The following is a 56298-nucleotide window of genomic DNA, read 5'->3' as shown; positions in this document are numbered from 1 at the left end:
CCAAGAATGTTTCACTACTGGTGGGACAGCTTGTTTCAGGTGACATCAGAGCCAGGAGACAGGTTGGCGTTGCTTCTGTTTTGAACTTGGGCCTGGAGAGCGAGGGGTTCCACCCTGGTCGCAGTCTCCTTGGCAGGGCGCCTCGGAAGGATGCGAGTCAGGATTTGGACCCGAGCCCAGTTCCTGGCGCCCCCAGGGTTTGGCTTCTCCGTGTGGCAGGAGAGTGGGAGGCTGGTTCAGATGTTAGACTGTCATGTGCACGAAGCAGGCTGCAGGTTTCGTGGGGCCTTTTGGGGCAATTATAACAGTATTTCAAAAATCAATTTTCTTGAAGAATCTGTGATTTTTTTGCACAATGATATTATTGTAACCCTCCTCCTAAACATAAGATAAAATACTATAGTATGTGGTATTAAAACACCATTTTCAAATGCTTGCCTGAATACAGACTTTCTCTTTGGATGTCAGTGGGACGTGAACTGACTGTTTCCTCCAAGGGGCATGAGAACATTTCAGAAACAGGCCTTCTTCCTTTGCAGCAGTTTCGTGTGCTGGAGGCAGGTACTGCTTTGCCTTGCCGAGTGACAGATGTGCCCTGCACCCAGGTTATCTTTTTAGTCACACGTCAAACCTATTGGAGATGCTCTGATGTATTTGAAAAAAATTGTATTTCTTGTAACCTACTTAAAAACAAGTTTTGTAATAAAGCTCTTACAATCCGCCTTGTGCCCAAAACACTAGCTTTGCTGTGATCATTCCTCAAGGGGCCTTTTCAGGGTCTCTGCTGCTACGCTGTATGTGGTGCTGTCTTTCTCATTGAACAGCCCGAGTCTGTTTCCCACCCAGTTCTGACATGTTGGCACGTTTGTGATTCAGATTTCTGTCGCTGTGATGGGATGGGGGCATGTCTCGCTTAATCCTCCATAGTGGCCTTGAGGACGCATGACAGTTCTGTGGAGAGGGATGTGTGAAGGGGTATGTGTGAGTGGGTCAGAAAGCGGAGGCTGGCCGGTGCCCACCGGGCACCTCCTGGCCCCGCCTGGCCCCTCCTGGCCCTTCCTGGCCCCTCCTGGCCCTGCCTGGCCCCGCCTGGCACCTCCTGGCCCCGCCTGGCACCTCCTGGCCCTGCCTGGCCTCTCCTGGCCCCGCCTGGTCTCTCCTGGCCCCGCTTGGCACCTCCTGGCCCTGCCTGGCCTCTCCTGGCCCCGCTTGGCACCTCCTGGCCCCGCCTGGCCTCTCCTGGCCCGCTCACTGGCTGGTGGTGGCCCAGTGGCATGCTCTCCTCCCACCCTCCACCCTCCACCCCCGACCTGAGCGCGCAGCAGAGGAACCTGGACTTGGACTCCTCACCTCGGTCCCTGATACCTTGTTCTGCTTAGTTTCAGCCTGGTGGCTAAAAAGACTCGGCCTGCCTCAAGTCTGAACGGACTTCGAGAGCCCTGTTTGTGCTGTGACAGGTGCCCAATTCCTTGTTCAGTTCTGAAATCCAGAACGGACATGAAGCCCAGGTGGCCTCGAGCCTCCAGCCTGAGCTGAGCTGACAGGAGCTCATCTTTTCATTCCTAAGTTTTGTGCAGAACATGAATGTGTGCGACTCCACACCCCTGGGAGTGACGCCATATGGACCTTTCTGAAGTCGTGCCCGCTGAGTGGCATGGGCTTGGAAGAGGGTGGCGGGCCTGCCCTCCAGGAGGCTTGTGACGGCCAGGTCAAGGCCGAGCGCAGTTCTGTGAGGTTAGCCAGCTTTGCTGGGACAGAGCCTCGCGTCTTGCCCAGGGTCCTGAGTCGGCACTGAGCACACAGCCCCGAGGCGCAGGGAGAAGCTCCGCGTGGGTTCAGCACATGCACTGAAAGCACGGGACAGACACCATGGGGCGGCCAGGCCAGCGTGAGCCTGCGGTCTCCCTCGCCTGTCAGGAGCTGGCTGTACGGGAGCTGTTGTCTTAGCTGAGTTACTCATGAGACCGTCCTTGGAACATGTGCTTTATTATGTTACAAAAACAAAAATTCCCACCAAAACAGCTAAAAAAATAACACATTTCCCCAAGATGACATTACTCAAGAAAAGTCAATAAAATCATTGGAATACATCCATTAACACTGCTGGAAAAAGCATATTACATTAAAAACATGACTGGAGTGTTTTTTCAAACCTTAAAGCATTAAAGTGCTTTAAACGACTGTTAACCAAGAAGTGTGACCTGTTCTACGGGACAAGTTACAGTGTATCCCAGATCTGTGCATGTCACTTGTTGGGGACCTGGGCCACCAATCGGTAAGCCAGACCTGCACGAAATGATGGCTGCCGGCCACCCAGCCCTGGCGGGCAGAGTCGGGCCCCAGCCGAGGCCGGTAGTGGCACGGACTGCCTCAAGGGTTGGCTGGCTGCCCGCGTGGTGTGCAGCCGAGGCCGGGTGCTGTGGGCAGTGACCCGTGTCTGGCTCAGCAGGTGGGTCCTAAGGCCCGCCAAGAGCTGCTCTCCCGCCGCTGCACCCTGGGGACTTCACAGCGTAAAGCACGTGCATTTGTCCCTGTTCGAGTTTTGTAGGACGACAGCTTCAAACCTGGAGGATTGTTGCTTCTGTCCACTTGCATTTTCTCATCCTGACCAAGTTTCTGCTCGTTTATTATCACAATTTGTTTCCTACAATGGCCCTCCTCCCTCAGTGAAGGGATGCTGCTTTGTGTGTGTCTGCGGGGGCCCCTGGGCGGACCTCACCCTCCCGCTAATCCTTTCCAAGCACCAGTTGGGGGGCCACTGTGGCATTCCCTACCAGATGCGGCCATGGGGACGTGCCTAAGAAACAAAGCCACTTGAGACCCGGGAACTCAGCTGGGCTTATGGACCCCAGGCAGTTGGCTTGCCGTCTCCCCAGTAGCCCTGAGTCTGTAGCTGTGACTGCAACTTTCCAGCGTGGTGTGTGTTCTGGGGAGAAGGTAGACCCCCCCCCCCCAGGAGTGGAGCACCTCTGGTTAATTGGAAAAGCCTGGCGCCTGCTGGAATAAGCTGGTTCTGTTACTGCGCAGCTCTCAACTCTGGCTGCAGGTCGGAGCCTCCAGGGCGCTCTGACAACCCTGAAATGTGGTCCCGGGAGCGCACAGGGAGGGGTACGGTGTGTACACGTCCTAAACATAGGTACCTGCCCCCGTCAGCACAGAAGACTGAGGCTGGCGGTGTTTACGCTCACGGCTTCCCGTGATGAAGTCCTGGTCTGGAGACAACCCTGCTGGCGCGTTTGGGGCAGAGGCGGTTCTGCCTCTGTTCGCTCCAGTCATGAGAGCTCGGAGCTGCTAGAGGGCTCCCACCCCTGCGGCTGCCCCAGAGCCATTTTAATACCAGCAGCAGCACCGCCACCACCACCCTGTTCCCCACGCCACCTTTCTAGAGCCTGGACATCTGGACATCTAACAAAGAGACGGGCGTTTGGATGCCCAGACTTCCTTGAATGTGGAGAGGGCTACTTGTGTGAGATCTGCGCTACTCAAAACACACGGCCTGAAGCCCTTCCTAGCTTCCCAAACAGAAGTGTGGTTTATAGCACCACCAACAAACCCAAAGGGTAATCAGGCCTCCCTGGCCTGGGGGCCTCCCGTCCTTCTGTGGCGACATTAGCGAGAGGAGCGCCCAGACTTGGAATACCCGGCACGTAAGCAGGCAGACAGACCGGGAACCGGCCAGGTGGCCCGCGCCCCGGGCCGTGTCTCAGGTTGCACACTAGCCAAGTCACCCTCTGTCCCACCTGCTTAGAGCCAGGGGTCTGTTTCTCACCCACCGCCCAGAGAACTGTGTGCCAAGCCCACTGACTCCTGGGGGCGCCTCAGGAAGGACCAGCCCCTCCACGGCCCTCGGTGCTGTCTCGCGAGGACAGTGCAACCTCTCCCAGGAGAGCCCACCTTTGCGCCTGAGGAGTCCACCTTCTGCCCACTGCTCCCTCTGCCGGGAGGGGCTCTCCCCGTGACCCCTACCCCAACTGGCAAGGGGACAGAGGGGCTTTGTTCCCACTCCGCAGCCCAACGCGGTGCCCTCCCACAGCAGCCTCTCATGCTGGGCTCCGTCCTCCTCCAGCTGCCCAGCAACAAGTGATGGCCCCACCTGCTGTGCCCCTCAGCTCTTTGCCCAGCTTGTTGCCACAGACATGGGAAGCCCGCTATGTTGAACCCTGAAGGGAATGTTAAGAATGAGTTAAAAAAAAAAAAAAAAAGGAAAAGCTGACCCACCATGTAGAAAAGGATGTCTATCGTTTTATCAAATAGGGACAACTTCCAGGAGTCTGAGGAGCAGGCCTGCCATGTCTGTGCTGACAGGGTCACCGAGCGGTGACTGCGGCAGGTGGCCACTGGCCAGGAGCTTCCTCACCTCCCGGGAGGACCGTGTCCTCGGCAGTGCCCTCCCAGGCCTCCAAGTCCAGTGAAGGTCTGGTGTTGGTTTGAGGCAGGTATTGTAAGGCAGCTGCACTGCGGTTTGAACTAGCGGCCACGTGTGCGTGTGAGGGACAGACTGCCCCTCAAGACCCAGCCTTGGACAGAGACAGTCGGGAGCATTTACCTGAAATTAATGTGTTTTAGACACAATCACTGAGCCGCTCATTGCTGCCCAGATCCACGAGACTTCCAAGAATACTTTTTGGCAGTCCATCAGCAGAGAGCACGGTCTTTTTATTTCCAGGATCTCGTCTGGGAGCAGCAGGATCCTGCAGGAAGACGAGGCGGGGAGGAGCGAGGCCCGCTGGTTCCAACTGGACGGCCTCAGCACACCCTCAGCCCAGCTCCCGGAGTCCCCACCGGCCAGTCCCCCTGTCCTCGGGCGGTCGGGAGGCCGGCGAAGGCTGGACCTGGCCTTTTCTTGGGCACAGCCCGAGATCCTGCCTCCCAGCGCAGTTTTTGACAAAAAGGAAGAGAAAAAGCCAGGCTCCTGGGGCTCCAGGCCGCAGACGCCCAGGCTCGCTCTCCGCTGAGGCCCCGGCCGGGTGCGCCCTCCGGCCCCTCAGTTGGCCTCGGCCTCCGTGAACTCCTCCTTGATGGACTGTCTCCGCGACTTGCAGTCGGGAAGGTCGAAGCCGAAGTCCGCCCACTCGTCGGGCCCCGCGCCCCCCGCCCCGCCCGGGGCGCCGCGGTTGGGGATGGTGATGGTGTGACGCACGCGGAAGTGCACGGCCTCCATGACGCGCTGCCGCTGCAGCTCCCCCGAGCTGCCGATGGAGATGGTGGCGGCGTTGCTGCTGGAGCGAATCAGCTGCTGCGCCGCGCCGTAGTCGTGGTTCTGCTTCAGCTCCTGCAGGCCCCTCCAGATGGTCATCCGGTACTGGTCCGGGATCTTCAGCGCCCCGAGGTCCTGCAAGAGCAGCGCGCACATTAGAGGCGGAGCCGCGGGCCCTGCCCCCGTCCCCGCCCCTCCCACTGGGGACCTCCTCCTGGGGACCCACCCTGCTGATGCGGAGCGCCCCCAGGACCATGAGGGAGACGAGAGACCCCGTGACCCGAAGGCCACGTTCTGTCCTGGAACTTAACAGGGCGGCCAATGCCTAGAGGGAGGGCAGTGCTGGACCCACCCTGTGCAGACGGCCTGGACACACCCCGTTCTGGGGCCTCAACAGAGGTGGCGGCGGGAGAGCTGAGAAGTGACCTGTGAGAGCCAGTGCACTCTTGTGTGTAGGTGAGGTCACTGCTGGGTTGTCTGGGACCCCATCCACAGTCAGAGTGACAGATGGAGCCCCTCTACACCAGGCCCCGGAGGACCGCCTGCCTTCCAGCCTCCAGTCAGGGCTTCTCCTCTACCTGCCCCTTGGGACCAGAGCTGATCGCTGCAATCCTATCCCCCCAACACACACCAGGCACACGCATCATGCTGGTGAGGCCAGGGTTAGCACTGAGCGAGCCAGCTGCCATCCCAGCTGCCGGTCACCGGGACATTTGTAGATGCTGACATGGCCACCCTCGGAGCCAGTGGCCCCAGTTCCCTCTGAGAAAGCCGCATGTCTGGCCTGTGGCTCTGGGCCAGGGACCAGCCTGGATGGCTGGGGAGCAGGGCCTGCGGAGCGCTGCGGGGCCACTGAGCTGGAGCCCCTTCTGGGATCCATCCAGGCCCCAGCTGTGTCTCCGGGGCTTTCAGCCAGCCTTCCCTTGTCTGGCTGCGTGTGCGCAGCCCAGGGCAGCCCTCCAGCAGGTTCAGCCCTTCACAGGGTAGGAGAAGAGCTGTTGGCGGCATTCTGGTTTGACCCAAGGTCTGTGTGACACCAGGATGCTCCCAGCCCCACACGCTGCAAACCCAGGGCCCTCCGTGTTGCGTGTCCCACCTTTGGGCCTGTGTTTCTCCCTGTGTCAAGGGTACTGATCTAGACCAGCTCCAAGGCCCTTTGGCCTTTGCCTTTGGCAATTCTTTGTGCCTTGGAAACAGCCTGTCCCCCCAAATCAACGGCAGCCTGGCCACAAGGTGCCAGAGATCCAGGCATGAAAGAAGACACTCAGGTCCACATGGCTGGTCCAGCTGCTGGAGGCCCGGGGGTGCGTCCTGCCCAGCCCACCACCTGCACAGCTGGACTGGCCCAGACTCGACTGGATTTCAGCACGGAAGCCAGAGGTGAGGTTACAGAGTGGACTTGTGAAGAAGAGCTTCCCAAATTTCACAGATTCCCCCCCAAACTTCAAGAACAGCAAGCGGAGTGACCACCCCAGAAAGATGTGACAGGGCCCTGCACACTGGGTCTGCGGGTGTGGGGAGAGGGCTGGGGGATCGTTACCTCTATCGTTAGGTTCTGCAGATGATAAATGTTCTGTAACCCTTGGGAGGTGAAATACTCGACACAGTTTGGACACCCCAATCCTGTTAAAAAACTGCAAAGAGAATTCGCGAAATAAAACAGCGTTAACTTCTAAGGACCAGCTGTGGGGCCTGGCTAGGCAGGCACTGCCTCCTAAAGGGTGACTCCTGGCTACCCCTGCCCATGTGGCCACAGCGTCATGGACGTGTTTTCCCAGGGCACACACTCCAAGGAACCCCTGACTTTGGGGCTCCCCGCCCCCAGCACCTGTTGGATAACCCATCGAGATTTTCTCTGCCTCTGTCAGTTCTCCAGGTGGCAGAGCAGCCGAGACACAGGGACAGGTGGGACAGCGTGTAGACACTGCCTCAGGGAGTGTCTCAACTGGGAGCCACACTGGGGCCGAGGTTAGTGGGTTAGTGGCAGGGCCTGGCAGCAGCCCACTTACCTGACCAGGCTGGGGTCGGCGTGGTAGGGAGGAGGGGGGGTGCAGTGGGACCCCGAGACCACGGATTGGGAGCTGTGGCCCCCGCTCATCTCGCCATTGGCCGGCAGGGTATGGCCGTGGTTGTTGAGTATCCCGGGGCCTGGCAAGAGGCAGGTCGCACAGTCAGGCAAAGTGCAGCCCTCCCGAGGTCAGGTCCTGCCAGTGGGCCAGAGCTGCTGGAGGGAGGCAGCTGTCGAGAGTCCCATGTGTGGGTCCAGAGCTGGGCAGAATGTCTGGAGCCAGGCCCACCCTTTGGGCCTCCCCAACCCACCCTGGGCCCCCAGTGCCCAAGAGACTCACCCATGGGCCCCAGGTTGGGCCCGGCTGCCGAGCTGTGCGGGGGAGGCTGGCCCACCAGCTGGTTGACCGAGGGCAGCTTGTTGACACCGCCGTGTACTTTGTTCATGGGCGAGAGGACAGGCCCGTAGGACAGAGGCTGCAGGTGGCTCCTGCTCAGAAAGTGACAACTCGTGTTGGTAAGAGCACAGGTGGCTTCTTTCCCATCAGGTCACCTCCACGTAGTGCCCCTGCCACAGGGGGATGGAGACCCTGAGCTGAGATGACAGAGAGTGCCTCCCTCCTCGCTCAGCCCCCTGCCAGCGACATGGCCACTGGCCTGCTGTCAGCAGGACCCAGCTGGGCGTGGAGGGAGGTGGGGGCAGCTCACGCCCTCAGTACCGGTGGGTTGGCATCACTCTGACCACCCACTCCTTGCCCTCCACAGTAGACATTTAGGGGGAACCCTTGGTGGGATAGAGGAGCGTAGTGATGGCCGTGACCACTGAGTTTAAGGAAGGCTTCCCGTGAGGGGTCGCCCGCATGGCCTCGCTGCCTGGGCTGGAGGCCATGTTTTCAGGAGGGATGTCTGGTGCTGCTGGCACCGGTGCCACCCTGGCCCAGGTGGGAGGGGCTGCACTCACGGCCTCTGCAGGAGCTGCTGCTGCTGCTGCCGGTAGGACTCCAGCACCTGCTGTGGCACCAGCTCCATCAGCTCCAGACTCTCCTTGACTTTCATCAGGATCTCATAGTTCTCCCGGCCCCGCACCTGAGCACAGAGAGGCCGACCCTGTGCCCAGGTGCTTGTGGGGCTCCTCCCGGCCCCACACCCCCGGTGCCAGCCTTGGGGGTCCTGGGCTTGCAGCTCTGTGCGTTCTCCAGTACCCCACAGGCTGGGGGGCCGTGCTGCTTCCTTCCTCCTTCCCGGGAGCAGGTCCAGACAAACCACACTCATCCCTACCTGCCCCTGAGCCTTCACCCCGCCCCCCTGCCCCCCAGCACTCAGCACACTCCGGGTGCTAGGACAGGAATCCTTAACTCAAAAAATGGAACGCTCACATATGGAAGGCCAGGCCTAGCCAAGCCCATGGTGATTTTATCCACCAGCTGGAGTGGTCACACCACGTGACAGTCCTGCAAACTTGGGTGACAGTGATGCGGCCTGCCAGACTCCAAAACTGTGGGTTTCCTAATGCTCGTTCTCCACGCCCCACGGGGTCTCCATCACCCCGCATGCTGGACCCAAACCTGGAGCGCCACCATGTGGTCTCCATCATCCCCCATGCTGGGCCCAAACCTGGAGTGCCGCCATGGGGTCTCCATCATCGCATACTGTACCCACACTTGGAGTCCCCCCCCGGGGCTCCATCTCCCACATGCTGTGCCCATACGTGCAGCCATGTCATGCAGAGCTGCCCGCCTGGCAGACCCTGATCTTCCCTGTGGTCTGGCCCTGTCTGGTCTGGCTCTCTGGGACCTGGCTCTCCCTTGGTGGACCTGCCACCTGCAGAGCCCTGGGTCTCAGCTCTCAGGGTGACAGGCCACTTCTGCCCACCCCGAGTGCCCCCTGGGTCTCCTCTCTGGCTGCCCCAACCTAGACTCTGCAGACATGGGACACTCACGTGCATGTAGTACATGTCCTCGTCCCCATGCCGTCTCTTCTTCACGTTGGTGCCCACGGTGGGGATGGCTGTGGGGCTCTGCTTGAAGGCTGGAAGGCCAGGGAGGAAAGGCTTCGTGAGTGGCAGGGAGGAGGCGGGCCAACGCAGGTAAAGCCAAAAGGACACCCCCACATCGTGCCAGCCAACCTCGCCCAGGCGCCAGTAACCCACTTGGATGTACAAGCCCATGGCTGCCGCCCATGCTGGATAGAGCTGGACCCAGGGGTGGCCACGTGGGTGGGGCTGGCTCTGTGCCCTGGACACAGGCTCGCGGTGCGCCCTGCTGGCATTTCCCCCAAGTCCCCACGGCAGGGCTGGCTCCGTCCTGCAGGGCCGCCGGGCCCTGACCCTCAGGCTGCCCTGCTCACCGCGCTTGCTGGCGGCCCCGTGCTTGGCCGCACTCTCGTTCAGGACCTGCTGCTCCCGGTAATGGTCTTCATCGGCTTTGCGGTCTCGGCCGGGACAGGCACAGATGCGGCCCTCGAAGGAGCGGCGGCCCAGCACCTGTCCACTGTTGGGGGCACAGCCAGCACCGTGAGCTTCGGGTCCCCCCAGCCCTGCCTGGCCTCCCCGCCCACCTTGCCCTGTGATGGGCCAAGGGGTCAGGACTGAGTGCCCAGCTGCTCTGGGACCCCAGGTCCCTCCCAGCAGCCCCTGCAGCTAAGGGAGGTCCCACCCTCCCAGCAGCACCCCTGCAGGGTCCCTCCCCACACCCCTCCTTGCCCTTGGCCTGTCTCCACACCTGACCCCGGCAGCACAGGCCCAAGTCCCTGCTCCCCGTCCAACGAGCCACAGACTTACTCCCGGGTCTCCAGGGTGATGATGATGAGGATGGGCCGACGGTTCATGCCCCCGACACAGCTGCTATTGCACATGAAGTTGTACAGGATGGTGGTGAACTCCGTCCCCACCTACACGGGAGGTGGGCGAGGGCTGTGGTGTCGGCACGCAGGCCCCGCCTCACTAAGGTGGGGGCTCCTGGCCTTCGAAGCACCCACCCCTCAGATCTAGTCCTGGCTCAGCGTAGGCTTGGGGGGCTGGGCCCTGCCCTGTGGTCCTCTGTCATCCACTCACCCACCATCCCTCCCTCCATCCATCCATCCTTCATCCTCCATCCATCCATCATCCATCCTCCTTGCATCCTCCCTCCTTCCTTCCCTCCCTCCTCTATCCATCCATCATCCATCCCTCCACCCACCCATGCACCTGTCCATTCATGCAGAGCACTGACTGTCAAGTGCTATGCTGGCTTTGGGTACCAAGTGAACTCAGACGTGGCCTCTGCTTCTGGGCAGGACACAGTGCTATTGTCTGGTTGCCCTGACCACCTCCCCTGACACAGGCTGGAGGTCAAGTCCTGGAGGCTGGGTATGAGTGGGCATGTGCCAGGCCTCTGTGGGCATGGGTGTGTGTTTGCACATTGTGGGCTCTCCTGGGCAGAAGGGCGCACTGCACTGCTTTGGCAGAGGGAGGGATCAGAACTATCCAAGTGGACCCCCAAGCCTAGCACACACCCATTTCCCAGGGTGCTGAGACACGAACCAGGACCCTTGACCACATGGGACCACAAAAGGGACGGTTGTCATGGTTGCCCTGGGTCAGGATATAAAGCCAATTACTCGTTTAGGAAAACCTAGCTTGTCACAAAACCGTTGGCATGTGGCAGCCACCAGGGGGCAGCAGAGCCCTGCTTTCCTGGCCAGGCCTGGAACCGGGAGGATGGGTGGGCAGGGTGGTCACACCCAGCCTCGGACCCTGGCCCACTGACATAAGGGCTATTCTTAGGCCCAGGGGAGCCTGGGGGGTGAGGTATAGGGTTGGAGGCCTGGGGGACCAGGTACAGCTTTGGGGGTTTAGAGGGTGGTTTCAGAACCAGGTAGAGGAAAGGTGAGGGCTCACTGTCACCTACCCACCCTGGGGAGCATGGCTACAGGGCCCCGAGCTGGGACACACTGTCTACCTCCTATGCTGCTCTCCATCCCACCATCACCCCTCGGTCCCTCCACCCTCACTTCTCTCCGCTGTCAGCTTCTCACCCCAGCCAGGCCCCCACATCATCCCCAGAGTGGCACTGTCAGAATTTCTGCTGCCTTCAGGTCCAGGTCAGACTCCTCAGGGCCTCTCGCCCCTGCCCATGTCCTGCAGCCCACCCTGCACTGCCAGCCTTCAGCCCTTACCTCCAGGCCCTAGCTGTACCATGCCTCGGAGCGTGGGTCTCCCCTTCTTCTCTCCCCGTCCCCTTGCCCTCCCTCTTCCTCGCTCAGGCTCTAGCCCTCCAGGCCTCGGCCCCTCCAACCTCGAGCCCCATGTGGGGAATGGACAGGCAGGAAAAGGGGACCAATGAGGGCTGAGCTCAGAGGTGGTCGGGCCCACCCCTCACTACAGATGGGGAGCCAGTGCCTCGAGTGGGCCCAAGGGAAGGTCGAGGCAGGGGTGGGACCTCGAGGGTGACGAAGGGGCTCCATGGCATGGACTTAACTTGGGGATAAGGGACCAACAAGTGTGCTGGCCGAGGTCACACGACGGTGTCTGCCTGGGAGGCCCACCTGGCCCAGCCTACCTGCGGGGGCTCGTAGGGCACCATGACGCTCTGCCTGCCGGTGACGGGGTCGTCCACATACTGCGAAAGGCTGTTGCCCTCCACGCGGATGAGGTGACTGGCGGGGGCAGACTGTCCTGCGGGAGGGACGCTGCTTCAGCCCGGGCCGCCTCCCGGGGCCAGGTGTGTAATGCACGCGGGATCACAAGGCCCGGCCCCTGGGCCTGGCACATGGGACTCCTGCTGGCAGCCTTGGTGCCCTCAGAGCGCTTGGCCCAGCAGCCGTGCTGTGCCCTGCTGGGGGCACCTGCACCCGAGGACCCAGGTGCTGCTGGGAGGAAATGGGGGGAGGAGCTGGGCCCACACTGTCAGCCCCTCCCACCAGCACCTGCTGTTTCCCAGACCACGCAGCACAGGGGCTGGGGGGGCCTCACCTTCGTTGAAATCCCGCCCAAGCTCATGGTTGGGGCAGCGCTTCACGACCTCAGTCACGTGCTCCGCTTTCTTGTAGACTGGCATGGCACGGATGGCAGTGCCCGGGGGCGGCGGGGTAGACACCTTGATCTGGATGGGGCACGTCTTGGCGATTTGGCAGTACAGCTTCTTCAATAGGGGGGAGTACTGGAGGGGAGGGGGCTGGGATGAGGCCGCCGTCCCAGCTCCACCCCCTCGCTGGGCTGTGCCCCCTTGGGGGACACCTGGCTGTCCACTGCAGTTAGGACTCCCTTCCCCCATCTCTGATGGAGGGCCCTTGCAGCAGCCGGCGGGCTGGTTTGGGCGCAATGAGAGCAGCTGCTCTGGTGCCCGCTGCAGCCAGGCCTGGGTGCTTTCTGTGTGGGTCTCACCAGCTACACAGGTTGGTACCATGATGTTCATTTTTGGGACAAGGGGAGTAAAAGCCGAGAAAGCGGGAGGGTGCTCCTGGAGAGGGGCGCTGGGAGCCAGAGCCACCCAAGTCCAGCCTGGCTTTTCCCACAGTGAGCCGAAAGCCCCTAGACTGCAGGAGTGTGAAGGAGGGGTTGCAACGCGGTCTCAGATTTTAAGAGCCCAGAGTTAGGCTTTTCTGACACGTGTGCAGAGGAAATGTATTATTTGCTGATGGGCCAAGTACCTGTATGCCCTTGAGCTTCAGGAAGGAGGTCCTGGAACACAGAGTGGGAGGGGCTAATCGCCATGGCTTGGTTTTGGCCACTGGTGGTGTGTGGGGGGGGTGGACTCTGACCATGAAGGCCCAGGACCCCCAGCTCAGGGGCCTGCCCCACGGAGGGTCGGTGATGCCCTTCCTGCCCCGGCAGACAGTCCCTAGGGATCTAGGTCACCTTGAGGACCCAGGCTGGCTGCCGTGAATTCAGAAGGGACGCGGTTGGTGCTGACAGGGTACCCAGCTCACTTCCAAGTTGGCTGCCCCCAGCGATTGGCGGGTCCTGCGGACTAATCTAAGGCTCCTCATGCCCCTTTCCCCAGGAAAAGGGGGGGAGCATGCCAGGTCTGAGATGCAGCTTGTGCCCCCACAAGTCCCCAGGGACTCAGTTAGCCCAGCCACAAGGCCCCAGAGAGCCAGATCACACGTCACCCTGGTACTGCTGGGGAAACAAGCCAGAGACAAGGAGCTGCTGGCAGAACCAGGAAGGAGCTGGTTCCAGCCCACCTTTGCCAAGGAAGCTGGGGGCCTGGCACCCTGACCTTGACACGTAAGGCCCCCACTGGCTACCAGTGCTGTCTCTCTGGCCATCAAGGGACGCGGTGGGCCCTCAGGGCCTCATACCCTCTCAAGTCCAAGTACAGGAAAAGCAAGGGAGGGGCAGACATGGGGAGATGGAGCTGACCCTGAGCCCAGGAGCCAGGGGCCCTATGCAGTGTGAGCCACCCCTCCCTGCCTGAAACCCAGCCTGAAATCATGACCTTTCCCTGGACTGGGGCTCTAGGGGGCATGGTGACAAGTGTGCTGAGTGTCCCATCCTCCGGGGACAGGGACCCTGCTCAGCTTTCCCTCAGCACTGCTGCAGGATAAGTCCCCTCGTTCTCCGTTCACGGATGGGAATTGGGTGCACATGGGCTTGCCCCTCCCAGGTGCCCTATCCCCTGGGTCCCTGGAGCCCAGGGCAGCGCACCACCCTGTGTCTGGGAAGGTGTCCAGGGAGTGCAGTGACCTGGGCTGGGGAGGGGCATGCAGCGCACCCTCAGAGAGGCTGTGGGTGGGGAGGGGCAGGGAATGCATGGGCCCCACTCTCCTGGCTGACCACTCCCAGGACCCGTTAGTTCTCTGACCTCGTGCTACCCATGACCTGGGATGGGTCATTAGCCACAGCAAGCCTGGGCCCAGGTGGGCTAGGGCGGGTGGGCGAGAAGTGACCCGTCTGTGGCTGGCCACCTTCCCGGGCAGCCCCAACACTGCTTGGTAGGGAGGGCCAAGGGAGGGAGGCCGCTTTGGCTCATCAGCCAGTTCCTGCAGGGATGGAGCTGGGTTCCAGATGCAGCTGAGCCACAGGTGCCTGCGGCAGCCTCCCTGCAGCTCCCTGGTAGCCCCGAGTCCGAACAGTGGGGGTGCTGCTTCACAGCTTTTGCAGCCCCACTGGTGACGTCCCCAGGAGCCTAGGTCTCCCTTTGCCGCCAGCAGCAGCAGCGGCTCCCGCAGACCGCGGGGGATGGGACTCAGGGCAGCTGTCAGCTGAGCCCAGGCCGGGAAGGTGCACGAGCCCAGGCAGCGTGGGGGGCCCAGCGGGGCTTGTAGTGCTCCCCGCCCGAGGTCCCGGAAAACGTAGGAGGAGCAGCTCCAGTGGCGACAGGCCGGGGGCCGCCGTGGTCGCCCCGCCCCGGGGAGGAGCCGTCGGGAGCTGTCCCTGGTACCAGGCGGCCGGCCGGCGGCCCGCCCATCCCCGAGCTGGGCTGGCTGGAAGCGCAGAGCCGCGCGGGGTGGGCAAGTCCTCACCCGGGCAAGCAGCGAACCGGGAGCGGGTTCAGGCCCCAGGGTGGAGGCAGGAGGGCACCCTCCCTCCCTCTGCGTCCTCAGTGAGGCCTGGTCCCACTCCCCACAGTGGGTCTCAGCCTGGTGCTGCCCCAGCTGTCTGCTCTGGTGGCCCTCGGGCACACACACCTGCCAGCCCCCACCCACGCAAGGCCAAGTAGGTGGTGACACAGGTGACTGGGGGAGGAAGGGAGCCTGGGATGGCCAAACCTGGGTGACCTGTAAGAGAAAGGGCCCTGAGGGACAGGCCAGAGCCCACCCCCGCCTCCGCTGCGTCCCCTCCTCCCAGAGCTCCTAGCCTCTGGGTTCCCTGCTGAGGAACCCGGGCAGGGAGGAGGACTCCTGGGTCCTCGGCTGTTCTGTTGAAAAGGTCACGTGGAGATACTTCCTCTCTCCCCACCCCCCTCCCACCTCTCCTTCCCTAGAACCGCTAGATGGATGTGTTTCAACAGATTCTGAGCTGATAAAATCTTATTTATCTGCGGCTGTTGACACAGAGCCGTCTAGACTTGCCTGCTCCGGGATGCGTGTATTCTTTCGTGCTTACAGGAAATGGTTTGCCCAAATGCTGGGGTATGCCCATCCCTGCCCTCCCCCACCAGCTTCTCTCCTTGGACACCCCCCCCCCCCCCAGTCCATGATGGCCCTGCCTGGCTGGGAGCCCCGGGCCGGCAGGGCTGGAGGGAGGGACGCTGGGCGAGCCGGTGGTGGGCTCGGTTGCTGTGGCTGTTAATTTCCTCGCGCCCCCTCCCCAGCAGCTGGGTGCCCGGCATGGGCAGGTTTGGGCAGGAGGAGAGTGGAGAGGTGATAATAACTTGTCTGTCATTTTCCAGGGACGTGTAGCATCTTGCAAACCGCAAATACCGTTAACCAGCTTGGGCGACTCTGTTACAACAGATTCTGGAAGACAGGGCTGCAGTGGGGGCTTTTATTTTCTAAATGATATTTTTTAGAGCCCACTTTTATCAGCTTTCCATGCCTGCGTGCCTGTGTGTGTATGCGTGTTCAGAGCTATGTTTCTCTCCTCTCTTGGGTTAAGATCCCTCAGAGGGCCCCTGAGCCAGAGCCCCGCGTCCTAGGAGCTCTGTGGCTGCTCCACAGAACCCTTGGCAAGAGGGCAGAGGCTCTGTGGATTCAGAGACACAGGGAGCCCAGGTCACCAGCCCCCAATGTCAGTCCCCTCAGGTAAGGGACCCTCCTTCCTCCTTCCTGGTCAGCAGGGGCCTCCCGAGGTGACATAAACCACCGTACAATCTGCTCCAGACCCTCAGGGGGCCTCCTGCCCTTCACTGCACAGTCTTACTGCCACTCTCGTGTCTTCACTCAGGGGAGAGCTGCTGGGAGCACCGGGTGGGTTCTGGCAGATGTAAAGGGGGCCTCCAGCCCGGGGAGGAGGTGGGGGAGCCTGTGACAATCACCCTGCCTGCTTCAGAGCCCCACAGTCAAAGGGCAGTGAGGGTCTACGCACAAGGAAAGCTGGGCAACTCCCCAACATGCCCACAGGCCTGGTCGCTGGAGGCTGCAGGGAGCACCTGGATGCCATGGGGCCAGTGCCTGGCCTGGCAGACATGCTGGATTAAAGAGACTGCCGAGATTCTCCAGGAACTCCTGGCTGGGGGCAGGCACGGATGCATCTGCTGACCTGCCATGCCAGCTGATGGCCGGGGTTCCCCTCACCTGGAGCCCAGGGAAGATGAACAGGAGGTGGAAACACGCTTTGAGGGTACCAGGGGCCCCTGACCACTGTCCGCGGTTGCCCCAAAGGTTATGGACAAGAAGCTGCCCATTCTGGGGAGGTGGGTCAGGGGCTGGAGAGGCCACCGCTCGGGAGCCGGGAAGCCTTCCTCGAGACGTCCTCCTGCCAGACCCCACGCTGGTGAGCGGGAGCCCCCAGGACCCTCGTGGCCTGGAAGCACCATGGGCCCGGGGCCTGCTCATCATACGTGTGGTTACAGGCTGGCAGAGGATGCCGCCGGTGGCTCCGTCCTGGGCTAAGATCTGGGTGGGGGATGTGGGCAGCAGGTATGCGCTGAGCTGACCCAGGAGACAGGCAGTGGGCACCAGGTCTATGGTGCAGAGTGAAGGCCCAGTGTGCCAGCAGGTCACGAGCTGAGGCGCACACGAAAGGCTGGGCAGCGGGAGACGGCCAGGCCCAGAGGGGAGGAGAGGGGCCGGTGGGGCCTGGAAGATGGGAGGCTACGCTGGGTCTGGGCCTCCATCCGGCCCTTACTCTGTAACCCAGGGACATCTTCTGGCCACCCATTTCCCCCCCCCCCCCGGGACCCTGAAGAGGCCGGAGGGGTGAGCAGATAGATGTGTTCTGGGTCCTTGGGGGCAGGGCTGGGCTTTCAGGAAGCTCGCCCGCCAGCAGCCACCCCTCCCACTCCCACTCCCAGGGTGGCCGTCGTGCCAGCTCAGCCTCAGCCTGGTCCAAGTACAGGCTCCTCTGCCCATGAGCTTGGTTTCTGACTTTCCAGCTGGAGACCCCACAGAGGTCTCCCAAGGAGGCGGGTGTCCCTGCCTGCAGTGGTCACCCCTGGCTGGCTGATTGAGAAGCACTCTGGCGAGGACCCACCCAGCACGGGACGGTGACCAGCCCAGCTCTGCCCATTGCTGGGTGGACCCTCTTGCCTGCTGGGAGAAGGAGCCCCCACTACCCTCACCCCCACCTCACTTGTATCTTCTGAGCTGGCCTGGCCTTGTCAGCTATGGTGATTGCAAGGTTCAGCTCACGCGGGCAGGGTGCTGGGGTCAGCGGCACCTTCCGCTCGCAGGACCATCCCGGGAGCCCCTAACCGCGCACACCATTCTGGACATGGCCGTGGGTCTGGTGCGGGCAGGCCCCACTGGGCCAGCTCCTTCCCCGCGCGTACTGCAGCTTCCAGGATGGCCTGGAGCTGCAGCAGCTGCCCGTGGCTGTGGGAGGCAGAGGAGGGAGGCCAGCCTATGGCCCCAGCTGTGGCAGATGCTCAGGGTGTCCTCTCTGGAGGGCTGTCCCATCGGCTCCAGTGGGAGCCCTGTGTGTGGGGCCCTCCTGTCTCTGACCTTCCTGTCACCGAGGCTGCAGGGAAGTTCCCAGTTCAGGGCCACAGTTGAAGACACCCTGTGACCGGGAAGCAGGGAGTGCTACCTCTTTGCTCTAAATCTGCTCCACTCCCGGCCAGCAGGACAGGAGCCCATGGTCTCTAGTGGGCTTGGGGACGTGGGGGTGGCCATTGTTCAGCTTTTAATTCTAGTTGGATGGAATTGAGGTTCTCCCTGAACCTTGGAAATGTTCAGTGAAGCACTGAGGCAGAGTTTGGGCTTCTAACCATCTGACCCCTGTGGACCAAGTGGCTGCTAAGCCTGGTCTCGAGGGGCCATGCGCGCCCCGCCCTTCGCTGACAGGCGACCTTGAGCAGGGACCTGCCCTCCATGACCCTTGGTTTCCTCATCCGCAAAGAGGAGCGAACACAAGAGCCTACAACACGCCCGCGGGTGCTTAAGGTGGAGCCTGCAGCATGGGGGCCCTGCCACCTCACTGTCGGGGTGACTGATCACACACCAGGGTCCACGGGCCTATCCCCATGTTGGAAACAATTCCAGAAAATGGATGATTCCTCGTCAAACCTGGATTGTTTTGTGCCCCTTGCCCCCAGCCCCAAACCTGTGGGACTGACTGCCGTCTCCCAAGGGCTCTCCCGTGTGTCCCTGCAAGGACCAGGGGCTGTGAAGGGGGGCTGCCCACCAGGGACTCAGGGCTGGGCCCTCCCCGGCCCCACTCAGGGCTCCAAGACCAAGTTCTGTGACCTCCAGGTCCAGGGGCTCTCCCAGCGGTTGGAGAGGGCAGAGAGAGAAGTTGAGCCCCAGGTCAGGCCACACGTTGGGGCGCTGACCCCAGCCAGGCCAGGCCAGCAGGGTGCTCCCCCCACCCACCCACCCCGCCCAGCAGAACTGCACACAATGCCAGCGACTGCGGTGATCTCTCTGAGTGTTCTTGTTCCCCCTAATGATCCGCGTTTCATCTCCACAATAAACACTGTTAGGACGCTTCCCTCGGCTTAAACACGCATAATTGCTCCTGGTGCCAGTAAAAGGTATTAATTCCACTTATGCATTCCATAAACTTTTAGGATAACGCAATTGATACCACGGTCGTGTTGGGACACCTCTGCTATTATTTTCCTGCCTGCAAACCTCTGAGGGGCTGGAAAGTTTTCTCCCGGATCCATTAGCGTTGACTCAGCCACCTTCCACCCGAGGAACCCATGTGGCCTGTGTGTTTCCCGCCTGCCTTCCTTCCATATGTGTCTCCTGGGTGGGAGGGTGGCACTGGCCCCCAGGATGGACACACACAGCCCCCTGCCTGGTCTGGGGGCAGCTGGAGGTCATTCGGGGGCTGCAGCCAGGCTGTCTGGCTGTCGGCAGGTCCCAAGGGACCAGCTGTGCTTTGGCACTGTGCACAAGCTCACCGTTCCACCCGCCCCAGGCTGCCTGCCCTGCAAGCTGTTGGCAGGGCCACTCAGCCCCCAGAGGTGCCCCCGAGGCTGAGCCAGGACTCTTTCCAGCTTGACCTTGGAGCCCCTTCCCAAACTTCCTAAATGCAGGCACTGCCCTCGTCCCTGGCAAGGCCCAACCTGGGAGCTGGAAGTGGCTGTGCTGGGCTGGACAGCGTCCAGACACCCTTCTCACTGTGCCGCTCCAACTCTCTGCTCCTTGGGACTCCTGTCACCCGTGTCCCCATCACTGCCAACCTGTGGGGGCCGCCAGACCCAGAGGCCAGGCTGAGCGCTGCTAAGGGCCCTGCCCCTGCTCTGACCCCCCAGCATCCGGGGGGGAGGTGTGGGACAGGGCCAGAGTCGCTTGGCTCCACCGGCCACCGACCAAGAAACATCAGTGCCCAAGGGTACACTGCTTTCATGGTGTCTGCCCCCCCAAAGCCCAGATGGGCCCTGAAACGGACAGGCCTCGGCCAGCACCGCTCACAAGCAGCCAGCAGTGGGGGGACGCTCCACCCCTCCCTCTGGGCAGCACCCCCCTGGCCAAACTCCCACCTCACCCTGTCCGTGGCCCTGGTCCCTGGTTTGTAGCCTCCTGGAGGAGGACACAAATCCCTTCTCCGGCTGCTCAGTGACCTGAGATCCACTTCCTCTTGGCCTTCTGGGGGGGATGTCAGAACCCTGGGCAGCGACCAGGAGAGGCCTGCACGTGTGCATGTGGGTCTGTGTGCGTTTGTGCACACGTGTGTGCTGTGTCTGCCTGTGAGCTGAGGGCTCCAGGCCCCCCAGTGCCCAAGGAGCATAATGCGAGGTGTGACATCGAGGAAAGCTGGTCAGAGCAGGTGAACCGCATGGCAGGGGCAGAGGCCAAAGACCCCATAAATAGCTGCGGTCTGTCCCTTGGGGCTGGGGACAGTTTGTCCTGAGCAGGAAGAGGAGTGAAGGCAGCAGTCAATCTGGAATTGTACTTGAGAAAAATAAGAGTAATCTATCAGTTACCAGTGGCTGGCGTGGCGGGGGCCGCACACCACGTGGCAAGGAGGCCTGTCCACAAGTCTGGGCAGCGCCCGTGGTAAGACCCCCAGAGCTGTGAGTCTGTGAGCCCGCCCACCCCTCCCTGGGAAGGGAGAGGAGCCTGTGGGGGGTCTGCTCCCAGAGAGCCAGAGGTGCCAAAAATCTCATTATCAATGTTTGTCCCACCTCTACCCCCTGCGCTGATAAGGGCTGGGAGGGGCGCCGTGGGCCCTCGGGGCAGCACCCGCCCCTCAGCTCAGCTCCCAGAGTGGAGAGCCTTGGGCTACTGTTCCAGCAAGGGGAGGTGTGGGGGCCAGAGCTTGGAGGCAGAGCCACAGGTACAGCTGAGCCTTTCCCTGCCCCCTGATAGCCTGGCCAGGGCTGCCTCCATCCTGGCAAATGACCCCTATGGGGCCACTTAGGGCCAGGGCAACTGTGACCAAGCCATGAGCCCCTACAGCCTCGTGGCCGCTCCCCTGGCGGCTGTGGTGAAGGGGCCCCCGGACGGGGAAGCAGCCAGCAGAGCAGCAGCTCCCATTCCTCCCAGACCGCTCAGACCAGCCGAGGCTCTCCAAGACCCCCCAGACCCTGCAGAGACCCCATCAGCATCCTCAAGCAGCAGAGAGGAAAGGAGCCGGGACCCCTGCAGTGCCTGCCAGGCCCTGATGACAGAGTTCGGTGCCGAAGGGACCAGGACCCTTCCCCTTACAGGGAGAGAAGGGGCTCAGGGAACGAGTCTGAGCGTGGAACAGGAGCAGTGGTGAATCTCTTGTCGCCACACATGCACAAGTGTGGCGGTGCCTCGGGGGCCTCCTGACCTGGCTTCTGGCCCCCCAGCCAGACTTCAAAGCTGAGGTGTGGGGACCAGGACCCCACAGGCAACAGAGACTGAAGAGGACCCTCTGGCAGGTCCAGGAGGGCCGGCTTCCTGGTGCCCCAGCACCACCCTGCCCGTCCGCCCAGGAAATAACAGCAAAGACAAGTCAAGTGGCTGGCGGCTCCCACTGTGCTAAGCGTAGGCACCACCTCCTCTAAGCCGTCAGCAGTCAGCAACGAAGGGAGCGCTGGAGCAGTAATTTCCACGGGAGGAAACGGGCCCTGACGGGGCCATAGTGGTCGCTGCCCCTCTCAGCCAATGGAGACCCTGGAGTCGGCTGAGCCCACAGCCCAGGCAAGGACCAGAAACAGCCACAGGGGACCATGGCGTGGACCCCAGACCTGGGGCTGGCCCGTGCAGAGTCTGACCCAGGCTACCTGTGGCTCCACCCCACCTCCGGCCCCCCAGAAGCAGGGAAAACCACAGCCTCAGCCAGCGGGGCAGTGGGGACTGGGGCACCCCAGTCTTAAAGTGGTAGAGCCTTGGGGTCACCTGCTCTCTTCTCCCATGGGAGTGGGGACACAGCCACCCCACAGGGACCAGAGTCCCTTTCCAGGTGGGGACTAGCACCAGGTGGGGAGCTGCTGTTACCCGGGGGAGTTGGGGCTGCCCTGTGGGACTGCCAGATGTGCACGGGCTGGGGGCCAGGGCAGGGCTCACGCTCCCCCTTCTGGGGGTGGGCAGGAGAGCCCGGGGGCCTTTGGAACCAATGCCCTGCATGCCCCACCCTTGGAGGCGAGCCTGAGCTCTGTCGGGGTCTCAGCATCCTTGCAGCCTTTACCCTGCTAGCGGCTGTGGCTGGCATCCCCTTTCTCTCCCAACTGCAAAACGGACAGTGCCGCCCTGTGGTTAGGGACTGAGAGCTGGGAGCCCAGCCCCCTGCTTCCCATTGCCAGCACTCCCACTTAGCATCCGCACGAGCACTCCGAGCAAGCCACTTTCCCTCCCCGTGACTCAGTTTCCTTGGCCGTACAATGGGACAATAATAGATTCTATGTCGTGGGTTGCTGGGCAGTGTCGAGTTAATACAGACTGACAGCACTTAGCACACGGCCCAGCTCTCGGAGGTCACAGGCGCACAGGATGCGAGCCAAGCTGGCATGATTCCGGGGGCCGGACCTGCGGGCCGCAGCGCTGTGGCTCTCCCGACCTCCTTGCCTCACGCCCATGCATGCAGATGACAACCCAGAGACTGTGTGTGGGACAAGCCCACATCCGCCAACCACCGGACACTCTGCCGACCATACACTGCCTGGAGGAGGCAGCCTCCGTGGACCGGCCTCAGCACCTCCCGCCTCCTGCGCGAGCAGGACAGGATTCAAAGCAGAGCCCCAACCTGAGCACAGAGACATCAGAGAACAGTCAGGATGAGGACGGCCAGCCTCCGCCCCATGGACCTCGCTGGGAGCCACGTCCATCCCCTCTGCGGCCCTGCGGGAGGCTGGCCGGCTCTGGCCACACGGCCGAGGGGTGAACACGCCCAGACTGCCCAGCCCGAGACCGCCTCCTGCCTGACGCTCCTCCTGGTGGGGCGGCACCGGCCAGGCGGGAACCCTGTGCGGACAGCTGGACAGCGGGCGTGCGTGGCCCTCTCTCCTGCCCAGGACGTGCCTCCACCCCTACCCTGCGTCCTACAGATGCCCGCTGAGAGCGGGGGCACAACTCACCGTCCAGGTGGCCGACTTGGCTGTGCTGGACTGCTGGAAGGTGACGTCGAAGTGGTGGGGGCCGGGGTAGTCGGTGTTGGAGGGGATGACGGGCGCCGGCGACATGGTGTCGAAGGTGGAGCTCGGCTGTGCATACGGAGAGTGGGTGGGCACGCTGGCCGTGTGCTCCGGGGTGTAGGGGCTGGCCGAGGCCGCCCGGCTGCCCATCTGGTCCATGGTACTGCTCAGCAAATTGAACTGGGACTGGCGGGAAGTGGGAGGAGGGAGGGGGAGACACACAGTCAGGCTGGAGAGTGGAAGCCAGGCCCGTCCCGTCAGGGAGGTGTCCTGTTACAGGAGCCTTAAAGGGCCAGCGGCTCCGTCATCCCAAATATTTCCTTGGTCCCCCCCTCCCTGACAGGTCACTACTTGTGTGGGGATAAACTGACATATTCACCTCGCCCTCCCCCCTCCATCAGCCTCCCTGGTGCCAGGGTTTCTGGGGCTCCACTGAGCACACCTGGGAGGAGCTGCCTGTGGGGTGGCCCCCAGCCCAGGACACCTCTCACACTCCAGCTGCACTCTCCAGGGGTGCGCTGGCCGACATACTCGCCTCCAGTCCCCATTACAGCGAGAAGTGCGGAGACCCCAGCCCCCAGGAGCCAGGGCAGAGGGCATCCCCACATGCTGTGAACACTCCCAGGGGCTGGTGCAGGGGATGCCTGAGAGGCCCTGGGGACCCAATCTGGCCACTAGATCCGGCCATGTAGATGGTCAGGCTGGGGAGGGGGCTGAAGGTCGGGCGGAGCCCAAAGCCACTTTCCAAGGGCCTCTGTAAGGTGGGCTTTCTCATCTTAATCAGAATGGCCCCACAGCCCAGTTTCTCCTGCTGGCAGAGTTCTACATGGTCTACACCCTCTGCCCATCGCGGGCATTGGAGCCCAGCCCCTCCCCCAGGCCACACGCAGAAGGAATAGGTGCTCTGAGCTGCACTATGTGGGGTGTCCCCTGGGTCACCCTCTGTGGGGTCCGGGGACTGGGGATGGATCAGCTCCCACCAGGAGCTGAAGGGGGGCCCCAGCAAGGGAGGGGGGCACTGCCCGAGATGTAGCTCCTCAAATCCAGAGTAGATCCGATCCCACCAGCAAGGAAGACCCCTCCCTAATCCGGGGGCTCCAAGCAGGAGGCGGGTGCAGAGGGGACAGAGTGGCTGGCGTTGGTCGGATGACCTCTATCTGCAAATGCTGAGATCCTTCCTTGTCTGTGTCAGGGCGGCTCCCAGGTTGACTTAACCCTCTCTACAAGCCTGAGGCAGGCACTTCTAGTATCTCTGTTTTATAGCTGAGGAAACTGAGGCATGGAGTGGGAGTGACTTGATGGGGGGATGTGATGGCCCTGGTGAATGACACGGGACACCAGCCGTCCTTGAGGTGGCAAGACGGCACCTCAGGACCAGTGGAGATGGTGGACTGGGGGCTTCCGCTGGTGGGCAGAGGGCATGGGGTCCCCGTGGAGGGGCAGAGCCAGACCAGGAAGCAAGAGCAGGGGCCCCTTTGCCCCTCTTCAGAGACGGCCTCTTCCGCTGCCTCCTCCAAATGCAAAAATGAGAGCGCCTTCCTCCCCCTCTCCCAGCCTGGGCTCAGCCCTCTCTGCACCTGTCCTTCCTCCACCCGAGCAGGACTGGAGTTCGTAACCTGGAGTCCCCTCCAGCTCACACACCCGAGGACACACATTCCCTGTGTGTCCATGACAAGGGTCTTTGCAGCCCCCAGACCCCCTTCTGGCCCGGGGAGGAAATTTTTCAGTAGGAAACATGTTCTACTGAAGTCTGCCCAGCCTGGAGAAAACTCAGGTGATGAGCGAGGCGGACGTAGGTGACGAGTGGCAGGATCTTACCAACACCACGGCCCGTGCCTCCTGGAGGCCAGGCAGGGCCTTTCCTGGAATGATCCAGCCTCCAGGACAGTCACTGCCCCCGGCATGGATCTTGGCCTGGCAGTGGAGCTGAGCTGCCAGGCCCGACCCTGCCTCCCCCTGGGACGGCCACACTGGGCGAGGCTGCAACCCTCTGGTGGCCCCAGGCAGCTCAGCCGCCTGGACTTATTCCATGCCTGGTGTCTTCTGGTGGCTTTTCTGTTTGGACTTCCAGAGCTGTGGCCCATCATAAACCCAGGGGCCCATCTACCAGTGGGATGGGGGTCCCCCTGTCAGGCAGCCCAACCCACCTGGGTCTGAGGGGCTCCCCACCGCCTTCCTGACTTCCTGTGCCTTTACCTGCAAAGCCCCAAGCCCACCACTGGGCAAACGGATTAACAAACTGGCCACATACAATGAAATATTCTCACTCCACCATTAAACAAACCGAATGACTGATAGATGCTACAACCCGGAGGAAATGCCAAACCTGCCGAGGGAAAGAAGCCAGACAAACACTCATACACTGTGTGGTTCCATTATATGGAAGCCCTGGGAGGAGGACAAATCACAGAAACAGCTGCAGATGGGTGGGCGCCTGGGGCTGGGGGGCCGGGGCTGATGGCTCAGGGGTGCAGGGCTTCCTTTTGAAGGGCTGAAAATGTTCCCCAATTGACTGCAGTGATGGGTACACACATCCATGAACACAGTGAGCTCCCACTGAGCTGTGCGCTTGGAGTGGGGGTGTGGTGTGTTATTTATGTGAAGTACAACTCAAGGAAACAGTTTCACACAAAACCCAGGGAAGGGCCTCACCTCTCTTGGCCCCGGGCTGCTGAAAGGGGAGGGGGAACCACAGCGTCCCTCTGAGAAGACGTAGAACAAGCCCCCCCACTCACGGGGGCCTGCGCTGGGGCCCCCAGTGCTGTCGAAGCCCCAAGTGGGCATGCACTGCTTCTGTGGGCCCGTGGTTTCTGTCTGCCCAAGTGGACTGCAGGGCCCACAAAGACAGAAGTTGTGACTGGCGTGCCCCACGTGTGGGACAGCTGTAATGGCAGCCACTGGCCATAAGGCACATGGGACGTGGCCAGTGCAGCTCGCGCTGTGCTGGGGCCTTACGGGCACCTGGTGACAAAAACTCAGTGCCGTGCAAAGAACGTAAAATAAAATGTCTCGTTTACAATTTCATGTGGATTACATAGTGAATCGAGCATAGTTTATCATACACTAAACAAATTATTAAATTATTTCCACCTGTTTCTTTTCACCCCCTTTTTTTTAAAATAAGTTTTATTGGGGAATATTGGGAACCAGTATGTTTCTCCAGGGCCCATCAGCTCCAAGTCGCTGTCCTTCAATCTAGTTGTGGAGGGCGCAGCTCACTGGCCCATGTGGGATTAGAACCGGCAACCCTGATATTCAGAGCTTACTCCCCTCTTTTCACCCTTTTTAATGTGGCTACTAGACAATGCGAAACTACGTATGTGCTCAGATTCCATTTCTACTGGACGGCACTGGACTGGATCCTCAGTCAGTGTCCGCCAGACTAACGCGGGGTCGCAAGTGTTATTGCTATTATTATTAACGCCTTCTTTGGGGGTGCAGAGTGTTTCTCAATACAAAGTGCTCACTCGAGTGGTCTGCTGAATGAATGGAGTAGCAGACGAATGAATGAATGAATGAATGAATGAATGACAGAGATGGGTGTGATGGGGGCTGGACGGCTCTCCCAGGTACCATTCGGGGGACAGGATGTGAGCTGGCCACTCCTGCTTGCACGAAGCTGAGAGCCTGGTGGTTTCTGGGTGGGGAGGGCAGGGAGGGCAGGGGTCCCCGCCTGCCCACGCCCCAGAGTCCCCATGGTCCCTCTCTCCCAGATGACAGCCACGGCCCTGCCCGTCGAGGCCCTGGGCTGCAGGCAGCCTTCCCCCGTCCCGGCCTCAGCTGTGTCCCCGAGTGGGCACAGCCCAGCCCTACGCTCCAGGTCTGTCCTCCCGCCTCTGGCTGCCTGTTCAGGAGAAACAGGAGGCAGCCCCACGACAATGCTGTTCAGATTTTAACTTGTCCACATTCTTTGCTGATCTGAGGCGGGTGCCAGAGAATTAGTCACTGAACCTACAGGCTGATAGGATCTCTACACCCAGCTGCCCGCGAGCGAGAGGGAGCCGGGCTCCCAGCAGGCAGGCCCTGAGCATGCGGGCAGCTGATGAGATGGGTAGAAACTGCTTCGCACGCCGCAAACTCAGAAACCCCTCTGTCCCTGTCCGCCCTCCAGACCCGCAGCCCTCTTCTCTCTGGCCCTCTTGTGGTCTGGGTGTCTGGGAGGCTATCTGACCTCCGCAGGGGAGCCGGACGACACTGGCACTGGCCAGGTGGATGCTGCTCCTTCCATGGGTCCTGCTTCCCAGGGGTGCCTCCACCCGCACCCCCAGGAGGCGGCAGAGCTTCTGTCCTGTGCAGCAGGGAGCCCACCTAGTATCAGGAAACCTGGCAGCTTGCGAGGCTCCTGACAGCCCCCCTCCCACAGGAAAGTCTCTGCACAGCTGGGGGACTTTGCCTGGCCAGCCCTGCCTGGACCAAGAGCGATGGCAGGGGAGCCTGGACACCGGGCAGAGGCCCAACATGGTGTTGTGGACGCCCAGGCGGGGTGGGGGTTCCTCCAGAACCAGAGGCCCCGGAAGCCGGGCAGTACCCACTTGGCAGCAGGCAGGGACCCGGCAAAACCAGGACTTTTTTGGTTTGTTTTGTTTTCAATAAGAACTCCCAAGAGAGTGGGCTAATTAGGACACGCCTGGCCTGCGGCGGCCCACATGTGTCTACATGTGCGTACAGGGCTCCTGGGCCCGACCCAAGGAGGGCCCGAGCGAGCGAGCGAGCGGGGTGAGGGAGCTGGCGGGGGGCCTTCCCTCCAGGGACCAGGTACAGGATTTGCATCAGGCCGGCCTCTGAGGCCAGGGGCTCTGGAAGGGGCTGGGCCAGGCGTCCAGCAGGGCAGGACGGTACCCCGAGCCTTCAACGCCAGGGCCAGGTGGCCCCTCCAAGCCTTCCGGTCCTTCTGCCCCACAAAGCATCCTGGCATGCTGTGCCAGCTGGGAGCAGAACACTGGGCACCGGGGGTAAGACCTGCCCTCCATGCAGCGTCCTGTGCATGCCCCATGCTCCCTGTCAGCCAAAGGCACTCACAGGCTATCTCCCTGGGGCCACGTGCATGCGTGTGCTCATACACAGGGCGGAACACATGCAGGATGGGGCTGGGGGCTGAGACCTGAGGCTGCGGCCACTGGTCTGCAGATGGCGATGGGTGAGCAGAGGCCCAGCCCCTGGGTGGATGTCCTGAACTGCCTGGGAAGCCCCTCCCTCAGGAAGGGGGGGAGCTGGCCTCTACCAACGATGCAAAAGTCCTAGGAAACCAGGAGGCTGCCCCAGGAGCAGTGGGGTGGTGGGGCGAGGCCCAGGGGGCTGCCCTTGGGGGTGACCCATCCTAGCTCCCACCACAACGGAACCCTACCGCCATGCCGACAGTCTGGGCCTCCTGTGGGGATCAGGAGAGCCCAGAAACACTAACCTGTGTCTTTCCAACAAGAGGAGTTACTCGTGCCCAGGACACTCCCCAGATCCAGGGAGCCCACCTTGCCACACGCACACATCTCACCTCATCACACAAAAGCCCAACATGGTTGGGGCTGCAGATGAGGAAACTGAGGCTGGGCCAGTCACGCCAGGGAGCAGGAAGGGGACCCCGACCCCCAATCACTCACTCAGAGGACGGTCTGAGCACCAGGATAGGGTGAGCGGGACGCCCCAGGACCCCAGAGACATAAATCATTTCACACCTATCGTGTGGCACCTGGCACCCAACTGGATGCTCAGAAACTCAGGGTTGAGTGAAACAGACCCCAAAACTCAAACAGACCCCAAAACTCATGTGGGCCCAGCACACCCACTCCTGTTCTGGCCACCTCCCTCTGACGGCAGGGGCGTCTCCCCTGCACCCTCCTCTGCCCCCACCGGAACCGCCGGTGAACTTGGTCCTTCCTGCTCCACGGGGTTGGCCCTTCCATTGTGACCTGCATTTTACAAGTATCCCCTTTTATGTGTTTATCGATGTAAAAATTGGAAACCACCTCAAATGATTTTGGCAGATATAGATGGGAAATAAATTGTGTTAACATCTGTGTCCCAGCTCCCTCCTGAGCACCCACTTCCCAGCGTCCACGGCCACGCCAGCAGCCACAGAATGTCCAGCGAGTGAAGACGGGCTTTGACCAAGCAGATTATGTAGGTGCCACACACAGTGTTCTCGGGGTGGAAATTATTTTTCCGGGGGCCCAAGCAGGCCGAGCTGCTGGCAAAGGTCGAGGTCCCTCTGCAGTCAAACCTCCCAGGGGACCCATCAGAGATGGGCCCTTGGGGACCTGGGTGCAATGTAGTGTGTGACGTAAGGAAAACACATGTCAGTAACATTTAACACTCCTCTAGGTGTGTCCCCAGAGGTTCCGCTTCAGGGCGGCTCATCTGGTGAGAGGGACTTGATGGGGAGAGAGGAGGGGCAGCTGGGGAACACGGAGCAGGGAAGAAGCATCTGTTTGCCCCCCACAGGGCGCAGAGGTTCAAAGACAAAGGCCTGCACCTGTGGGCGTTGATTACTGCTCCCGGGGAGGCCCTGCCTCCAGCCACCCTTGGGCACACAGGGCCTTGGCTCGTGCTGTTCCCCTCCTGGGATGCCATTCATCTCACCTCTTTCTAGAAGGCTCCATCTGTCCCTGAGTTCCTCTCCCACTTCTCTGTGTAGCGTGCTGAATGTCATGACACACAGCCAGTGGGCTCGTACCTGGTGCTTCTGTGAGGGCCCAGTAGTTAATACACTAAAGAGCTGAGAGCAGCGCCAGCAGACAAGTACACAGTGTGTCTACTGTTCTCACTACCGAGCCCTCACCCACCTGCCCGGGGGAGCTCGGGCGTGAACTGGCCGTCGAGGAAACACATCGGTCTGGTTCCTTCTTTTATAAGCCAGGGGAAGGCCAGCCTACCCACCCCGCTTTCATCCACACTTCATGCTTTCAGTGTTTTTGCTGTTCATTCAAAGTCTGGTCAGGAGAAACCGTCACACACTGCAGCCCAGCCAAGACCCCAAGGGCCCGTCTCTGAGTGGCTCCCCTGGGAGGTCTGGCTTTAGAAAGACCTTGACCTTCTCTGGCAGCTTGGCCTGCTTGGGCCCACGTCCCCTTCTGCAGAGAATGTACCAGCTGCTCATGGTGTGTGGCCTTCCTTCCACACCCAGAAAGGACTTGAAGGGACTCAGTAAGAAACAGAAGTAACAAAACGACTCAGACAAGTGCAGAAGAGCCTGTCCGGTACTGACGCAGGCAGCTGGCAACCACATGAGCAGGGACCCAGGACCCTACGCGTGTTTCTAGAATTCCAACCATCCGGGGAAGGGAGGAGCGTCCTCCTGGGGTAGGAGAGAGAAAGTTTCTTCGCAGCCCGGAATCTGGGCTCTCACAGGAATGTCTGACGTCAGAGACACGAAACTCCTGGGGAGCAAATGTCTCTCTCTCCACTAGTTGTACAAATCTAGTGAAGACGCTTTTCTACTGTTTCCATTTCTGATTTCTATATTACGGACGCACTGAGTTTCCAGGACACACACAGCTCATGTGAGCAGCTGCCCAGAGGTCAGTCCCCGGCGCCCAAAGTATGTGCTGTAGGCACGAGTGTGCTGCCCTCCTGCAGACCTTATCAGAGCCTTGAGGAGAGCCAGTGTGTGAGGCGAATCTCAGAGAGATGCAGCACGAAGCATTTGCTGACCGGGAGCTCCTCTCCCCTCAGGAGACACACTGGTGGGGGAGAAGAGGACCCGTGCACACACTAGGACAGCACCTAAACACATTCAGCTCTTTAAAATGCCTACAGAGGGCATCTAGCAGCATCTCAGCTGGCCAGAGGAGGGCAGCTCTGCAAAGAGTCCTGTTCCCTTCCCATCAGACACAGGTGACATTCTGGCCCTGGGCAGCGTCGTGGTCCTGCCTCCAGGGAGTGCCAGGACCCCCGCCTGTCCCCAACCCTCCCAGCCCTGCCCCAGCCTGCCTTTCTCCAGTGGCGTGGCTGCGTGGCTCAAGGGCCCACTCTGTTTGCCATAGGAGGCCGGGAGATCTGATGGCAGTGGCTGAGCAGCAGGGTCCCACAGGGGTCCTTGTTGGTGCCAGTTTGCCCCGTGGCAGTGAGCTGGGGCTTAAATGCAGGATTCTAGAGAAGCCTGGGTGGCGCTCCGGCCTGTGCCTGTGTCCCTGCTCCTTTAGGAGGGGCCCAGCTGGGACCAGCAGGCTGCGTGTGCATTTCTAAGAGGAGAGGGGTCCTGTGTGCAGCAATGTTGAAGGGCCCACCACACCAGAAGGAACTCAAGGCTCAGCTTTGGTGTTCCTGATGGGGGGGGCATGGTGGGGGGCGCGTCTGTTTCCCTCTGGCTGTTCACGCCTTTACAAACCCTGCAGCGAAGAGCTTCCACAGGTGTCCTCGCTAAACTTGCTCAGCATGTCGCATCCTTGACCCCAGGGAGGCCCTTCTGGAACCTAGCACATCTCCCAGCCACACTTGGAGCCCGTGGCTGCTTTGTACGGACAGCAGCCCGTGGGAGACAGCCACCTGGGTCCCTGCCCAGGCTCCTCTGCCTTTGGGACCTCTGCCGGGCTCAGGAGGACCACCCAAAGAACCCCCAAATGCCCAGAAAGGGCAGCCTAGCTGCTGAGTTGGTGCTATCAGAGCTCTCCGTCCCTTCAGAGACTCCCGGCAATGGGGAACAAAGACATTCAGAGCCGTTCCAAACAAAACAAGATTCTCATAGGCAAAGCAAAGCCTACTGTGACCTCCCCAGATGTGGCAGGTCGTGCCCGGCCAGGCCCCACACAGCTCCATCTGCTGTGTCCCCCATCCGGGAGCTTGCAGCACCCCTGTACATCTAGTGCTGCACTGAGGCCTTGTCGATGCATCCCCCACCCCCCACATCACAGCCCCAGTGAACTGTCTGAATGAACAGTGTTCTCGGCTCCCCTCCAAGCTTGGCCTCTGCACGCATTTAGCTGCCCACTGCAGGCCCAGCGCACGGCCTCTCCTGGCTCATTCTCACCACACCCCGTGGCCTTTGGCTGGTGGCGCCCTGACCTTCCAGCCCCTTCTCACTCCCTCACGCTCCCGTCCCTGCTCAGAGCCTGCCTACCCAGGAAGCCTCCTCCAGCAGCCTGGCCTGGCTGGCCCCTCCTGGCCAGGGGATGGAGCTGAGCCCACACGGCAAGGCCCACAGGTCGGGAGACTGGGGTCCGAGCCTGCCCTTCACCACCGCCCGACGGTGTGGTCCTGCTCTCTGAGGAAAGCGGGGGGGGGGGGGGGGGGGGGGGGGGGGGGGGGGGGGGGAGGGGGGAACAACATCGGCCGTGGCTTCCTCCTGGGAGCAGAGTGTGGATGTGAACTGGAGGGGCGCTGGGTGCTAGGGCCTCTGTGGTGCCGGGGGCCTCTCCCCAGATCTCCACTGGGCTGGCACCCTGCCTCCCGCGCAGATGCTGAGAGGTTGCCTCCTGGGATGAGGCCCCCGCTCTCTGCTCCCCACTGCTGGCATCTGCTCTGCGGGGTCTCCGTAATCCTCCTCCCCACACGAAACAGGAGCTCAGAGCAGGGCAGACATATGTCGGTTTTATCACCTGTCGGCTACTGCATCATGGTTCAGGTGGGCACCTGGGGACTGGTCTCCAGGGATCTGCCTGGAGCATCCCGGGGAGGGTCCGCCAGGCCCCTGGGGTACCCGCCCTGTGCCCTGCTGGGTCTGCTCTGACCCCTAGTGCCCCCAGGAGAACACCAGACTTTTCTAAAATAGAGTATGGAACTTCAAACTCCCTGATCTTCTCTCGCAGGCATGTCTGGGCTTGGGTGCGACCTCACCCAGAGCTAAGTGACTGACATGCAGTCTGGCTTCAGCTCCAAGATAACCCATCCCACTCGGAGCAAGACCTCCATCCTGCTGGTATTTCCCACAGCATCTCCCGGAGTCTGTGATTAAACGGATGGAAATGCCAACAAGATCTGACATGTGCTGGGGGAAAGGCTCCCTCTCCTCCTGAAAATATGCACATACACTCTCACCCGGGGCTGAGGCAAGCCTTGCCCAATCCTATGCCAGGGCCATGTGGAACTTTCCACACCTCGCACCAGAGAAACGTGCCCCCAGAAGCCCCAGCCCCCAAGGCGTGTGTTTGCAGGACTTCGAAGCCCAGCCGCCAAAGCTCTGCCCGCCTCCACCTCCAGATGGCGATACTGAGACGAGTGAGGACCGAGAGCATCTGCTGGGTCCTGGTGAGGTCTGGGAGGCGCCCTGCCAGGCTCTGTGGAGCTGCCCATAAGCAGGCAGGTGGCCCACGGGATGCACGGCCATAATTTAACCACCAGGAAACAGGCCCCATCCAGACCCGACCTCCCAGGGTGCCAAGGACCTGGAATAAAGGTGGGGCGCTCTGCGATGGGCGGGGTGCCGACTGCCCCCCTTCTCCCTGAGCACCGCTAGGGGCTGGTCAGCCTTCCCACCCGCTGTCTGCAGCCCTGGAGCCTGACCCAGGCGTCACTCTGACAGCCTTTATCCACCCCTTCCTCTGTCCGTTGCTCTGTCCATCCTCCAGAGGCTAATCCAGGCCCGGTGGTCTGGTGGCACCCTCCTCAGGGGGAGAGAGTGAGAGTGACCAGCTAGAGGGAGAATCTGGGTGGTGACGAGTGAGTGAAGGACTCAGGGGTGGGGCAGGGGTGTGCCACCAGCAAGGGCCCTGTGTGAAGGCGACAGGAGCAGGCGCCCAAAGAAAGGACAAAGAGCTGCAGGGTGGGGGGCACCCCAGGCCGAGGGAGCGGCCCGCGCTGGAGACACAGCCCGCACCTACTCCGTGAGAGCTCAGCCCCTGCTTTTCGCACGCCCTCCCCAATTCGGGGCTCCAGAGTGGACAGACCCCAGCTCCTCCCCCCAGCTCTGTGATGGGACAAGCTTCCTGGCAGGGAGGGTGTTCAGTCCTTCCAGAAGCACCTCCTGGGTACCCTCTCAGGTGCTGAGAGGCAGCTGAGGACATGCAGGTGTGGCTGTGCCCCCCACCCCGCCCCCCAGCAAGCAAGCCAGTGTGCAGGGGCGGGGTGGGGGGAGCTTCAAAACAGGCTGAAGACAAAGGCAGCCGGTGGGGCAGGGCAGGGGCAGGGGTGCCCAGGCCAGGGGCTCTGGAGAAGGTATCAGTGGAGCTCTGCCTGCCAGAGGTGAAAGATGCCACCGGGGCAGTGGGTGCGGCCCCCAGAAGGTTCCAGGCTGGAGACCAGTGAGCAGAGGGCCTGTGGCCAGAGGAAGGGCTGAGGGGCAGGGCGGAGTGCAGGACTGGTCAGAGGCAGAGCCTCCACACTGCAGCGGGCAGCAGCCCCCAGGGCTGAGCTGGAGGGAGGGACCTCCGGCTCCTGAGTCAAAAGCAGCAACCGGAGCCTTGTGGGGGCAAGGCACATTCGGACAGGACGCTGACAGACTCCTAATAAACGGAATATTGGGTGTTCAGGAAGGGGGGTCAAGAGCAGCTCCCAGGTTTCCGCCGAGAAGGAAGAGTGGCTTTTCCTCTAGCTGAGACAGGACGAGTCACAGGGGGAAGGTGGGAGCTCAGCTTGAGCCGGTAGGTGAGTTCCTACTGGCCCTCCAGGTGGGGCTATTGACAGGCGGGCAGGAGCCGGAACTGCAGGGACAAATGGTGAACCTGGCGGAGGGGGCAGGAGGCTGGGCAGGAGGAATGTCTCAGGTGCAACAAGCCAGAGTGAGTGACCCCTGTGTCCCCCTGAGTGAGGCTCTGGTATCTTCCTCCTGGAGCAGTCCATCCCACCCTGGTGCCCCGTGGCAGAAGGTCAGGGAGAGGATGCCTTGTAGCTGAGCCCCGTGTCCCCTTTGGCCACTCCCAGCTCAGTCACAGAAGTGTCCCCTGGGGGTTCCCAGAGTCCCCCTCCGTCCCACCTGTCAGCAGCGTCCTCCGGCCAGCACCCCCATTCCCGGCACCGTCTCCAGGCTTCCCAGCCTGCACCTCTCGTCTCCTCTGTGGTATCTCTCCCTCTGCCTTCTCCCATTTGGGGAGCCCTGTGTTGGGCCCCTGCTTCTCTGCCCTCTGGTTACTCACCGCCGACCCAGCCCTGACAGTAAACGCCACCCACGTGGGACTCCCCACTGGTCGTCTCCACCCACCCCTTCCTGCTCCACAGACACATTCTCCCAAGTGTCCAAGTGGCAGCTTCAGACACCGTGGCCCACACTCCTTCCCCCCACCCCAAGGCCCAGGATAAGAAACCATGCGGGTTTCCTGACTCCTCTGCCCCCAATTTGAATGTCATCTTCAAACTGCACCCCTCGTCTGACTGCCTCCCATCAACTCCCCTGATGTCCCGGTCCAGGCTACCTGGTGGCACTTCTCAGGCCCGTCCTGCTCAGAAGGTCAGCAACTCTGGACCCTCCCACCCTCAGGGGGCTTCAGGAACTCCATGCTCTCCCTCCCATGCCCCCCACTTCCTCCTCTTCCTCCCGCCCCCCACTCTGTGACACCTGCTGCTCTTTCTCACCAAGTGATGGCTGACGAGTGTCTCACACACAACACAACCACAGCAGATGCTTACTGTTCTCTCCAAATCCCCTCTTGCAGTTTCCCATCTGAATAAATGGCTCCCTTCACCCAGTCACTTAGGTCAAAACGTCAGTCACCCTTCCCTTCACATCCAGCCCCTCAGCAAATCCCACGTGGACCCATGGCTCCCACCCGGTCCCAGGTGCAGCGTCCGATGCTCCCAGCATCGGCCCTGCCCTCCTGTGGCCTGTTCTCCGCAGAGGGTCCTTCTGGAGCTGTGTGGGATCATGTCCCTTCTCCCTCCGTATGCCTTGTATGCAGTAGGCGCTTAGTAAGTGTTTCCTGACACCCTGATTGTCTCTCCCTTCTGAAGGCCTGCTGCTGCGGCTGCACTGTCTCTGTCTGTGGGAGCTGTCTGTGGAGCAGGGGGTGGCTCCGCTCCACACTACGCAGGGGACAAAGCGCTGTGTCCTGTCATGCTGCTCCCGCACAAGGTGACCAGTGCTCAGGAAGGTGGGTCAGCCCGGTGGGCTCTCAGGAACCACCAGGGTGACCACAAAAGTTTTCAAGTTCAACCTCGCTCTTCATTTGGGGCTTAAGGTGCTTTGGCCCAAATACCACTCCTCTCTTGGTCATGTCCACGCAGTGGGCAGGGTCACACACACTGTCCCTTTGGGACAGAAACAAGAAAGGGAGGCGTTCTCACAAGTCAGCCTGACCCAGCCCAGCCCACCTGGCCGGGGCATGGATACATCAGGGCAGCTCCATAGTCACTTGCTGAGATAAAGGATGAATGAATGAATGGACACAGTTGCCCCTGCTCTCGGAGAAGCCTCGCAATGGCGTGGCTGACCGTTGCTGCCCACAGCTCATGTGGGGCGGTGACGTCCGTGTCCATAGAGCAGCGGGTCCACAGCTCCCACCCCGGCCCCGGGACACACCGCACAACAGCCTCACCACTTCACTAGAGGGAAAAGCTTAGACAAGAGTCCCCCATGTCCCTCAGTACCCACGGCCCCCCCTCTATCTGCCTCCCTGCAGGGAAAACGGCCACGTGCGGGGCAGCTGCATCCCCCCCACCCCAACCTGTTCAATTAGCAGCCTGATACCTGCCTGGCCCCAGGGATCTGGCAAGTCTGGAAATGAGCTCAGGTCCCCGGGGCTCAGGCCACAGGGGCCAGGTATAAGCTGCAGTCCCTTCCTTTCCCTCTGCCAGGCCAGATGTCCCTCTGTGAGGCCAGCTTTCTGCAGGTCCTCGACCTGGAGCTTGGACCCACACCTCGCCAGCCCTCAGCCAGCGAGAAGCACTCCTGTCTGGTCAAATGATCAGGTTCCCAGGTGAGGATGCTCCTGGCCCCGGCACAGGTGTGGTGGCCTCAAGCCCAAGCTCCGGGGAGAAAGGCGATCTCCAGGGGACCCTGAGCCTGGGACGGAGCCATCAACCCCAAGCCAAGGAGCTTCAGAAACCCCCGTGCCTCCAGGCAGCCACCCAGCCCTGACCAGACACCCGCCCGCCCTCCTCTGCCTGCCTGTGGGTCCTGCCCAGCCAGTAGACACTGGTCCCCTGAGCTTCTCCAGGATGGACAGGCACCTGCTTCCATGCTCGGGACCTGCCCCCACCCTGAGCGCCTCCTGCCTGCCTCTGCTCACCCTGGATGGCCACGCCCCCCCTGGCAGCAGGTGCCCGGCCAGGACACAGATAAGAGAACACCCCTCTGAGCCCTCCACGTTGGCGAAAGCCCCACCGAGTCCCCCGAGAAGGATGGAGACAGGGTCCCCCGATAGATCTGAAGGGCGTACCTACCGTGGCGAAGTGCTGCATGGGGTCACTGACGTACAGCATGGTGGGCGCGTGGGGGTCTGCACACGCCGGGGAGCTGGCGTGCTGTGGAACGAGGCATGGGTCTGGGTGGCCAGGGCGCAAGGGGCAGAGTGGCGGCCAGCGGGTGGCGTGGGCCCGGGCGAGAGGCTGTGCAGCTAGCGGGGCAAGAGCCGAGGACGCTGCAGGACAGGTGGGCTTTCTGTTGGCATCCTCTCGCTCGCCCTCTCCCTTAGTCCTGTCAACTCGCTGCATCTAACAACAAAACGGGCGCCCACCCCTTCGCCCTCATGACTATTCATCAGAGCCCAGGCAGGCCTCAGCTTGCCCACTGGTGTGCTGGACCGCACCAAGGAGCTGCCCGGGGAGGGGGCGGCGTACGGGGCGAGCGGCCCGCTCCACAATTAAGCTCCACCCGCTCCATCTGAGACACCGCCCCCGGAGGCCCTGGGAGCCACCAGCCTCCGCCCCTGAACACGAGGGGGCCAGCCCGGGTCCCTGAGACCTCTGTCTGCAAGGCCAGGCCACCCCAAAGGAAGAGATGGTCGGGTGGCCCGGCACTCGGGGCGGAGCCATCTCCCTCCTGCCCAGGGAACATGGTGTGGTCCACTGGGCCACCCCAAAGGGCTGAGTGGAGAGGAGAGACACTCGGGGAGACTGCTGCCCCCAGACCCCCCAGGGAGCCTGGCGATGGAAAGGGCAGCCCGGGGGTGGCCCCATGCAGCAGACTGAGTGGGAGAACCCAGAGCCCACACACTCCGGGCTGCCCACCTGCCACTCCCTGGTCTTGTCCTTGCTGGAGCTGAGTCCTGACACAGAGGGAGGTGGCCCAGCAGAAGACGGCTGGGACCCTGCCCATCAGAGTGCCAACTGCCCGACCCTCAGCATGCGGGGGACTCTGTGTCGGGGGTCGCCTAGCGGGGACATCACAGGGGCCACCACCACTCCCTTCCTGGGGAGTCGGAATCTCCATTCTGACTTAACCATCTTTGACACAAAGTTGCCCTTGGCACAGGGGTCGGGACCCTTGCTGGACTCGGGCGGGGCGTCAGATAGACACAAACAAATCACGTGACTGTGGACTGCCGACCTCAGGTTTCTAAGCCCCCAGCCGCTTCTACCCCCCCACACACAAGAGCTTAAAAACCTGCGAGGTGCTGGAAAGACACCCTGAGATCCTCGTTTTCTGGCATGTTCTAGCTAAACCCCCGACCACTTCCAGCCTCCTGAGGAGCTGAGGCAGAGGGAGGCACAGCACACAGCTGATGGAAAGAAAGCAGGCGGGGACAAGCTTCCAGGCACTGTCCCCGAGGGGCTGGCCTGGGTGCCCCAGCTGAGGCTCAGGGCCTTGGCGACAGCTGTGGGAAGCGTGACTCTGCTGGCCTGCACTTCTTATTCTGTGGCTATTAGATCGCACTGCACAAGTGTCCCCCACTCACAAGGAGACAGGCGAGGAAAACAGAGGTTTGTGGGGTAGGCAGGGGCTTGGGAAGGGGTCTGCAGGTGGGGAGCTCTGGCTGGAGCCTCCCTTGCCCTCAGATGGGGAGCCCCCACCCTGACCGACTGGGGAGGGTCTGTCCTTCCGTGCAGTTCCTGAGGGATGGTGCTGGGCAGGTGGGCTGGCTGAGGGACAGCGCCAGGGGTGGGTGGGGTGGGGGGCGTTGGGTGAAGTTGGGCAAATTCCCCGACATCTCAAGTGTGTCCTCATCTGTCAAGGGAACAATGATTGGAAAACAGCCTCAGCTGGGGCTCCATGCACAGGGCTGGTTGGGAGAGGGGCCGGGTAGGGCAGCCTCTTCTCAATTGTGCCAGTTTCATAAATAGCAGAAAGGGGAAAGCAAAAGGAAAAAGAATTTGAGGTGAAAGATGCCAGAAACGGGCAGGGTAGCACAGGGGAGACTAGAGGTGGGGCTCACTCCTAGGTGGCCCCCATGTCCTGCACAGCCCCTCGAGGGCGCTCTGTGAATGTGATGTCACCCAGCATGAGTTACAAACCAGTCAACTGTAAATTGATCAAAAGAGATTCTCTAGTTGGGCCAGGCCTCATCAAGGGAGCCCTTCAAAGAGGAAAGGAGACGTGGCCTCCAGGAGCAAACGGCCAGGTTGTGAAGGGGCCGTGTGGCAGGGTATGGCGGAGCTGAAAATGGTGGCTCTTGGTCACCAGCCAGCATGAAAGTGGGGACCTACGTTCTATAGCTTCAAGGGACTGAATTCTGCCAAAAACTAGAGCCTGGAAGAGGTCCCCCAGCTTCAGGCAAGACTGTTGTCCTGGCCGACAGTTTGAGGGCAGCCTGCTGAGACCCTGAGAGGGACGCAATGAATACACGAGGGATTCCTGACCCACAAGGCTGCGAGCTAACACGTGGGTGTCGTTTGCAGACACTAAGCATGTTATGTAGCAATAGGTAACAGATACCCAGGGGAGGAGGCATAAGGCACACACCTCGGGCAGAGGAAGGCCAGGGCTCTGCGGGACTGTGGGCCACTGGGGTGGCCCAGGGGCTCGAGCCTGCAGGGCACAAGGCTGGGCCCCAGAGGAACTGCCCAGCGGAAGGTGGTGTCAGGTGGGAGAGGCTGTCTCTGTCCAGCCCAGGTGCAAACACCAAAGGCAGAGGGTCCTGGGCAGAGGGGCTGCACCCCCACTCCCTCCCATGCACAGCAGTGGTGACGGCTTTTCCCGGGGGCCTGAGAATGACCATTGTCTCCACACTGTGAACCTGGGCACATGTTTCCAGCTGTGAAAGTGCAGTGTCCACTTTGCGTGTGTTTCTCCAAAGTCCTGGCTGTCCAGGGGCCAGAGGTGCTGGAGACGGAGCCCTGAACCTCGCGGCCTCCTGCTTTGGGTCCCAGCTCTTTCCTCCAGGCGGCCCCACAGCCCTTGCAACTGACGCTTGCTGTTCTCATTCTTACTCAGTGGGGATGCCACGCCACTTTCCACTTCCTTGAGACTCTTGGTGGGTTGACCACCCACAGGCAAATGGCCCTGGGCCAGGCAGGGCTCAGCTCTGTGGACACCAGAGATCCTTCCCACTGAAGCCTGTGGAAGGAAGGGCTCAGTGCTGGGGGAGGGGCATTGGGGTCCCCGAGAGGACCAAAGAGCTGAGCCCACTCCCTGCCCCCAAGCCCCACCCCCACCCTTCCTTGGTGCTGCAGACTCTCCTTGAGGAGGGAGCACCTGTCCCCTTCTGGGGGCTGCGCAGTTTCCTGACAATTCCTACTCTGAGGTGTATACACTCCAGAGGTGCCCTCCCTTCTGGGCCTGGGGAGAGAGGCCCCTCCACACCCAGGAAGGCTGCCTTGGGTGACCGCTGGCATCTCTGAGCCCCCGGCGTCTGTCCTGCTGTGCAGTTTACTGGTGGCACCTGGGCAGTGGGCCCCTGCTGGCTGCAGCCCTACCCACGGTGGCCCACCTGCCCACAACAGCTGTCACCAGAGAAAGGAGCCAGGAGAGGCGGGAAAGGGCCCAGGGAGGGAGGGAACTCTTGAAGAACGGGCAGGGGAGGAGGGGGCCCCATTGACTACAGGGGGTGTGGGGAGGAGTGGGGGCAGTTAGCCTTGTTGAGCATCTGTCGGCTTCCCCTTCCTCCATCTCTCCCTTTCATGCCTCATCAGAGCTTGGAGGAACCTGCCTGGTCAGCAGCACAGCCAAGGGGGGGAGACCCAAGCCCCCCCCAGACTATGGAAGGCACAGCCCCAGAAGACCATTGCCCCCCAGGCGAGGACTGCGCCTGCATAAGCCATGCCCTTTGGCTGGATAAGCCCCAGGATGGGGGGACAGAGCTCCCGCCCCAAGCCCCTGGATGCACTGGGCAGAGGCCCTTGGGCAGAGCAGGCAGGACTGGGTCTCTGAAGCTGGCTGCCCTCACTGCCTGGGCTGCGCTGAGTCTTTGTGTCTGGGCGCAGGAGGCCGTCTGCGGTGAGGGGTGGGCTGCAGCAAGCGCATGGGCAGTGCCCAGCCCGGACCAGTGACTGCTGTCACGATGGAGCCCGGCAGGACCAGGATGAGGTGTGTGGGCGCTGGCCGGGCAGCGCGGTTCGAGGGAACCCCCCTGAGACTGAGCTCTGCACACAGGTATTTCATGGCCCACTTTTGCTACGAGGCGTGTTGCTACCTGACAGATTTTCTCTCTTGCTGTTTGCAGAGGTTGTTGGCCCCACCCTCGTTACCCATGGCTGGTGAGAGGCTTGTCTCCCCCTCCACGCCCAGACTCAGTACCAGGCACCCTCCTGGTGGTGTCGGGGAGTGTATGCCACCTGCAAGAACCCAGAAGTGGCCCCTCTGGCTCCCTGCACGCAGGACGCCCTCCTGGTGCTGAGTTTGTGCGGTCTCCCCAGACCTCTGCCCTCGAGGAGTGAGCCTGGCTGCTGGGTGGGGGTGGCTTCTGGAACTTGGGAGACAGACCTCTTAGGAGGCTGCATTCAGGGGTCCCCTTGCCCTGGAGCCTGGTGGCGGCTCCTGTCCCACCACAGAGGGAAGGTAGAGTTAGAGCCTGACAATTAGCTTTGTCATGGTAACGCAAGTGCCTGACATGACACTTGAGATGGCCGAGGCATCCATCTCAGACATGCTTCTCCAATAAGCACAATGCCCACCACACGACTGGGTGGAGCCAGGCTGCCCCAGCCGCAAGTTCCCCTTTCAGGAAGCTCTGGGCAACCTAGAGAACTGACTGCTAGAGTGACCCTGCTTCTCCCTTTCTGCTCTTATGATTCAAATAAACCAGTAAAGAGTGAACCCTTGGAATCCTAGGCCCCCACCCTCGACCCCAGTGACCCCTGTGCCAGGCGAGTCGGGTCCCTGTCGGAGCTGAGTGATGCACCTCGTGCTTCTCAGCTCCCTGCTGGTTGCATCCTGACATGATAAGACCCACAAGGGCTGGTCCAGCCACAGCACTGGCTCCAAAAAAGGAAATGTCTGTGGGGTCTCGCTGCAGCCCTGAGCGTCACTATGCATGGCCTACGACCAATCCCAAAAAGAGGGGACACTGATGTCCAGGCAGGGGGCTGGAGGCTCAGGACCCTTTGTCCCTGGGGAGCAGTTGGCAGGTCAGAGAGTGTCCCTTCTCATCCTGCTGTAGGACGACACTACTGGCCCATCCCAGGCCCACCTTTCCCAGCATCTGCCTCGGTTTGCTCACCTGTAAAATGGGAGTATAGCAGGTGCTAAAGTCAGATGGGCTATTCCACCCTGATGATCTCCTAGTAGAGGCAGGAGGCTGGGCCAGGGAGTTAAATCCCTCAGTCTGAGGGTCCTCAAAGGTAGAGGCATCACAGGGGCTCACTGCCCGCCAGACCCCACCACATCCTGGGCCGTGGCTGCCCAAGCAGCTGCCCTGTCCTAGTGCCATGGGGGCCGGCGGGTCCTGCACCAGCCTAGCATTGAAACGGACACAGACAGAGGACACAGGACTCTCCTGCCTCCTCCCTCACCCCACTTCATCCCGACTCGTTCATGTGACTGGAGCCCCCACAGCCCCCACTATTCACCAGACGTCCATGGTGTCTCAGACGGGTGTATGTTGGGGTGGGTTGGGTGAGGGGCTCCACGTTCTGGAAGAGGGGGCTTATGGAGGGGTCCAGGCTCCGTGCCCTCCTGGCTTCCAGAGTCCCCAGCACTGCCTGCCTCCTGTGTCCTAGCCCTTGGCCTGGCACTGGTGCCCCCGAGACAGACGCCCTTAACTGTAGGAAGGCCAGCAGCCAGCAAGCAGCATCCAGGATGCACCTGCGGGGTTTCTGTTTCCCTCACACATGCAGCAAAGTTCCCTCGACAGCTCCCCACCTGAGGGAGCCCTGGCGAACAAGGCTTGTGGGCAGGACCGAGCAGCCCCAGGGTCCGGGGGGCTGTGCCAAGGAGGCCATCTCAGAGGGGTGCTGGGGACAGCAGGACCGCCGGTCCTCTCCCAGGGCCAGGGGTCCCCCTTGTGTCCCACCTGTTTGCCACCCGTGTCCTGGCCATGGGTGGCCAGAGAGAGGCAGGGATGCAGCCACACCCAGTTACCACTGCCCTGCACTCTTGCCAAGAAAAATGCCCAGCATGGCAAGACCTGAGTGGGGTGGGGGGCGTCCATTGCCCCTGCAGCCCCCACCCACTCTACTTCCTCAATTTTCCTTTGGGACTCTGTTCCCCATAACTCAATCCCTGTGGTGGGGGAGCCCAAGTTATTCCATGCCATCCTGATCCTGTTCCAGGGGACTCAGGTCGACCAAGGAACAGGGCAGGCTCAGAGACGGGCATGTGATCACATCTGGACCAATGAGAGGTGGGCCTGTGGCCCTACAGGCCAAGCAGCCCCGGGGGAGAGGGATGCTTTTGAGCCTGGTACCCTTCACCACGAGAGGAGAGACCGTCTAAGAACAAAGCTACCACGGGAGGGCAGGGCCAGAGACGGAGGCAGCTGTTAAATACCTGGATCCAGCCATGCCTGAATCCACTCCTACCCCTGGAATGACAGTTATGTAAGCTGATACAGTTTCTGTTTTGCAATTGAAGTGTCCTGACAAAGCCACAGAGGAAGCTATGCACCAGAAGCCCCCCTTCTGGCTCGGCAGGCTACTGGACAGGACTGTCCACACCTACTGCCCCACCCCAAGGCCTCCGCAGAGGGCAGCCCCACTCACCATGACGGACGGAGTGGCCATGCCCTGCAGGTGGAAGACACCCATGCTGGCCTCCACGGCACCCACCTCCTCGCTGCTGCCCTGGCTCGACTGGGGCAGGTCAAAGTAGGTGCTGTCCGGCTCCCTGGGAAGAGGGCACACAGCCATCAGCCCCAGACCACCCAGACCGGAGCTCGGACCAGCCCGTGGCCAACCTCCCCTGCTCTGTCTGGCTGCCCTCAGCTCCCACCTGCCCTGCCAGCCTCTCAGGGCTGCTGTGAGTGCCAGGGAGGCACGAGCACGTGTGGGCTCTGTCCCCTGGACCTCTCCTGGCTCCAACCCAGCTTGTTCGCCTCGTCCTGCCCCAGCTGGCCTGAGTCCAGCCTGGGGGCCACTCAGAGGAAATACTCACAGAGAGTTCCAGAGGTGCTCGAACGTGGTGCCCTCGTCGGTGGCCGTGGAGGTGGACTGGTTCATCTTCTCCACACCCTACTCGAGGCAGCTTGTTCTGGGGGAGGAAGAAGGAGTGAGCCCTGTGGACGGCGTTCTCTGTGCTCCTCGTCCTGGGGTGGGGGGATCGGCAGGGCCAGCGACGACACGCGAGGACACCGCTCGAGCAGCGGCCGAGGGGCTCTCATCCTACACCCCCCCTCGCCACCCCCCAGCTCATCCTGCCCATTTCCAGGGCAGGAAACTGAGTCGAGACCCAGGTGAGCGGGCAGGCGCTCAGCCTTGCTAATGGGCAGGCCTGGCTTCAGACCCAGCCGGAGTGCCCTGGGCAGGAAGGGCTCCTCAGGGCCACCACCTACGAGGGGGGTGACAGCAGCACTCCCTGTGTGGACGGCTGCGGGCCGTTGCAGCATGGACTGAACGTGTTCATGCTGTGTCCGGGCACAGTGAGCCCTTGAAGACGTGTGGCCGTCACCACTACCAACTGTGTGTCTAGTTCCAGCCTGGAGGCTTGAGCCAGGCTTGGGGGCTCCAATGTGCCAAGACGTGGGGACAGCTCATATCACAAATCACTCCCTCCGGGGACGGCAAGTGCAGGGCACCCCAGAGGTGGGAGCAGAGCCCTGGGTTCGAGCCTTGCTGTGTCCACTGCAGACGGCCTTTCTGAGGCGGGGTCTGTCCTGCAACCTGACATGAATGACCGCTGGCCCCACGAGGAAGCTCACCAAGGCTGGGGAGCTGCTCTGTCACTGGCGTGGTGCCACCTCACCATGGAAGATGCCCAGGGGTTGGAGTGCCCCGACCAGGGGCCCTGCTGGCCTTTGTCCCTGCCATTGCCTCTCCTGAAAGTCTCCGTGCCCAGGTACCACCTTGAAGTGGCCCTTGCCACACAGGAGGAGGTAGCAGTGACCAGGCTGGACTCAGCTGGGGCCCTTGTCCCGCTGTGGGAGGGAGGGGCAGGAAACCACCGCCCCACTCAGGCCAAGGCGAAGTCTCCTCTAGGCGGGCCTCTGGGTCCTTGGCAGGGGCCTGCGGGACTCAGCCCAGCCACAGCCTGGCAGCGCCCAAGCAGGCAGGCCTGGACCTGCCCACGATCATCAGGGGAGGGGGGGGGTGTCTGCAATCTGTCACTTTGTCCCCAGGCAGACAGACACTGTTGGAGGCCTGTGGCTTGCCCCAGGGCCATCACGGTCCCTGGAGCCGTGGCATGAGCCCCGAGGGCCACCGTAGGCTCCAAGAGGTTATGTGACTTGCTGAGGTCACACAGTATAACTGTAAGTGCAGGAATGGCCGAGTGGTTTTCTCAGAGTTAGAAATCAACTTAGTCGTGTCTACCCCAAAGCTTCAGCATACAATCCACAGGGTTTTAACGCACTTGCATGCTGCCTCCTGGGCTGGGAGGTCACTGCCAGCTGGGCTGAGCTGTCCAGAGGCCAGTGCAGCTGAGTACTGGGCATGGAGCAGGCCCCCACGTAATTCAGCATGGGGTAAACTTGGGAGGAAGTGGGCTGGCCACTGAGCTGAGGCCAGGCAACCCGCCTTCACCCACTCCCCGGGCCAGCCCTTCGTGGGTGAGCAGGAATCAGGGTAGCCTCTCGGTGTGGGCCGACATGAAACCTGACTGGCCTGGGCCATTTGCTCCACCTCCATCATTTTGCTGACGGATCCTCCAAACCCAGAGATGGAAAAAGCTTTGTTAACGTCACATAGCGAGTGGGTGGCGGGATCCCATCTCCCGTTCGTAATAATCAGAAACAGCCCAAATGTGCACCAACCGATGGATGGATAAACAAATTGTGGTAGGTCCACACAATGGAATATTACTCTGCCATCAAAAGAATGATGCCCTGACACAATGTGGTTGGACCTCAAAATACTATGCTCAGTGAGAGAAGCCAGGCGTCAAGGACCATGTGTCCTAGGGTTCCATTTATGAAGGGTCCAGAACGGGCAATGCCAGAGGAGACAGATTGGTGGCTGCCAGGGGCTGGGGGAGAGGGAGGGGGGCTGACTGCTAATGGGTGTGGGTCTCCTTTGGGGTAATGAGAATGTTCTGGAACTGGGGAGGGGTGGTGGCTTCACAACATTGTGAGTATGCTAGCCATCACTGAATTGGTTCCCTGAAAATTGTGGGAGACAGAGACAGAGAGACACACAGAGAGAGAGACAGGGACAGAGAGACAGACAGACAGACAGAGTGAGACACAGAAACAGAGAACAGCATCGCCTGTCTGCCTCCTGCTGGCTGGCCTGGATCTGGCCCCGTGGACGCTCGGCACTGGGATTCAGGGGTGGGATGGGGGGCCCTCTGTGCAGGGCTCCCTGGGAGCCTGTCAGCGAAGCCGCACTTTGACCAGGTGCCTGAACGTGGACACTAGTTTCATGTTTGAAGTGACATTGCTTTTCACTCTCCTCTGCGTTCTTACGTTGCACCCTTCCTTCCCACAGACCCTCGAATTAACAAAGGCATCCTTTTTGTCTGAGTACCCCACCTGCTGTGTCCCGGCTGCCATACCTGGCCAGGTGAGCGCCACCAGCCATGCACGGGAGCAGCTCAGGCACTACAGGGGGCCGAGCTGCATGGGGCAAAGCAGGGGCTTCCTCTGTGTCAGGACATGGGACCCTCAACCGCACCCCAGAACCATCATCCCCAGACCTCAGGAGCAGGCCCCAACTTCGGCTGTCTACCAGCCTCCCCCAGGACTTCCACTCCTGCTCTTCATTGGAACAGTGAGGGTCTGGATCCCTGGCCGTCTTACCTAGAGGACACCATGGAACCTGAACCAGGAAGCCACACAGTGCTGTGATGTCCAGCTTCCCTGCAAAACTCTGAAGGGCTGGTTGTACTAGACCCAGGACCCCCAAGAACACAAGTGACGGAGCCACAGACCCAGTCCCTGCAGGCATCAGGGAACACCTGCCACCCCGGCAGGAGCTCGGCATGGGAAAGAGGAAATGCTGATGTTCGGTGAAAGATCGGAGGTGCAGAGACTCAAACACTTCACCCAGAACCCCCAGGCTGCCCTGGACACTCCGATCCTCTCTACCCGCTTATTTACGGTTTCACTTTCTATGCTTTCAGTTGCCTGCAGTCAACCACAGTCCAAAAATATTCAATGGAAAATTAGAGAAACGGGGCAGCCGGTTAGCGCAGTTGGTCAGAGCGCAGTGCTCATAACACCCAGGTTGCCGGTTCTATTCCCACGTGGGCCAGTGAGTTGCGCCCTCCATGACTAGAGTGAAAAAAAAACGACTTTACTTAGAGCTTATGGGTCCTGGAAAAACACACTGTTCCCCAATAAAAATTAAAAAAAAAGAAAATTACAGAAATAAATCATTCGTAAGTTTTAAATCGCGCCTTTCTAGGAGTGTGATGAAGTCTCGCTCCTTCTCGCTTTATCCCGCCTAGGACGTGAATCCCCTTCGTCCCGCGTCTCCACGCTGTACACGCTGCCCGCCCGTTAGTCACTTAGTAACCGTCTGGGTGATCAGACGGACTGTCACACTATCCCAGTGCTGTGTCCACGTCACCCTACCTCCCTTAATATGGGCCCCAAAGCGCAGGAGAGGGGGTGCTGGCAGTCGGGTGTGACAGAGAGAAGCTGTGAAATGCTTCCTGGAAGTAAAGAGGCGAAAGCTCTCGCCTTAATAAGAAAAGAAAAGTATCAAATGCTGAGGTCGCTGAGACCTACGGTGAGGAAGGACCTTCAATCTGTGAAACTGTGAAGAAGGAAAAAGAAATCGGTGCCGGTTCTGCTGTCGCCCCTCAGGCCGCAAAAGTTCCGGCCACAGTGCGCGAGGGGAGCTAGTTAGGAGGGAAAAGGCCTTGAACTGGTGGTGGGTGACGGACAGGAAACGTGTTTCGAGTGACGCAACATGCTTCCCAGAAAGTGTGGCACCTCTGCGAGGACTTCAGCAAGGGACCCTGAACGGTGACCGACCACAGGCACTAGGTCTACCCAGCAGGTCGCTGTCACTGTTCTACTTTATCACTAGGCCTGTTGTTCGTCTCCGACTGGGCCTCATCTGTAAACTAAACTCCATCGTAGGTATGTCGGCACAGGAAAAGCTAGTATATGACGGGGTCTGGTACCCTCCGCGGTTCACATACCCCTGGGGTCTGGGGACATGTCCCCCGCGGGTAAGGGGAATGACTGTGGGACATTTGTGGGTGTCAGATATATGAGGTGCGGCATTTGTGGGGGCTGGACGGTCGTGGAATCATTGCATCACTGATTCTGCCCAGCCCGTGCTCCAGGCCCTGCGGGAAATTTCCCCCAAATATTTATAACTCAGGGAGAGTCCCGGGGCCTGTAACCTGAGGCTCTGCCCCCACTAGCAGGGCCCTGGGACCCCTAGAGACAGGCAGGGCTCTCTGGAGAGCAGGCACGCTCCACTGATTTCTCAGGGTGACTCACAGTATCTCTAGGTCTCAGCTCAACCGTTTTCTGCTTCGATCACCAGTGGTGGGGGAGGGGATGCGGTTCCATACCCCGCGCACCCGAAGGGCCCTTCTGCTCCAGGTTGCAGCTGTAGGCCTGGGGGGGCTGCTGCCCTGTCTCCCTGCTTTGCCCAGCCCCCCAGTCTCTCATCCACAGCTTCCCAGCCAGAAGCACAGCCTCATCGGGACCCTTTGCCTGTCCTCACATATCCTCTCACTATCCCCTTGCCCTGTCCCCACCTGTTCCCTCCCTGCCTCCTACCCTATCCCTTTATGTCCTCTCTGTCCCCACCTGCCCCGTGTGTCTCCTCTGACCCCTGCCCTGTCCCCGTGCACCCCAGGGGGGGCTGCCTCCATGCTCTCCCTTGGTTCATGACCCCCTCCCCGCCCATCCGTGTCCTTCCAGGCCAGGCCAGGACTCGGCCTCCTCTTGGAAGCCACTGTCCTCCCTGACTCCTAATCAGGACGCTCCTGTCCTGTTCCCATCACCTGACACCCCTTCAGCTGTGAGGCCCACAGGGCAGGATTGCCGGGCATCCTACTCCCCCACCCCCCACCTGTCGCTTCCCAGGGTTCCATGGGACGACCTTCCCACCGGTTTTGCCCAACCCTCTGACCTTAGTCTCAGGGGTTCCTGCTGCCCACCCTCCCGTAGAACCCAGAGACAGAGGGTGGACGCGTGGCCTGAGCAGAGGGAGGGACAAGGTGGGGTGTACACTCCACCCTGGTGATGGGGACACTGACGGCTTTCAGGGAGAGGGCGGCTTTCTTCAGTTCAGCAGAGAAAAGACCCAAGAACTCCATTGTCCCCCGACCCCCCAAACAATCCATCTCAGTTGTTCGGAGTCACACGATCACCATGCCGGCGACCCCCTTCCCACTGTCTTACTTTTATTTCAGTAACCTAGACGGACTGAAACCTGAGGTGGCAGGTAAAGCCAGACCTTCACGGGAGGGTCCCTTCCAGTCACCCTGTGGCCCTGTCCCAAGGGGACTGCAGAATGTCCCCCCGTCCAGAAGTCTCCTACCTGGGTGGAGGGGTCAGTGGCCCCCGTACATTGTGCTCTCCTCAGGGCTGCGCCCAGCCCAATTCCAACAGGGCACTCGGACCCCAGCCTCTTGGGATCCTTGGTGCTGAGAGGCCTCTGCTGCCCCAGCTGCCCCCAGAACAGGGGTGGCCCTTGCCCTTGGGGTGGGGTGGGGCCGGGGTTCCGCCTGGAACAGCCAGGAGGCGCCCCTCCTCGTGGAGCTAAGGCAGTGCCCCTCTTCGCCTGCCCCTCCCGACTGCACCCTGACCACGTGGCCAGAGGAGTGCCGGGCAGCCTTCCGGTCCGGCTCACCAAATGAGATGGGGTGGGGTGGAGTCAGGACGGGCCCCTGGGCCAGGGCTGGCCACAACTGTGCCCTGGACCTACTGCAGAAAGACTGGGCCCTGCAGAACCTACTGAGGGGGCCGTGGCCGAGGCCTCCAGCAGCCTGACCCGGCACCCTGCTTCCCTCTGCCCTGTGGCCCAGCCCGGGAGACCGAGTGCTCGCGATGAGACAGTTTAGCCTCCCCACCCTGAGGCAGGGTGCTGTTGGGAAATACGAAACAGCTGGAGGTGCCGGTTAAGAGGCCCTCTCTCCCTCCTGGGCCCATGGTGGGGGCAGATTGGAGCGACCCCAGGAATCCCCCAGGCGCCGCTGCTGGCCTTTTACCCCCGACTCCAGCTTCTGTCCCGGGCACCAGCTTCTGTTAAGGCAAGTGGTCCCCGCCAGCAGCCAGGCCAGGGTGCGTGGTGCCTCTGATATGTGGGCCCCATCTAGAGAACCATGAGGTTATCTGGCAGGTTTTAATCTAATGGGTGGCTCAGCACCGACAAGGGCTTCATGCCCTTCTAGAAAGAAACAATGGTTGAACAAACCTCCAGGGTCTACAAATGGCTCCGAATTCACGGGGACGTTTGCTGAGAGCGGCCCTTGGCTGCGCAGAGTTGGGGAGAAAATGACGACGGTCCTCACACCCTGCGGAAGAGGCTGCCACAGACCAGCTCTCTGGTAGAGGAAATTACATGCACCAAAACGAAACAGAAAAAAAAAAAAAAAAAAAACCACGCAAAGCATCACTGAGCTCCAAATGGCTGGCAAGCCAGCGCAGCAGGTAGGTCATTTTACTGAATGAGGTGGAAACATGCAGAGGTTAGGCCACCCAAGGGCACACAGCTGTCCCGAGTGGACAGTAAAACCCAGCGTCTGGCTCCAGCGTCCTCACTCTTGACCCCTGCACTCTACCTGGCTTGTCCTCGGGAGGTTGGCAAAAGAGCCGACCCCCTCCCAGCCTGCATTCCCACCTGCCCAACCGCACCAGGCAGCCTGCCTGGGAAGTCCCTTGCCCACACATCTGCACTGACACACATCGAGGTCCTACCCACATCCAAGGCTCACTGCTGACTGTGACCTTCCTCCCATCCCCCTCAGCCCTCCCCATGACGCAGTAGTAGCCTCTTGGCCAGTCCCCCTATTTCTGCCTCACCTGATGTCCCCAGCACCGCATCAGACTTGGTGGGATCCCACCGCCACCCCTCTGGACTCTGGGCTCTGATCTCAGCCAGCATTGAATCAGAAGGCATCTTCCTGGCCCATGAAGCTCCCAGAACCCGCCCCAGCCCTCCCTCCCCAAATCACCAGCTTGTGGCTCGGACACAGACGCCGAGGGGCTGGCTCCTGCCTTGCCCCATTGACCCTGCACCCCTTCTCTGGTGCCTTTGCAGACCACTACCCCAGCACCTGCAGAATGTGTGGGGCCAATATCTGTCACAGGACAGGCCCTCGGGGAGCTCTCATCAGCCCTGGACAGACGTCTGCTTCCTCTTGTCTCCCTCCGCGAGTCATCGGTCCCCTGAGGGTTCCGTCACGGCCACACCACCAGGACCCAAGAGTGGCCTGTACACACCAGGAGTGCAATCAATGCCTAAGTGTGCAGGTGGCAGGCAAACAGCTGCTGGCACAGGAGCCTTGGGGGCCACCTGGGACCGGGTCGTCCTCAAGTTTTGTCCTGACCACACACCACCTGCTCCCCCAGCAGGCTGCCAGGCACCCCTGCCCTTTCCGCCTGTCTCCTCCAATCCCCCCACCCAGCCCTCTTGCTGCCCCAAGGGGCCACACTTCTATGTGCCAATGGCCACCCCGGGAAGCACCTGCTCTGCATCTGGAATCTTCCCCAGACAAGCACGTGGCTCCTTCAACCGTGCCCTGGATGGTTGTGTCCAAACCATCGTCCCCACCTGGCCACCCTCCTCAGGACACCTCACATCCCTCAAAAAGCAATGCCCCACTCAGACATGTCGTCCCCCTGCACAGACCCTCCCCTCCCATGCTCTGGGCTCCTCGCTACAGGGCCGCCTCCACCCCAGCTATGGAGGCCACGCTCCTTTCCAGTGCTCAGTCTGACTCCCGAATCATGTTCTTTTCTTGCTCTGAAGGCAGCTTACATCTGACACGACTTCATCTGTGCTGCTGTGATGTTCCTTGGTTCCTCCATCCATCCCTCACTCCGGAAGCATCCGTCGGTGTTCCAGAGAATGGCATCTGCCTCACTCCCGCTCCCTGCCCCCCTGCCACCAGGGCACCGGCACCCCTGCCCCCAGCCCTGGGATGGTGTTCCTGCCAATGACACCCAGAATCTCCTGCACCCACCCTATGCCGGCCCCCGCCCAGAGCCCTCTGTACTTTTTGATCTCAATTTTCAAAGTGACCTTGGGAGGAAGGCACTGCTGTGCCCCCCTCTCCAGATGTCCCAACAAAAGTTCCGACAGGCCGGGCTCAGCCAAGGACAATCCCTGGATGGCCCTTCAGGTTGCGGAGGTGGGACTAGTGAGGTGGGTTGAAGAGGGGACAGGGCCCCCCAAGGTCTCAGCCAAGGTAGGGCTCTGAGTCTGTGTGCCTCGGGAAGTGGGTTGGGAGGCTCGGCTCCCAGAGAGGCAGTGGGGTTTTCTTGGGGACGGCCACACTGGCTGGTACATCACGGGCCTGCTGAGCCCAGGGCAGGCAGGGGACCATGGAGCAGGTGGGTGGTGCTGGGATGCAAGAGGGGACAGGAGGGCCTGAGGACGCGTATCCTGCCTCGGGGCCCTTCCACGTCGATTTACATTGGTTAATGCACTTTTGAGTGAAGGGCTTCAACCAGCCGCAGATTCAAGGCCTGCAGTCGCCTACCAGCTGTGTGCATGTTGGCGGGGGGCGGGGGGGGCTCTGTTCTCTCATGTGTATCATGAAGATGGTCGCACCTATGGCGCAGGATTGATCTAGGCAGGATTCCTGGGCGTCGCGGGGCTGTAAAGCATGACTGCCCATCTGTGCACTGGGACCATTTGCGTATCTGCAATTTAGTCATCTCTTGGTCAATCTCTCGCCTCAAATGGCCCCGGGCAGGGACGAGAGGCAGCCACTCAGCCTCCCCACCCTCCTCACCACCATCATCGTGCACGCACACACACGTACGTGCACACACACTGCCTTCCTCACAGAGAATCCCCACAGCAGCCCCTTCCCTCAAGTGCGATGGGACCCTGAGGACCTCTGACCTCGGGAGTCCAGCCATGTAAGCGGCACAGCGGTGGCAGGTGGGCCACACACAGGGAGTGACTCCTGCTGTCCAGGACTTGGTGTCGCCTTGCAGGTGGCCAGGTGACGCCAGGGAGACCAGGGCAGCCTGTGAGGCTCGGTGCAGGTGAGGGGAGCTGGGAAAGCCGGTTCTAGGTTGGCCCCATCAGGCTAAGGAGTGGTGTCCCCCAGCTAGGCAAGCCCCAGGACCTGCCAGCCTGGGTATGGCTCTATGCCTCCTGGGCAGGAAGCGGAGAGAGTTCCTGGCAGTCCACGGCAGGAGGCGATGACACCAGAGCCATTTCTGTCCCCGCCCAGTCTGTCCCCAACCTGGGGCCACACAGAGTGCCATGCAGCAGCGACCTGTCCTTGTCACCCAAGTCCTGTCAGGGGAATCACTGGCACAGCCTCTCTGCACTGGCCTGGCCACCAACCTGCCCCTGGGCACTCCATTCTGGGCACCAGGTGGGAGGCAGTGCAGAGCAGGCTCTGCACCGAGTGGCCTGGAGAAGCCGCTGTGCAGGGGGCCGGCAACAGGACCCCAAGCTCGTGCCTGAAAGAGGAGGGCCAGGCTGAACCCAAGCCTACCTTGGCCAAGCCTGGGCCCGGAGGGTCGGTGCCGAGGGGAGGTGGCCAGGAGGCCGGCTGGCTTGTGGCTGGGCAGGCAGGCAGGCGGTGGCAGCAGCGTCCTGGTTGCCTAGGTGATGACATTGGAGCGGTGTGGCGGCCTGGAGCCTCAGGCCCGGCCAGGGTGGGGCGGAGCGTGGCCCAGAGCCCTGGGGCTGGAGGCCAGCCTCTGCTCAGTGCTACCGAAGCCATGCCTGCCGCATGGTGATGCCCCTGCCCATGGGAACCTGAGTTGGGCAGTGGGAGCGGGATTGGAGCCGGGGTCCCTGCCTGCACCTCCCCCACCCCGTGTTTGCTCGCTTTTCCTCTGCTTCTCACTGTAGAAATTTCCCAACACACAGAAGGAGAGAGAAGGGTGCAATGAATCTGTCCCTGGCTCCAGCTTCAGTCTGTCCCCAGCCACAGCACCTTCTGTCATTTCACTGGTCGGTCATATGGCAGTCGGGCTGCTAACAAATAAGGACCCGCCTTCTTCAATATGGGGTCCACCCAGGAAATTATTGTTATTCACCTGTTTTGTCCTACCAACACACACACACACACGCACACCCCTTCCATCTGACACTGGCAGGAAGCCTGGTGCTCTCACCTCCACCCCCTGGGGCAGCCAGGGGAGGCCAGCATCTGGGCTGTCACCTGAGGGAAGTGGCTCTCACTCAGTAGCTGCTCCTGATGAAAGCGTAGGGTGACGGCTGTGGGCTCCCGGGCTCCTGCTGCCCAGCGGTGCGTGTGCGGGATGCAGACACGTCTGTACAGAGCTGTGTCCATGTGCAGTACGTTTGTGCCTGGCGTGAGGCTGCACGAGGGGAGGACAGGCGACTCAGCAAGGGCCCCCACTGCCCGTTCAAAGCTGAGTGGATGCATCTCAGCCCCCTGGGCTCCTGTGGGGGTGACCTCCCGGCACGCCCCTCCCACCCACCTCCTCCCCTGTGGAAAGAGGAAGGCCTGAGCTCAGGGAAGCTGGTGGCTGGCCCTCAGGGCTGGGAGGTGGAGACTCAGCCCCAAACGCTTAGGGTTGACATAACCCTGCGCTCCCTCCCACAGCCGCTGACATCCTTGTGGAGACAAAAGGGGGTGGAATGGCTCTTGAGTGATGCTCTCAGCTAGACCTCTGGCCAAAGAGCAGTTGACATACAGTGACAGCAGCCACCACTCGGGGTGGGGCATTCAACGGGAGTTCAATGAGTATCGTTGTTCACTGTCTCCCCACCGTGAGACATGGTTTGGAAAGCTCTTCCCTTGTCCTAGGCCAGGACCCACTGTTAAAGTGGGACGTCCAGGTGTGACGTCCAGGGCAAGCAAGGCCTTGCTTATTTTGATGGGGATGAGAGCGGAAAGGGGACTATGTTCAGACACACGTTGACTAAGTCACCTATCGCTGCTGCAGAAATGACCACACAGCAGCTGAAGCAACATACATTTACTCTGTCACGGCGCTGCAGGTCAGAGTGCAGAATGAGTCTTATGGGAGTATCCGTAGGGCTGGTTCCTTCTGGAGGTTCCAGGACAGCCTCTGGTCCCAGGCCGTCCCAGCTCCAGCGGCCGTGCACATCCCTTGGCTCGTGGCCACTTCCTCCCTCCTGGAAGAGCATCGCTCACCTTCTGCTTCCCTTGTCACGCCGCTGCCTCTGACCCTCTGCCTCCTTCTTATAAGCACCTTTGTGATGACATTGGGCCCCCAGACACTCCCGAATGATCACCATCTCCAGATCCTGGATTTAATCACAGTGCCGTTCGCCTTGTGAAATAACATAGTCGTAGGTCCTCGTCGTAGATTAGGACGGGGATGCCTTTGGGAGGCCATTATTCTGCATTCAATGTCCTTCATCCAGAGGCACGTCTTGTGAGCCACCTGTGCGTGCGTGTGTGGGGAGGGGCCCTAAAACTGCTCTGGGCCTCTGAGCTGAAACCTCTGCTTCACGCTGCGTGCGGATTGTGCGATGCTGCTCTGAAGTCCCAGGGCCAACGTGGACTCATTTTCAAGATTGAATGGCTTCCTGGGGTGCCCCATTCCTGCCTGGGGACAAGGACAGGCCTTTTCAACGTCAGCGGTCTCCCTGGCTCATAGCCAAGGGCAGGCGAGGTGGGCAGGTGGGGGTCAGGGGAGCCAGCAGGGGTGTCGAAGACTGCTCATCCCCCACCCCGCCTTTCACTGTGACACACCCTTCCTCTCCTCTGCTTCCTCCAGCTCTTCAGTATTTCCCAGCAGCCCCTCGATGAACAATGATGAGTTCCTGAAAACATGGTTGCAAGTCCGACGTATCTCAGTGGACACACAGCAAATCCTTCATACACCGCCCAACATACTGCTTATTATGCTCCATTTTACAGATGAGAAAACTGAGACACAGAGACACTAAGTAACTTTTCCAACCTTATACTGCTAGTAAACAGCACAGCTGGAACTGAAAAACCATGATGAAATGCTGGACTAAACCGCCTATTTCAGACGTATCCTGGGCACCATACTTCCTGTGTTTCAAGCAATGTATTTATTTTTGTTCTTGGCAATTGAATACATGGTCAGCTGTCTTACGTCTCATGAGCACCAATCTGGCCAAATGTTT

The 56298-nt window shown here is 61.0% G+C and overlaps 1 protein-coding gene across 3 annotated transcripts; it reads right to left on the bottom strand.

Moving 5' to 3' along the window:
* Nucleotides 1-1967: 1967 nt before the first annotated feature.
* On the bottom strand, nt 1968-53781 carry TP73 (tumor protein p73). 3 transcript variants are annotated; one of them, XM_074334219.2, is made up of 14 exons: nt 53693-53781; nt 44045-44140; nt 43654-43777; nt 22723-22965; nt 12156-12342; nt 11743-11858; nt 9984-10093; nt 9551-9693; nt 9144-9232; nt 8166-8290; nt 7546-7694; nt 7207-7345; nt 6738-6831; nt 1968-5332 (listed from the first exon to the last, which is right to left on the bottom strand). In XM_074334219.2, the coding sequence occupies exons 2-14, from the start codon at nt 44107-44109 to the stop codon at nt 4985-4987; spliced, it is 1932 nt and encodes a 643-aa protein (XP_074190320.2). In that variant the 5' UTR covers nt 44110-44140; nt 53693-53781; the 3' UTR covers nt 1968-4984. The 3 variants fall into 3 exon arrangements, with proteins under 3 accessions (XP_074190320.2, XP_074190321.2, XP_074190322.2); XM_074334220.2 differs by lacking the exon at nt 53693-53781 and adding an exon at nt 50428-50517; XM_074334221.2 differs by lacking the exons at nt 43654-43777; nt 44045-44140; nt 53693-53781 and adding an exon at nt 37021-37290.
* Between the last annotated feature and the right edge of the window lie 2517 nt (nt 53782-56298).

This window comes from Rhinolophus sinicus, chromosome 14 (assembly GCF_057876585.1).
Source record: "Rhinolophus sinicus isolate RSI-liver-muscle chromosome 14, RSI-T2T, whole genome shotgun sequence".
Lineage (NCBI taxonomy): Eukaryota > Metazoa > Chordata > Mammalia > Chiroptera > Rhinolophidae > Rhinolophus > Rhinolophus sinicus.
Note: the sequence above shows the minus strand (reverse complement) of the source record. Positions and strands in the feature narration are given on the sequence as shown.

What these genes read in the sequence shown, in the direction of transcription:
- TP73 (XM_074334221.2), bottom strand. Translation starts at nt 37,290, where the DNA reads ATGCAGCGAGTTGACAGGACTAAGGGAGAGGGCGAGCGAGAGGATGCC. An exon ending in CCAAGTCGGCCACCTGGACG is followed by an intron (nt 12,343 to 22,722) that starts GTGAGTTGTGCC and finishes CCTCCCCTCCAG; the next exon opens with TACTCCCCCCTATTGAAGAA. An exon ending in AGGACATGTACTACATGCAC is followed by an intron (nt 8,291 to 9,143) that starts GTGAGTGTCCCA and finishes CTCTGTGCTCAG; the next exon opens with GTGCGGGGCCGGGAGAACTA.